Below are 51448 nucleotides of genomic sequence, written 5' to 3'. Positions count from 1 at the left end.
GACCCCACTGCACGTTCCTCTACACGCTGCGCAGCTAGTGTTTTTTATTTTATTTTATTTGCTCTCATGTCTATATCAACGGTAGATTTAGCTGGGATGGCCTTTATAATCAGCCCGCCACTCCCCATCAATCAAAAAGCTGATTGATGCACGGAGACCTATCGCACCCGTCGGTGGCGTGCGTCGCGACGCACGGAACGGTCGCCCGAGGGAGGGGCGACACCCCTACCCCTGTCGCCCGTTTGGTGGGCGACCGGCCCCCTTGCCACCGAGCCCCCGCACTGCACCGTCTAGGGATTTATTTGTAAAAAAAATTACAAAAAAGGCCTGTCGCCCTCTCCATGGGCGACAGGGGCCCATTTTTGCAATTTTCTGAAACGGCTATATATTTTTGAAATTTTGATTTTTTTAAATATAAAAAAGAAAAAGTTCCTAGCGGCTGAACCGCGTGCCTCCGCACGGCCTGGCCCGTTTCTCTCTACCGTGCGGCCCATTTCTCCCACTCTCCTCTTTCTTCTCCCGGCTGAGTGGCGGCCGCCGGCCCTGCGCCTCCTGTGAGCCGCCGCCGTCACGCCATGCCCCGTGGCTAACGAGTCGCAAGCACGGGTCGCAGGCCGCGAGCCGTTCCAGGGTCCGACCGCCGTCGCCGCGCTTAGTCACCGTGTGTTCGATGGCTGGCCTAAGGAAAACCTGTTGCACCGCTTACTCCATAGGAGGGAGCAGAGCATGCACCGCCGCTGAATCGTCTGAAAAAGATGTTCAGAAGACACATCCATCTCCCTGGCCGCAACGCTTGGACGTCGCGGATGCTTCAAGTCGCCCATGGCGTGTCCGGCGAATGATCGGCTGTCCATAACCTCCGCTCGAACGAGAGCCAGAGAAAAAAGGTGTGGCGCGCCCACGTTTTCTAAATTAATCTCGCGCCGCGAAGAGCCGTGCAGCCTCAGAGCACCGCGCCACCGTCCGCCAGGTACGCCAAGCTCGCGGTACGCTGACCGCAGGCGCTGCGCCCTCGTCGTGTGCTGTAGCCCGTAGCTCCGCGCCGCAGAGATCGCCGACGGAGGCGCCGGGCTTCTACGCCAGGGACTGCACGTCGCTGCCCGGCCGTCACTGCCGACGTCATGAGGGGAGTTCTTGAGTGGAGGAGCCACTGCTCCCGCATGGCCGCATGTGCTAGCCGATCTGCTTGCTGAACATTTGCAGTGGCTCGTACAGTCGCACACCCTGGCGAGGTCCAAGGCGTCTAGCTCGCCGCCAGGAAGAACCCATCAAATCTCACATGATTGGGGGTGATCCCATCAGATATAATTGGACAAACAACTCTTGCATCACCCTATGTCCCTATCTAGCATGTGACCAATTTTCAAACCAAACACCAAGTACTTATTTGTTTTAATTTTCCATGAGCATGACACTGGATCTATATATCCACTCCAATGCTGGAAACAAATCAATAGCCTTCTTCTCCCCGAAAGCCACGAGCTGTACTGCAGACTGTGCATAGAGCTTGCTAGCATCGAGCACAGCGAAACAGCCAGAAAAAACACAAGCTATGAAGAAGACGATCGTCCTGTACCCGGGCCTCTTCGTCAGCCACCTCGTCCCCATGATGGAGCTCGCCGACGTCCTGCTGGAGGAGGGCTACGCCGTCACGGCCGCGGTCATCGACCTCACCCTGGACCAAGACGCCGCGCTGGCAGCCGCCGTCGACCGCGTCGCAGCCGCCCGCCCGTCCGTCGCCGTCCGCAGGCTCCCCCGGATCCAGGACCCTCCCGCCGTCGCGGACTACGGGGACGCGTTCCTCTGGTACATCGAGGTCGTCAGGCGCTACAACAAGCGCCTCCGCGAGTTCCTCTGCGCCCTGCCTCCCCGGAGCGTCCACGCCGTGGTCGTCGACGCGCCTTCCGTCGCCGCGCTCGACGTCGCCAGGGAGGTCGGGGTCCCGGCCTACACCTTCTTCGCCTCCAATGCCTCCGCGGTCGCCATGTTCCTCCAGCTTCCCTGGATGCGCGCGGAAGGACAGCCGAGCTTCAAGGAGCTCGGAGACGCCCCTATCGAATTCCACGGCGTCCCTCCCATGCCGGCGTCGCACCTCATGCGCGAGACGCTCCAGGAACCGGAGAGCGAGCTGTACAAGGCGATGATGGACACGATGCGCCGGAACGTGGAGCCCGCCGGCATCCTGGTGAACACGTTCGCGTCGCTGGAGGCTCGGGCGGTGGCAGCTCTCAGGGACCCGCAGGTTCGTCCCGGCGGCGAAGAGCGCAGGACGCCTCCGATCTACTGCGTCGGGCCGCTGGTCGCGGGCGCCGGCGCCGGCGCCGGGACAAAAGAGAAGCACGAGTGCCTCGCGTGGCTCGACACGCAGCCAGAGCGCAGCGTCGTGTTCCTCTGCTTCGGGAGCATCGGCGCGGCCACCCACTCGGAGGAGCAGCTCAGGGAAGTCGCCGTCGGCCTGCAGAAGTCCGGCCACCGCTTCCTGTGGGTGGTGCGAGCCCCTCTGCGCGGCGACACCCAGAGGCTGTTCGATCCCCGCGCGGACGTGGACCTCGACGCCCTGCTGCCGGACGGGTTCCTGGCGAGCACCGAGGGCCGCGGCCTCGTCGTGAAGCACTGGGCGCCGCAGGTGGAGGTGCTCCGCCACAGGGCGACGGGCGCGTTCGTGACGCACTGCGGGTGGAACTCGGCGCTGGAGGGGATCACAGCCGGCGTGCCGATGCTGTGCTGGCCAATGTACGCGGAGCAGAAGATGAACAAGGTGGTCATGGTGGAGGAGGCCGGGGTCGGCGTGGAGATGTGTGGGTGGGAACAGGGGCTGGTCACGGCCGAGGAGGTGGAGGCCAAGGTGAGGTTGGTGATGGAGTCCGAGGAAGGGGAGCGGCTCCGGGCGCGGGTGGTGGCGCACGGGGATGCCGCGGCCGTCGCCAGCAAGGCCGGCGGCTCGTCGCGGGCGGCGTTCGGCCAGTTCTTAGCGGACGCGGCCAGCCTCGGACGAGTGTAGACGAGCTTGACGCATTGCTGGCTCCATCAAATGGAATTGAACTGTTTTTTTGCCTCCGTGCCGCTGTGGTAAGTTGCTTAAGCTCCATCTCCGGCAGCGTCCGCCTTGCGCCGTTGCTGCCATCATCCCGTCCCAGCACTCTCCATTCAGCAGTTCCCCGCCAAGCGACCAGTAGCATCCTCCTCGCTGCCCCAGCTCTTGCCTTCGAGCAGCTCCCAGGCACCTCAAATGTGTTAAACCTGGCGAGTGAAGCGACTCGACATTCAGACATCTGAAATCCAGGAGACGTGGTCGACCATGACACAGCACTTACTTTGACTCGCATGTTCACCAGTTGCAGTGTTAAACTTTATGCATAGAGAATTCAAGTCGCATGGCGGAACAAACATGAACCACCCTCACATGACAAATAGCCAGCAACAGAATATCCCCATAATTAAGGGTGGTACAAACAAACATTCCATCATCTCTCGGCAATGACAAAATGAAGTCATAACCATATGTACAACGATGTTTAACATCATGATTTCCGGATCAAAGATGAACATGAACACAAGAATTAAGAATCCCCATGTCACAGCTAAAATCAAAGGCCTTATAGGCCGATAATCTCGCTAAATCAGGCAACCTACCCTACCAGATTCTGACCATATCATACACCTCTTCAGGCTGTGCTCTAACCTGAAAGATGAATGCATACATGCAACAAGAGCTACATCTTGGGAGATTATGTGGACACTGTTTCCGTCTGGGCAGCAGATAATCTTCCATTACTCTCTGGTACAGGTGAGCTATGAACTGCCTCCTTCACTCCAGAATGATTGCCTGGAGCATCTAGTTCATCTTCTGAACTTAGCTCTTCAGACTGCACAGAAGGGGATGCATATATCAAGTTCAGCGGCGCGTCACCGCAGCCACCAAGCTCAATTGAAGGGCAAGTAATGCTGCCATCCTCATGGACAGACTCTTGTTGAAGCAACCTGTTCTTGAATTTATCTTCAGGGGTGCTTTCCGACATGTTTCCTTCACGTATCTTGTGACAGCAGCTTAGGCACAGCTTAAATGGGCATGCTGGGCAGCATCTCAGGAATTGGCTCACTGATAGCTGACAGTTATTGCTGCTTTCAAAATGAACACTCGATAAGATATCTGGTTAAATTAGAAATTGAAACAGGATGGCAGTTACAATTAACAAATACATGAAAAGGGATTATAACTACAACAAGTTGTATGGTAAACAAATGAGCGTAAATCACATCTAATGTTAGATAACAGGCTAATGTAATAGGGTTCAAAATAACTGAGATCTGGAACAACAATGGTACTAAGCTAGTGCTAACCAATAGCCGTAGACTTAAATTTGCATGACCAAAGAAATATCTAACAGCTCATATATATATATATACAAAGCAAGATTGATTTATGTCATGCTCAAGATATGTATACATAATAAAACTAAGTGAAGGGACAAAACTGATTAGATTGAGAGACATGTTACTAGCTTACATACACAAATACAAACATAAGAGATTAGAGCTTACCAGTATAGTGACTCACTCTGGCCATTTTCAGCAACCTGGACTCGGACATCAGATATTTTTGTCCCTAAATAAGAGTAGACAATTAGGTCACACTAGAACAACAGAAGTCCGGTTTGGGGGGAAAAAGAACATAAACAAACCTTGTACTTTAGCTTCTAATTCCAATTCATCAAGCTGTTCCTGGTCAAGTTTTACAGGTAAGAGCTTGTAAAACTGATGGTTGGAAATTTTTATGCTGAGTATCTTTCCTTCCCCACCCGGTGATTCCTGAAGATCCAAGACACAAACACCAAAAAATAAATATAACAATAAAATGGCATTGTATAATTGCACACAACCTGATGAAATATAAAAGAAAGCTTACCTTACACATAGCACCCTTGGTTTTACCAAGGGCACATTTTTTACAGTTGCAGAGACCACGGCAAACTGGACAGCGGATCTTTATATCCTTCCTGGATATCGCAGAATACCTATAGTGTACAAACAGTTAGCACAAAATTCTACTAGACCTGAATTTACTAGAACCAACCAAATGGGCGTATCAAGGATTTGAGATCTAATTAACCATCACAAACTGAACATCGCCCACTGAAGGAGTAATTTCCACTTTCACAAGTCATCGCAAATCTAAGTTGAGCGATTATTTATCAGCTTGCATTTGTCCATTAAGAATCTTCAGCAATTGAGTAGCTTTAATGAGTGATTAATTCTATATCCTCACTAGATTTATTGTACACTTTGTAACTCCGACACATGCACCACCATTAACTAAGTTATTGCAGATAAGTTATTGTAGGCATTCCAGATAAAAGTACATAAAATGGTTACATTCATGTACAAAGAGTAAAAAAATCAAAGATGATAAATCACTTCACACAAATGTTTACGTATAGAAGATGATGTTGACATTTCAATTATTTGACTAATGTTCTCTACGGAGAGAGAGCAGACTATGATTGTAGTCCATAGGGTTTACTGATTTAGTTTGACTTTGAAACATTCCCTACAAAGTTCCTAGAGCAGTTCTCCCTCCAAACATGTGCTGGGTAGCCACACTACTGGTAAGTCACAATAACAGTCTACAAGCTAATTATTCTGGAGGCAGATGGGATCAAGTACTTTGGATCCAGACTCCAGAGCTTAAGCAATACAAATTTTGTTAAATTAGCGTTAGAAACTAACATGCTAATGATCAAGGAGCCATTTGTAGTCTAAAGAAGACCCAGTAGGTTAGCCCTTTAAGTTATGGATGCACACCACTTGAGGGAAAAATAAGCATAGAAAAATCACATAACCCATAGAAGGTAGGAGTGATAAATTCCTGAATATCCAAATTCAAACAAGCAAGGAAACTGAGTAATATCACAAAAAAGGGTGCTTAGTGGTAAATAAGAGTACAGCACCCATAGCCCACTCTTGTGTTTATGCAGATTAGCAGCCATAAAACAGGGATAAATATGTGGGTCAAAACATTAATATGCAGAAAGACCATACTGCTTTAGTGAGGCATATTTGCCACTTCAGTGCCCTACAGAATTCAAGTACATTTTTTTAGGGAAGTTGAATTGTTGGCACTCATTTAGGATCAAATCGAGTAAATCTAATATTTATATTATCCTACCCTTTTCCTATCTATGATTACCTACCAAACAGCAGTTCTTATATATTATAGAACGGTGAAAGCACCAACAGGACATTATCTATGTTGGCATGGCAACGTATTTGCCCAATTCACTAATAGTACATGCAAATGATTTCACATAAATTTTGAAGGATAAATCTAAGTCAAATCTCCTAGGCAGTATCCGCAAATATGAAATAGAGATACGTAAGCATAAAAAAAACTCCGAAGTAATTGGGGAAAATGAGGCATAGTGAGGGTCCTCACACCTGATACTGATTAGCCAATAAAATTAATCAGCTCCATGCAAACAGTGTTTGAAACAATCTCAGGACAAAATGTAATATGAGTGTTCCCTATCTCAAGCTCAGATCATAATAAGCAAAAGCAAATCCAGAATAAAGAAAAACATCATATACTGCTGGCTATCCAGTCCAATTTATCTTGCCTTCCCAGGTATATGCAAAATAAAGCACGGAATAGCATGAAACCTAGAGATCAACAAGCATAGCTCATAACTAAGCAATCCAATATCCACTTCCTCCTCTTTAATAGTCACTAAAAATATGTACCAGCAAACAGAGATAAAACCGATGATCCACAGATACATATGCAGTTATGCACACAGGAAAATAATTCATGCTGTCAACGAAAGGCATGTCCCTCCTTTAGGTACACCTATTCAACCACCAACAAGCTGAATAGCATGAAATGTAAAACTCAAAGTGCCAATCTCCTAATTATCAAATTGCAACCAACCAAGTTCTCATCACCTGACAGTTGAAACATGGCTATACGTAACTTAATCATAATTATCCTGATGCAGCAATATACAACCAAAGTAAGCATGCAAATAAAGCAGCATCAGACAAATAAAATCTAACCATTTATTAATGCAGCTGTTGCAGAAGTTCTTGTCACAGTTCTTGCAATTGGCAACACGCGCTGACTTCGTCAACCCGCAGCGGTGACATGTTCTCGGTACTGACTTTGTCATACTCATTGTGCGAGGAACAACCTAACACCACACAATCATCAGTAAAAAGCACAGGCACAACATAGAACTAAACAACACATATTAAACCAACAACCGTGAACAATCAAAGATTAGCTCAATGACCTTCACAGGACCAACAGGCAATGGCTCAGCATTCTTGGAACGATAGCACCGCCGAATCGGTGCAGGAATTTCTACACCAACCTTCGTTGTCACAGGCGGCGACAGTGCTGCAGGTCCACTGCTACCTGGAGAGATTGTCATCAGTCCATTGGGGAGATCCCTGGTCTGACGGTCACTTGTAGTTGCCTGAGGGGACGCTGGTGGATTAATGCTCTTCCTACCCTTCCTCTTGTTCTTCTGCCTCTGGAGAGCCACAGCAAGGATCTCCCCATCCGCTGGCAGCTTCTTGCCCTTGTTGGCCTTTGCGTAGTGGTACTCACAGAAGCTGACTGTTGGGAGAGCACGGCCCATGCAGCGCCACTTCTTCCCGTCACTTCGGCGGCACCGGAGGTGGTCTGGCAGTGGCGACGGTGAGACACCACGCTCCCCGGACTTCCGGCGGCGGCGGCGGCGCGAAGGCGCGGGGGTCTCCTCCTCCGCTTCATCATCATCCGGAGCTGGGTCCGGAGTGGCCGCTCGCTTACGGCGGCGACCGCGTGAAGGAGGAGATGCTGGAGGAGGGGACTCCTCCACAGCATCACCTTCGGTGTCGGAGTCGTCCCCGGCGTCTTCATTCTCGCCGCCCGTCTCAGCGGCTTCCTCTCCACTCACTCCGTCGGTCTCGGCGCCTTCCTCTTCATCCGAGCCGTCAGACTCGTCCGCTTTCGCCTTCGGACCAGCACCCTTGGCATCTGCTTCGTGCTCGGAGCCAGTTTCCTCGCCTTCATCATCCGAGGCATCCGAGGCGTCAGCTTTCGCCCCCGTCTCCGCGGCTGGCGCTTCAGCCTTGGCCTCGCCGGCTTTCGCTTCAGGTTCGGCGTCCATCTCCTCCGCTCCGTTCTCCCCGCCTTCCTCCTTAGCCTCCGCATCCATGGACTCGGCGTCGCTCCCAGACTCTTCCTCTTTCGAGTCCTCGCTCTTGGCTGCGGCCCCCTCCTCCTCCATCTTCGCGTCCCCCGCCTCGACCTCGGACTCGACGGCTTCCTCTACGGGCTCGGGCTCGGGCTCCGCGGCTTTCGCCCTCGGCTTGCCCCTCCCCCTCCCCCTCCCCCTCCCCTTCCCCCTACCGCGGCGCGGCGGCATGGCGGCGGCGGCGGCGGCGGCGGGCTAGGGTTCCGGCGAGTCGGCGGGGTCGGGATTGCTAGATCGGAGCGTGGGGGGAAGTGGTGCGCGTGTACTGGCTCGGGGAGGAGGGACAGAGGCGCTGGGTGTGGGTGGGGTTACGAGGGTGTGCGGGGAGGTGGGGCCCTCTCCCTGACAGCGTCAGAGGTATATGGTCGGATGCGAGGGCTTTACCGCTGATTCGAAAGCAGTAGGAAGTTATGGATGGGCTGCGCGGGGTGAGGCTCGGCCGGTGGATTGACCGGCCGCGCCCCTCGTCCGCTCGCCTGCGCCGGCTAACGCTGCAGCCCCCTCGCCCACGCCCTAGCCGCCGCCGTCGCCGCCGTTCGTCCGCACGCCCGCGCATGCCGCTATGCACGGCGGACCTACGGGGTGGTCCTGGTATGTGTCACGGACAAGCCTCCTCATGAGTGGCTGCCAGGTGGGCCAGGCTACAGGAAAGACCCTCGAACAGAACTGCGACGAACTCGTCTTCCTCCTCAGGACTCGATCCTCCTTGTATCTCCTGCTGTTCTTGAACCCTAGCCTCTGATTCTTGCTATTCCCTACCCAATCTCTCCAATTCTTCTCCAGAATTGTACCCAGATTACCCAAGTATTCTTGTTATTGTGATTTGGAAGTCTAGGACCATAACAATTGGTAATCAGAGCCTTGTTCTTCCGAATCCGTGCCCGTGTATTTCTCCCGGTACGATAGATGATGCTACGCACCGGGACAGCAGACAGGCAAGGCGTTGGATTTCTTCCTATGAACAATGTAGAAGCATGGGGCACAGAATCTAGCCGTGAAATCGGACCGCATTCGAAGAGACCGACCCATCGCTGGAAGATCAATGCCGCTCGCACTCAACGGCACCGTCTTTCGCTTCATGGGCATGGCATGGGCATCATGGAACGATTCAGTCACACAGTCGAAGGTTCTCGAGTCAACCGAGCTAGCTGCAACAGCATAAAAGATCACGCAACTCACATTTCGGATAGGAAGCGTAGGATCTATTTGGCAGGGTTTATTTTAGCTTCAGTTTCACCTTTATTAGAGCAATTCTAGTGGAGTGATTAAAACTCATTTTAGTCACCTATTTTTTCAAATTTAGTCATTCAAAATGTAATTTCTACTCCAGCAACACCGATTAAATAGAGAGAGAAAAAGGAAAATGTGAGAGAGAGAAGAGGAAAAAGAAGAGAAAAGGAAAAAAATGATGAGCCCTACTTTTGGTAGCCTAAATAGAGGGTGACCAAATAATTGAGGGGGTGGGAGAGAAAATTTAGTTCTCCTCATTTTAGTTGGGTAGGGGCCTGCTGGAGATGAAAATATAAGCAAAATGACTAAAATATGAATTTAGTCATCTAAATAGAAGTCCTACTGAAATTGCTCTTACACAAATATTATAGCGTGTGGTCATTTTATAATCGTGTGCTAAGATGAATTAGAAGCTAGGAGAAGCTAGGAGAAGCTAGTTTTTTTAGCTTCACCAGCTTTGGCTTCGCTAGTGAAGCTATTTTAGGTAACTGTTCCAAACGGCTCCTTAATTAGCCGGCAGTATGGCATATTCTGTACGTACAGTATACCAACCCTAATCAATGGCAATCTGTTTGCCAACAGGTCAAGCCTTTGTCTACAGGGCTCTCTGCTTGCTTCGCGTGAAAGTCTCTTGTTTCGCTCTGCTCCGTTGGATGGTTCTGGGGCCAAAGCGGAGCGTGGTAGGCTACGCATTTAGTGAGGCTTTGATTGACAGTGCCACCCGGGCCTCGCGCTGCCTGTCCATCTTCTAGATCGGAACATGAGATTAATGTGTACTAGTGCATGACGCGCGCTATCGCGCGCGATCCTGCCAAATTTGTATCAATTTTTTGAAATAAAGGTGTTAGATTGGGTGTATTAATTTATGAACGCGGAAATCGTTTGTTGGTAACATGGTGGATGTATTCGCAAGTGACAGAACATGATTACATTTTGACAGAAAATCGGGCGCGCTCATGCAGGTGATGTTTCATAAAGAGCTTGTATAAGTTCTTTTTTAAAAAAAATACAGTGGAGATGTTGTACGGGTTTAAAATTAAATTATTTTGAAATAATTGGATTGCATAGAAATGCCACTTAAAAATCTTATTAATAAATAAGAAAGTTTCTTTGAACCAAGATTTGAATGACCAACATAACCCTCCAAAAGCAAAATACTCAGATTATATTATAGTGCTGTAACGGGAGATATTGTTGAAATTTAAGTATTCCAATAATCCACACCAAATTATCATTGGAGATGGCAAGGCAATCCAGTGAACCAGCATATTTCCTTGGAGAAGCCATTCCATATTTCCTTGCACATGTTGGACAACCTCACATACAGAGTACATCGCCAGCATCACCGAATTAATGGCGTAGGTGACGGAGTTGCTGACGGGTGCCCTTGCTTCCCATGCCGGCCTTGTAAACGACCGTGTAGCACAAGAGCAAGAGCTCGCCGCGATGGAGAATAGTAGGACAGACAGTCAGCTGCATCTACAAAATTACCTCCTGCACATGGTTGGAGATGCATGAGAAGTGGGGGCCTATTTGCAATTTAATGAATAATGAAGAAGAATTTTGAAATTACACTTAAACTCTACTAATCATTGATTTCACCAGCCAGGTAACATCAGAGCAATTGATTGCTCGTCATCAACAACCCAAGCTGGAGGTTGATAAGACAAGCTTCTCACTGCTTGCGTTGTGATGAGATATATAAGTTAAATTTCCATATCTATGTCAATACATATCAAGTTGGTTATTTCGAAGCCATCATTTGTCCATTGTCCGCCATACTTAGCACCTCGATTATGTAGTGACTATAGATAAAGGGCACAAAACTGAATTTGTGAACAGGGAGCATAGTCTAACTCATAGTTTTGCCACCAGACAACACCATTTCCTCTGGTGAACCAATTTGGAAACCGGAATAAGTTTACATTCCCTAACCATTGATCAAAATTTTTCATAGGTATAGGACTTGTCACTGGGAACTGAAATGACGTCAAGTCATGTAGTTATACGTTCTGAACTCGTAACAGACAATACAATTATTTTATACTGATCAAGCTCGATAAATAATTGAAATTTCATAAATGCAAGCACCTTGGATTGGGAACAACAAAATTTGAGATTCTAGCATTCATGAGGTGTAGCATTTAGCACAACAAAAGACATGGGATACTAAAACCGAAGTTATTATTGATTGAAATTTGTTTCAGTTTCACCTCTCAGGACAAACATGAATGGCTTCTGTTGCACATTGCAAATCAGGGTCAAGGCGGCTCACCATGGCAGGATGAAGTAGTGGTAGTTAAACACAAAACAGAAAGAAGTAGGGCTGAGGTGCAAGAAAAAAGTAAATTTGTCTGGCAGAAACGACTAATACCTCTTCGGACCTCCTGTTCTTAACTCGCTGCAGAGCCACCATGAGCCTGAATGACCATGAGGATGGCTGGGATAGCAAACTCATTATTGCAGGCCGAGGACTGAGGTACAATAGTCATATTTATATCAGTATCGAGTACTTTGATTGCTTATGAAGCATTAAAAAAATCATTATTGCGGGCTACTGGTATGGACTGAAAATTCATGAATATAGGAGCCACTACTGACGAATATAGGATCCACTAAAATAAGTGGCTCGTGGCTCACCTCGACCAACTCCACAATGGTATATGTGATGGATGTTGGCAGGTAATGCTAGGTGCAGTTCCCCTGGGTGACAACCTGCAGAGGAAGGAACTAAAGATGGTATTAAAATTTATCAATAATGGTAATAACCAGATCATTAAGGTGAATTCATTTGTGTGCAATGCCAGATATCTACCAGTCAACCCCGATTTTATCTGCACACTTGGTAAATGACCCTCATGGCACATTCATCATAACATAATAATTTCCTGTGACTCAGAGACTTCTCAAATCATCACTAAGAGAACTCTACATTGGTTCTTCGTGTATGGCCAGAAGAAAAGTGTGACATACTTTCCATGTAATAACCTTTAGAACCCACCTGACTCGATCACAGAATGGCATACCTGCCCAAACAATCGATCTCTACCATTGCCTGACGTTAGAATATAGTATCCAGCACAAAAATTTAGAGTCATACGCGATGGAAAACAACCACCCTGACTATTCAAAAAAAAAACAAGGGAGCATTATATGTTACTTTTGGCAATCTCGAATTCACAACTCTTTGTGTTCTAGTTTCAGTTTTTTTTTATGGAACACAGCTTCAGATAGAAAAGAGGAATATATTCTCATGAGAAAAATTACAAAATAGCAACAATAAAAAAGGAAAGATCTGACTGACCTCTTGTTCCCAAGCAACGTAGACAGTCATGAAAATTTCTTATCCACGATCAAGAAAGATATGGAAACAAGAAAGTCATTTCCAAATGATGTATAAGTGTGATCTGGCCCTGCAAGAGTGTCCTAATCCTTTCAATTGTTTGATTTAGTCAATAAAACCTAAATTTAACAAATCTATTTGTCCATATAGAAATCAAACCAGCATTTCATCACATTGGTATTCAGAATTTAAGATCTGAAGGAGTAAAAGTGGAAGCACTTTTTTCCAAGCAATTTCACTGAATGGAGGCCTAGGAGATGTCTCAGCTGAAGGATAGGGCCGGGATGCAAACTGATGAAGTTTCTGAACGAGGACTGCAAACCTGGCAGCAGACAGATGAAAAACCGTATGAACTGCACACCGGGGACAGGAGAAAAAGATCAGCACCACATCGATCCAACACTGCATACCAAAAGGAGCATCGATAGAAGCCGGATCCAACATAGGGATAAGCTAAACCTGGCTTGAAAAGAGGCGCAGGGGAAGAAGTAAAGTACATTACGCGCGCCTTCGCACGCGCTCATATTTACTTTGTATCAATTTGGTTATTTAGAGTTTTGTAAACTATGAAATTTAGTTAAAAATATTAGTGCTTTGAATGGTAACAAATATTAGTGTTTCGTTGAAAAGTATATCCCTTCTGCGGGGAGTTTTACATGGGTCTGTTAAACCAATTGTCTGAAAGATCTTTCACATATGAATATGTCCACCATGAATGAATTCTTGTAATCATTAACTCTAGATGCAGTTAGTTTTTTTTTGGAACAATGAGGATATAGGAACTCTTAATAATTTAATATGATATAGGAGCTCTCGATGGAGCTCTCAGTAGTATGCAAACATATAGTTATATAAGCTCTCCCTATAAATATTTTATAGATCTAAAGAACACTAAGCCTAGACCATCTTACATTAATATCACAAGCTATGTTGATGTGAATTGATATAAATGAAAACAGCAATGTTTTTTCAAAGGAAAAGGAAATAAGTAGTAGCAGTTAATGGTCCTAGCATAGATCATGCATGGAGTAAGCGAAACTTACCGCGAACTAAAGGTGCTGCAGATATACTCTAGTTAGCATGGTTGAAACAATATAAATGTTGTTTCTGCATATTCGGTAGAAGGCATTAATAATATTTCTTTTGAGTAATCTATGCAAGTCTTGACTATCCGTGTGCATTTAGTTAAGTATATAGACACTCAAGTTTAATACTAATAAGGACCTATGAATGTCAGTGGCTATACTTACATGGCAAATGCATACATTAAATTCAATTCAAAGCATAGAAGTAATTGTAAAAAAAAAATAACCAAGAAAAGATATAGTTCTTAACTATCTCACATCTATAATTTCGTCTACCTTTGCACCACCTCTGTTGTCAGCCTGCTGCCGGTGCCCCGATGCTGGTGAGGTAGGGCCTCACCAGAGCTCTGCATTGGCGTGCTACAACCGAGACAGGATGTGTGCATTTATATCCAAAGAAGGAGCCGAATTGCTTAAAGAAACTTTCAATATGAAGTGTTTCACCTCAGGCCATACATGCCACATTCCACTTATTCTGGAAGAAATCTCTGCCATTTAACCTATAATCGGCAAATGTGATTGTGGCAGCTCAGAATTAGATTTCCGTATATTCATCGGGAAAAATACATGATGTGGTGTGGGAACAAATTAGTCAAAGTTCAAATATAAAAAGGCCACGGGTAAAAAAACTACAGGTATCTCTGACCCATCTGTCAAGCTGGTGGAAGGGTCGTTCATATTAAATTGTGCTTAAATAAGCGGGTCACACTTAAGAGCATCATATGTGAAAGAAGCAATGACAAAAGGTAACAGCAAACATAAGGCATAATTATTTTGTAAATATATTGTTGCACACTTCTTTTTTCTTTTTCGAAAATTTCATTGCACTTGCAACCTATGATGGGCAAGAAAATGATTTAGCACGCAAATGTAGTTTTTCCTTAGTACCTGCTTGGATAAGTGAAGCTGCATTCTCTGAAATTCCTGCATGGTGTAGGAAAATAAAATGAGGCCAAAGATTCAGGCAAATTTATCCACTAAACTAAGAAAGAGACTAAATTTGCCTTTTGAAGTTTGCCTTACCATTTGGATCATATTTTATCTCTAGTTCAAATTTTCTAACCATTTATCCACCTACAACTTTATTCGCCCATTTTAGGTCATGGAGGAGCCAGGTGCTCTCCTCCATCTTTTGTAGCCACTGTGTGTCTTTTTGGACTTCACTTCCAATAATATGTTGCCAAGGTTCAGGAGATCCTATTGCAGCAGTGGAAGTAGCGAGCATGAGTTGCAGGCACATTAAACGAAACATCTAATTGATGAAAAATAAAATGTCTTCCTCCAAAAACCACGTAACAAACACCAAGCAAAGAGAATGCTAGATGCAAATAAGAAACTGGATATGTGCGCAATGCCAATTTTGTAAACATATATTAGGGTGAGGGAATCTGACCTGGTAGAGAAGTAGGCATGCTCTTGATGTGGTTATTAGAGCACAACAGGGAGATCAGACAACCACTATCCTCATGTTGATGTCCCTATTCTCCTCATGAGCATTCTGTCGAACACTTTGCAAGCTGTTTCCATGGTGTATGGCTGTATGCACTTGAATCGTGATGACTGCAGGAGGCACCACAGAACGACACAAATGTAGGATCACGGCAAAGCTAGCCTACCATTCACTACTTAATGTAGGAGGCAGAGGTGAGAGGTATCAAGATGGGCATAAGCAGGGAAGGAGGGAGCTCACCTTGGAATTCCCATGGCCAGGCATTGCTGCGGCTGCCCGCTGCTCCTTCCACGGTCTAGCTCTAGCACAGACCGATGCATGGCCTCATGACCATGGAGCTGCAACTGATCCTTCTCTGGGAGCTTGGGGTTGGGGGAGGGACGGACGGCAGCCGCGGCCGGCCGGCCGGCGAGGCTTGCTGCCCTTGGGAACGCAGGAGCAGAGGGGAGGGAGGTCAAGGAGGGGAGGGGCTGAATGAGGCGCGCCCAGCCGCCTTGCCCTGCTTGGCGTCACAACGTCGGTGGCGTCAGGGACAGCAGCGTCGGCGGCAGGCGGCCGGCGCGACTGCTGTGGGGATACAGGCCGCGAGCCTGGAACGGAGACGACGCGAGCGGTGGCAGGCGGGAGCGCGGAGGTGACGCGAGCCGCGAGCCTCGGACGGAGGCGAGGCTAGGTGACGCCGGCCGGGGAACTGCGGGTTGAGGTGGCGCGATTGGCGTGCGGCGGCTGGCGCAGGCGCGGTGGCGACGCGGGCTGCAAGCCGCCTACGGAGCTCCGGAGCTGCCGCGCGGGGAGCGCCGCTGCGCGCACATGCGGAGCTCCGCTGCCGCCGCATGAGGAGCGCCGCCGACCGTGCACGGCCGTGTGCCTTCGAGGGAGTAGGGGATGCCGGAGGCCGCGCGGTGGAGGCTCCGCCCCGCTGCAGCCGCCGCAGCTGCCCTGCTGCGGGATCTGGCCGGCGAGCTCATGCAGGGTCCCCGACGCGGAGAGGAAGGGAGGGGCGGCAGTGGAGGAGGAGGAGCGGGGGCGGCGGCGGCACGCGGCGAGGAGGAGTGGCGGCGGCGGGCGAGCGGGACTACGAGCGCGCCGGCGAGGCATGCAGCCCGCAGCACCCTGGCATGTCCGCGGCCGCCGCCGCCTCACCCCGCGCATCGCCTGCCGCGACAGGCGTGGCCGCGTGGGGTGGAGATGAAGACGGCTGCATCCGAGGCAGAGACGAGGCTGTCTTCGCGAGGCGAGAAAAAAGCTCCAGAAGTAGAGATATTTACCGCTACAGTTGCATCGCGAGAGGAATGAATACGGGCGCTTGATTTACCATCTGACGGTGAAATTTTTTTTTACCGACGTGGACAGCCTCCCAATGAGCCGTGGGAACCAACTTTCATCTATAGAAATTCGAAAGCAGTAGGAAGTTATGGATGGGCTGCGCGGGGTGAGGCTCGGCCGGTGGATTGAGATCGGGTGGCCGAGATTGTACGATGTGCATTGTTGGGGGATCCTTTTCTTCTCGCGGAACCATTTATGGGGTTTTCTTTTCTTGTTCGAGGAATCATTTATCGGCGATCCAGCGTGATCTGGACCGTGTTAAAGCTGGATCAAACGGTGACGGGAGTAAACGGTTTCCTGATTCGAATCCACTCTGTATGGGCCGTGATTTCGGGGCACCGGGCCATTCTTCTTCTTCGGCCGGATCGGAAAGCTCACTCCATTTCCAAATGGAAAAGCGCCCATTGAATTGGGCTTGCAGAGAAAACCCTGATGTCCAGCCCAAAACCATGCTCGTTCCAACTTTTCCAACCGAACAAGCACTATCGAGTACGGTACGCCTCAGCCACGGCGAGCTTAGCCAAGCTCGCACGGAAGCGTGTGCATGAGATATCCTTCAAATCCATGCGCATCGCCTTGATAGCCACCAATGCTAGTCCCACAAGGTCTATGTAGACTGTAGGACCATCGAATTTACTAGCAGAGCAACCATGGCGGACAGGAATGAGGATTTCAAGGTACCATCAGGCCATGCTCATTTCAGCTCTCGCATATGATACTTTGATTTTTTGCGATAGTGTCTTAGCATATATTTCATTAAGAAAAAAATAATTTACAGATATTTCTTGTTGCAGGCCAAACAGAAGTTGACCTGCTCAAGTACACAAAAGACTAAAAACAGAGAAAAAAATTAAAAATGGCCAGTAAAACAAATGGCCTGCAAACTAGCTAAAACAACAACTACAGAAAGGGGGGAGCAGTCCACTCAACTCGCCAAGCTAAACCAAGCGACAAATAGCATCTGAACCTACACGAAGTGCACCACCACCAAGCCATTGACTGAGACCCTGTAACAACATGACATGAGGGTGGCCAAGCATCCACCAAACAAGCACCACTGATGGCAAAGCATCCGTCGAGGACGACCAACAAGTAGCAACAATGACGGCAAAGCATCTGTCGGAGTAGTAGTAGCAAGGGTGGCAAAGCATCCGCCAAACAAGCGAAGCAGAGGCGACAAAGCATCCACCCGCATAACGACGGCAAAGCATCTGTCGTAGTAGTTGCAGCACCAACGAACATGATGATGATGCGTCGATAGAGCATAGGTAGACGATACAGATGAAGACGATCACCCACGGCAAGCCACAAAGAAATTAGACCAGCGGCAGCAAGAGCATGAAGGTATCCCAAAACGATGCCCTCAAGAGGGATATGATGCACCAGGCGCTATCATCGCCAATCCGAAGTACCGGATATGGTTTTCACCAGGGATCCATCCCCATGCCAAGAGCCACCGAGAGCTGAACATGAAGCACCGCAGTCGTGCCCAGGAACACGCCGAACCTGGAGGAGGGGCCACCGGGCCAGCCGGCGGCGAGGCACGAAGGTGTCCCGTGACGACGCCCCCGGCAGGGACATGACGCACTGGGCGCCATCGTCGCCGGTCCGGAGTACCGGACTTGGTTTTCACCGGAGAGCAACCTCCACGCCCAGGACCACAGAGGCCATGCCAACCCCTCTTGGCGGACGCCACTAGGGGAGGGCGAGCCGCCGCGGCGGCCGGCGCAAAGGCCCTGAGCATCTGCCACAGCAGACGAGGAAAGTGGCCGGTGTGGAGGGCATTGGAGTGCGCCCAACCCTCAGCGTCCACGATCACGTGCGTGAAGCTAGCCATATGTAAGAACACATAGTGCTAACGTAAGTCACAGTTTTCAAAAGAAACAAAACTAAATTTGGCAACCCAACATAAATAAATTTTTGAAGAACGCTTAGTAAAAACATGGCGATCTAAATAAATTTTTATGAAGCGCAACCGTAAGCAACAAAACGATCAACCAACTCGGTTATGCAAGATGCAAGATGCATGCACGTTCTAGCGTTTCTCACCCAAACAAGTACCAAAATATGGTATATGAGGACAATCGGTGGCACAATTACGTACTCTCCCTATATATAGACTAGGCGTTCTTACGATCAAGGATTTCATAACGCGCTTAACGTGGTTAGTTTCCTGCAGAAGAACACAGAGTATATAACCACTTCTGGACCCTTCGTGCCAGCACTCACGAACGGCCCCCATGTGTCCTATGCCACACGGGTAACACATATGAAGTTTCCCACATATTCACACATATATTACCATCCACTATAGAGATGGCACCCAGACGTTCGACGCTGAATGGGCAGCGCTGCATACGTCATAACAACATATTCACTTCTCGTACACTCGTCTTACGGGACATCCAAGGGTAGACGTGTCCCAAGGGTCACGGTCATGGCCAACCGCATGACAGGTTTACATCTCGTAACATTGCCTTACAAGATGACCGTGATTACAATCACACGGTATGAAATCCACACTCCATATCAGGCGGCAGATAGCGACAGGCTCATTTGAATTGAGTCTTATCACCTCCTCGTATGCTCATCATACGGGACCCGCGCACGTATGAAACACATGGGCTATTCTAAAGGACTACCAAGAATGCTTACCTTGCTTACCTTAGCGGAGGTGCGTCGTTACCGAAGTAAGGTTTAACAAAAAGTAAAAGCTGAAAGTGCTGGAATAAAATAGATACTTAGATGACACCTAACTTATAACACATAATTAGGGCATACGAACTATCTATCCTATTCCTTAGCGCATCTAGCGTCAACTTTTCGAAAAACCCGAAATCATTGCAAAGTAAGAGTTACTTAACTTAATTAAGCACGCCAGTAATCACCCTAGTGCAATTTAGAGCTCTGATGCCAGCTGTAGCAGAACCGCCCAAATTAAACCGGCTTAAGTGCGCTAACCATCATCTTGATACTTAATCAAGTTACTGTGCACTTAAAACGGTGTAATCTGACAGGCAGTCGGGTAAATCCCGATGAAACTACTGTACTCCAGAATCACAATTGCACTAGTAGACCCGTACGAAGACGAGCACAGGTGATACCAGCATACATAAATCTTTAAAAACATTTTTACAACACAGGTTTTACATAAAAACTTTAAGTACAAACGACAGAGTTCAAAACACAGCAGAAGTTTAAAACTGAGTTTAAAATACAATACGATAACTACGATGATGTGAGCTCCACATCCTGCCCACCGATGTGATGCCAACCTGCCCGATCTTCACGGGGAAGACGGGGCCCACTCGACGGTCCAACCCGGAGGAAGCGGTTGTCCAATCCAGGACGCACATACCTCCTCGAAGTCAGCGGGGACACAACCTGCTCAGAAGGGTTACAACAACAACCCTGAGTATACTAATACTCAGCAAGGCTTACCCGACTCTAGGTATACTTAGCCTATTATCTAGACATACAAGGCTTTTTGGCTCTAGGGTTCTTTTGCAGAAAAGCTGCTAGAAGTGAATCATTACTTTCAATATTTTAGCTCCATTTAGTACAGCGAGTATTAACTAAATTCGCCTAAACATCTAGAGCACACATGGTGGATCAGATTAAACCTCTATTAAAACCATTCAAACATTTTCAACTCATTCTCATTTCATCCTTTACTACGATGTGACGAAGTGACCAAGGTTCTCTTAACCGAGAGAGACGGCGAATTGATCCGATTTAACCTTGCAAGGTGGACCTAACTCACACGACACGTGAAAACCCCGTCGGGCCACACACGTCAAATGTTCCCATCATCACCCCGACGTCTGAATCACGCTTGCCAAAACCCGGGTGAAGGGTCCCTCACGGCGAACTCCCGGAGAACCCGGAGGCGACATACTATCCAACACCCGCCATCATTCCACTCCAGAGTAGCGGGTCGCGATTCAAAGTATCGTTGCAAATCAGGTAATTAGCTTACCGGTTTCGACTACCTCCTACTTCCGGTATGTGGTTAGTACTGTTCAAACTTGGTCAGTATGGCCAACAACGGTACAGTCCTCAATCGACACAGGCGGAGACTCAACTTTCCTTTATTCCATGGTCATGTCCAACTTTCTCTCCGCCCGGTCTCCATTTCCATTCTCATAGCATTATTTCTCATATAAATGTCTGAGGTGACAACCCTATATCTCGCGGGTGACAGGAAATCACCCGTCTTCTACCGAGTTTACTTAAGCATAGCAGTGCTATCGATAACTGAACTAGTAAAGACACTGGGTATCCAAGATTATGCATCTATGGTTCCAATCAATTCCTTGAACGTAAATGCACAATACTTTAAATATAACATGGAGTAATTAAAAATAAGGTTCATGCTCTGGGGCTTGCCTTGCAGGTCAGCGGGGTTAACGAGGTCTTCTGGATCTGGCTCGGCGGCTGCTTCGGCTTGCGGTTCCCCTGCTTGCGGCTCCGGGATCGGCTCAGCAACTAGCTCGTAGACGGCTTCATTCGCGGCGTCTACACGTATGAAAGAGAATGCCATGCAACAGTGAGGATACAGTGTGATGCATGAGTGCTTATGATGCGATGCATTTCGATACAAAGCAATTGAAAGAACCGACAGAACTGACATGCATCGACTGAGTAGCCACCACAAAGAAAGTAACAATAAAACGATTTAAGTGCTTAGTTGCGGTTCAGAAGTTCAACTCGTTTTAGCTTGAAGTGTTTCTTTCAAAACAACAACTACTAAACTTACTTAGAGCAGCATGCATTAAAACAGAAGCCTGCTTTGCTGAGGTTACACATGCATGAAATAATAATCAAATAACCACAATTATAAAAGAAAAGTGTAGCTAGGAGCAAATTAAAAATAAGGATTTGACTTGCAGATATGATCTAGCAACAAGAATTTATCCAAAATAACAAGATTTTGATAAAGCATGCCACATAAATTTTCCAACATTTATAGACGATCGAAAGTATTTATTTTAACTCTAGAAAAGAAATTAAACAAGAATAGATCCACACACATGCACATAAGTCATGCACCTGAAAATTTTTCAGTGGACTACACATACAAAGAGTAATCTACTGAATAAATTTCATAACTTTTAGAGCAACGGAACAACCGGTATTAATTAAACTAGCTTAAACACAACTCGGAATTTTAGCAGGGGTAAAATTGACATTTCCCATGCACAAGTATTTTTCTTCTAAAGATCTCAATTTTAGAAACCTAAAAAAAATTATTTTGCATTTTTACATTTTTCTATATTTTTCTACAATTTCTTAAATTCTGCAGCCGAAATAAAAAAAAGAAAAACACAAAGAGGGGTGGGCTGACAGCCGGGCCCCACATGTAAGTGGGCGCCGGCCCAGCTCCCAGTCGCCCCCCTCCCCTGCTCTGCCTGCCTGCCTCGGCCGCACACGCCGGCGGCGCCCTGGCGCGCACGCGGCAGCCGTGGGCCGCCCGGCCGGCGGCGCAGCGCGAGCGAACTCGCGCGCAGGCGCCCGCGCACCCGCGGCCCACGCAGGGGTGGCACGAGGCGGCAGCGGCGCAGCAGACCAGAGGCGGCGGCGGCTTGCGGCGGCGGCAGTGGCGGCGCGCGGCGGCAGGGCTGTTGCGGCCGCGGTGGAGTAGGGAGGGCGCAGGGCTGGGCGATGCGGGGCTCAGGGAGGCCAAGAGGCCCTAGGGTGCGCAGCGGTGGCGCGCTGGCCCGCGCAGGGGCGCTCTACGGCGGGCGAGCGGCAGAGGTGGCGCAGCCACGGCGGCACGGCGACGTTCCAGAGGCGGCGGCACCGGAATCGAGCGGGGAAGAGGTTGGGGAGGGAGAGGAGGTCGCGACCGAGCTCACAGTGGGCTCGATTTGGGCGGAGAAGGGCCGGGAGAGGTAGCTTGATGGAGAGGGGCGGAGCTTGGCGGAGCGGCAATGGCGGACGGCGGTCTGCGGCTCGATTTCGGCCGAGGATCGACTTAACCAAGCTCGTGGGGAGGTGGAGGAGGTCCGGGGCTAGGCTAGGGATCTCGGAACGCGAAGGGTTTGGGCGGGGTGGTGAGGAACGGCCGGGAGGGCGGACGGCGGCGAGCTCTGCTCGCTCGAGCTCGTGGAAGGGAAGGTAACGGACGGGACGGGAAGCTTCCAGGGCGTCCGCGAGGATTAGAGCGGCGCGTGGATGACGAGGATCGCCGGCGGTCGCGACGCGTGGCATCGCTCGCTGACGGCCAGACGCCGGCATGGGCGTGCACAGTGGAAACGCTGGAGCTAACAGTGACTCATTTTGACTGATTTTGACCTGTGTTTGACCGGCCAAAACTCAAATTTTGATATAGGAACTTGAAATTTGGCCAAAATAGAAGTTGTAGAGGAAGAGAAGATCTACAACTTTTATTTTGGGCGAAAGTTGATTTGAAGCTTGGATCAAGGAGAAAAACACAGTCGAACACGGCTAAAACGAAAGTTACTATGCGAACTCGATTAGCGCTAATGACGGTGATTAACCTTAATTGGCGATTAAGCACGCTATTAGCGTTAAAATTAACACCGGGGTGTTACACCCCCCAGCAAGGGGAGCGCAGATCCGGGGCTGGGTGGGCGGATCCGGCGAGCAGCGCCCGAAGACCGGCGAACTCCGACGAGCCGACGACCTAGGTTTGGGAGGGAGCGAGTGGCATGGGAGCGAGCAGGAGGGAGAAAGGAGATGAAGAGCGCGACGCTGGGGCTGGCTTCAGCACCGCCGCCGGCCGCCACCGCCAGCCGGCGGCGACGGCAGCCGTCGGAGCTCGGGAGGCGGGGGGCTTGAACTAGCGCAGGGGTGTCGCCCCCGAGTCGCCAGGGAGGGCGACGCGGGGTCCTCTTGATACTTTGATGAACTTGATAAATATTTTCATCGCAGGGTGAGAAAATTGGGCATTACGTTCTCAAGAATAGAAATTGTGCCTTTCAGGTGTAATTTGAAGAGAAAAAACTTTGTTCTCATGATATTGATAATTTATAAGGCTAGTTTGGCAATTCAGTATATGCGGATTTCGGCATTTTTCATGTTACTCCTTGTTACTTCTTATTGTAATAAGTGAAATAGTGAATATTCCGGTGTTTTCTTGGTTGATGATCTGCTGCTTGTCATTGCACTTTTTTTAATTGTTCTTTTCCTAACAAACTCCTCATTAATCTTTCTTGTGCATAAAACTTCTATTCCTTCTTAATTGAGAGGCATAGCTCGTGCCATTTGCTTCAGAAAAAAAACAAACTCTTCATTAACCTTGTGTAAGCAATTTACGTCACTACTCATTTCTGTTTTCTGCCACTTCCTATGTCCTTGTTACCGCCTCCCCATTTTGGCACTCTGATCGAAACTTGTTTTCTTGTTCTATAGGGCCACCAAGGTAAACTAAGCATAAAAAATGGCGAAGAGGATCACCCTATCCCAGTGTCCCGGTAGTTCAGGTTGAGAAGAAAAAAGAGACAGGAATGGAGAGTAGGAGATGTAGGCTCACAGAGGGAGTTTGCTGTTGGTGGTTTCTGATAGGAGAGAGTAGGATGGTTGGTGTTTCGGTCATCATTTGGATTTGCTTCAGTAAAGAAGGACAAAGCGGTGGGCAATAACAAAGCTGATACGGCTGTGCTTGGAAGATACGAAAAGGAATCAAGGAGTGCCAGCGGGAGGAGGAAGACGGCAGGGGTCGAGAAGGTATAATTAAACTATTTGTCATGGCATATGATTTGCCATTTATATGAGAGGATGAATATGAGATGGGTTAATTGCAACCCTTAAATAGTGATTAAAAAATAAATGTCCCGCTCAAGAAAATCTTTTCACATCATCCATCCATGCTGTCGTGCCACATGATTAAAATGGCAAAAGTTAGCACAATCTTCTCTCACCAATAGTAAAATTTATAGGTAACATTTTAAAACTGGAATTTGAATAGATGCATTTAGGAACGATAAACCTTACACAAAATTCTTTAATTTAGATCCCGATTATTAATAAGATCCAACTTTTTACATACACCTCCTCTCTTGGAACGTGATTATTAAACGTAATCCGAATTAGAGGGGTTTATATAAATATGCGATTCAATAATTTTCACAAACACCCCCCTACCACCGGATGGCCGGATGGGCATCTCACTGTCTTCTCCTCCAACGGGGTGCTCCTCCTCTCTGCCCCTTCCCTGTCCCCAGGTCCATCGACCCTCGCGCCGGTCCGCCGGCGCGGCTGACGTCGCAAGGGTGAACCTGGGCCTGGGGGTAGGGTCTCCCCCAGATCCGGGCTTCCTTCCGGGTCTTGTTCCGGCAGAATCTTCTCTCCTTTCCCCTCGCCCTCTGTGAAGTTTTGCCTGATGTCCGGTGCTTGACACTTGACAGTACAAAGTCGATCGACTGTAATTCCAGTTCCAGATTGAGCTTCCGTCGTGCCACGGCTACATATTACTCCAGTTACGGATGCAAATGGAACCTGCTCAGTTGAAATGCAGCACAGCACAACAGAAAGAATGCAGCTGGCACCTCTTCTTGTTGAACAGGCCAGGAATGCTGTTTATGTGCTTCTCGAATTGTAACTTGAAGACCCGACTTATCTGTGCATTCCATGGTTCACGTGTCAGACTGCCAACATTTTTCTTGCCCCTGAAACCTGAAGAATCGCTTTCGTTGAAGAAGCTATGTTTTCTTCCCTGACTCAGCTCATGTGAGTGTGATCCCAGCTTGTGGTGGTAACACGCGAGCCCAAGACAGATATAATATTTCCATTTGCTCTTAGGCGTGTAAACTACAAATTCTTAGATCACCTAATCTTCCACAGCGAGAGTGACATTTGATTCACCTCCTCTCTCTCTCTCTCTCTCTCTCTCTCTCTCTCTCTCTCTCTCTCTCTCTCTCTCTCTCTCTCTCTCTTGTTCTATTGGTGTTTCCTTTTGGCATTTTCGGTAGACTTTTCTTCGCCCTTGTGCTCAATGGATGCCTCTTCGTCTTACAGCCTAATCCCTGTGAGTGCCCTCAGTTTTCCTAAGTAAAGCTTAATATATATATAAATGGTATTCCGTATGTGACTGTATGCTACCAGTTTGACTCTTGCTGCTCTTCCCACTGCTTGTATTATTGATCTCCAGGGTCGGCAGAGTGAATTAGGCATGGAGTATGATGACGGAGACTCCGGAGCTGGTAAAACTCAGGTTTGTGCTAGTTGTTCTTGCTAAAGAGATGTTTTCAGTATTTTTCACATGCCAAATATTTGTGTTTGGATTACTGCAATCCCGGTAACAGGGGAAGTCTTGAGGCATTTTCATCTGTTGGGTTCTTGGAAACGGATGTTTGTTTGGGTTCAACGGGCTGCTTACAATTGAAGATTACTACTCATACATCTTCCCAGTATGAATATCTGCATGCCTGTTACTTCCATCAGTTTTTCCTAGATGTTTTTTTTATAAAAAGAATCTCAAATTTACATGAAATTTTTCTGGTTCATATAAGCAGTTTAACAAATTATGCCTTCTGAATGCAGAAGTACCATCCAACTAGAATTATAACTCTCACCTATCAGCCCTTTGTTCTTGCCACAACCGCCATATTTACGTATCATGAGGCGAAGGTCAACACTAGGTTGCGGAACTTGGCAGGATACATGCTATTCTTCTTGAGTTCATTTGGAGTGATTATTGTAAGTCCTGCTGATTACAGCCTACTGGCACATACATGTTCTGAACTGCAACCCCTTGTTTAGTTCCCTTCAAAATTCCAAAACTTTACAAGATTCCACATCACATTGAATATTTGAACTGTAGGAGAGTAGAATTGATGTAATGGATGGATTGTATTAGCCTGAGCCTTGGGGCTGAATATATAGGGGTACATGAGTTGGAGGACAAGAAGCCTCTCCTACAGATATGGTAGGATACGGATACAATCCTAATCTACATAATATAGAGATATCCCTAATATACTCTAAAATCCCTCCGCAGTCACAGCGGGAGCGTCGCAAACGGTGAGACTGCAGAGAAGTCGGTAAACTGACATCCCCCGCAGTCACAACAGTCAGTGCACCGCAGATGCTGTGGCTGGAGTGGAAAACCATAAGATTGCTCAAGTAGATGATAGCCCTTGGTGACGATGTCGAGGTAGCCGAGCTGAGGACGAGTAGCCATGGTCGATGATGCCGTGCGTAGGGTAGCCGTGGTCGACGTAGCTATGTCGAGGTTGCCGAAGACAAGGTAGCCGCACATGAAGCCGCGGGCGCACGAGGATGCGCCATGGTGATGGCGTAATGGAGAAGACACCGGAGACGAAGATGGCGACGCGTCGACGCAGTCGTAGAGGGAGCGATGCTAAAGTCGATGCAGTCAGGCCATCGGGCGACACATGCCTAAGTTTGCCAGACTCGGGAACGCATCAGGGACGATGGGCACGCACCGGTGTTGCCAATACTGGACGTGCAATGGAGGATGCACAACCAGACGCCATCGCCGAGGGGGACCAGCAGAGAAGGCCTCCATGGCGGTCGCATGCGCAGAAGAAGATGAGGTAGAAGGTGCCAACGCCTGCTGTTGCTGGAGTAGACGAAGTAGTCGGGGATGAGATGGTGATGCTGGCGACGTGGTTGTGCTAGACGAAGCGAGAAAGGGAACCAGATTTTTAGCACAAGGCCGAATGATCCGGATGATGCGGCGGCGGTGCTCGAAAGAGACGGCGAAGAACTCGTACAGCTTGACGAAGACCATGCGCCAGGCGTGTAGTGACAAGTCGACGATGAGGTTGGGGACGTGGTCGGCGGCGGTGAAGAAGCAACGGCGGAGAAGACCACGTGTGGAACCGCTGCTGCTCGAAGAGACGACACAGCGGCAGCCCTCCATGCTCGAGGAAGATGCACGCGTACTGAGAACACCCATCCCAGATCCATGCGTGTATGCTGATCGGCTGATCAGACCAAGGGTGCACACACGAGACGACGGACGACAATGCCACGCAGATCACAAACATGACGGAGAAGTCGGGGACGATCGGCTTGGAGACCGTGTCGCGGAGGGGCCTGGTGGCGCTGTGTGTGGTGCACCGACGCGCACCGCACACCAACCCGGGCGACACGGGTGTTGAAGAAGAACGGCTGATGACGATGTCGAAGAAGAGGCATGCGGTCGACGGGCGGTGGGCGACGCAATCTCGATCAGTGATCGAGTAAAAAATCAGAGAAATTAACCGAAAACAAATTAGCAGCAGCAAATCTTCGCGTAGAGCCTCTGGGTGCGCATCGCACTGGCCTCCTCCCCACTCTTATCCTCTGCCCTGCTCACCATGGTCAACGACGGACCACAACCACGGGGCGAGGGAGAGAAACAGAGGGTGAGAATAGGTGGCCAGGCGATGGCGATGAGGGCAGGTGGCGCGTGTCCTGGCCGGCGACGACAGATCTCCCCGGGATGCGGAGGAAGCTGCCAGGGCAGAGGCGCGACCGGCGGCGGAGGGAGCCCGCGCGAGGTGCGCGGGATAGAGCCGCACGGGGGCTGCGGAGGAGGCCGCCGGGTGGACGGCACAGCCAACGCGGGATCCATAGGGGTCAGAGCGGAGGTGCTGCACGGGATTCGTCGACGACAAGTTGAAGGCGCCACGCGGAACCCCTGCTGCCACCATGGCAGCACAAGGTGGGTGACGGGCGCCGCCGAGAGACCGCGACTGCCACCACGGCAGCGTGGATCGGGTCGTCGGCGGATTCCATGCGGGTGACGAGGTACGCCGATCTGCTACTGCTTGACACACTAAGGGCGGCGGATTAACTCGATCCGCCGCGATGGAGGGCGCTGCCCCCGGCGGAGGTCATGGGCGACCTCCCTGGGGGCGCGCTAGAAGGTCGGCGAGGGGGCGCCCTGGAGGGGCGCCGTGGGAAACAGGGGGTGGCGGCGGCGCGAGAGGAGGGGCGCTGGCGGTGCTAGGGTTAGGGCAGCGGAAGGTTGCCTAGGATCTCAAACCCTAAACTCATGATACCATGTAGGAGAGTAGAATTGGTGTAATGGATGGATTGTATTAGCCTGAGCCTTGGGGCTGAATATATAGGGGTACATGACTTGGAGGGCAAGAAGCCTCTCCTACAGATATGGTAGGATCTCCTACAGATATGGTAGGATATGGATACAATCCTAATCTACCTAATATAGAGATATCCCTAATATACTCTAATATGAACGCATACATGAAGTATTAAATGTAGCGAAACAAAATAACTAATTAATAATTTGTCTATAATTTGTGAGACGAATCTTTTGAGCCTAGTTAAACCATGATCGGACAATAATTACAAATACAAACGAAAGTGCTACAATACTCTACAGCTTTCCTTTTACGCATTTAAACAAGGGCTGCAAATACATTATACCAAACATCATTTGTTCTTTTCTGGGGTAGCTGGATGTCTTATCTTCAGGAGGCGGTGGAATTGTCCCATTCGTTGGTGTATGCATTATTGCCGCTGCTTTTGGCATAGCAGATGGTCATGTGCAAGGTGGGATGACTGGTGATCTGTCTCTAATGTGCCCGGAATTCGTTCAGGTACCATTTTATATAATCAAGGTTACAACAACAATTTTTACTACAATCATTTGGTCAGGATTTGCTTATTATAAACTTACCGTGCAGTCATTCTTTGCTGGAATAGCTGCATCGGGTGCAATAACTGCGGCACTGAGGTTCTTCACAAAGGCGGTTTTTGAGAATTCCAGAGATGGGCTTCGCAAAGGAGCTAGTATGTTTATAACAACTAGAGTTCCAGTTACTGTTTTATGAAAGCCACAGTTATTGATGCATGTATAAACTGCATATTTGATGGCAGTGTTATTCTCCTCAATATCATGCTTCTTTGAGCTGCTATGCGTTCTACTTTATGCTTTTGTATTCCCTAAGTTGCCAATTGTGAAATTCTACCGTTCAAGAGCGGCGTCTGAGGGGTCCCTGACGGTCACTGCTGACCTAGCTGCTGGAGGCATCAAAAGTCACTCAAATCCATTGGTATGAACTTAAGTGACAGAAACCCTTGTTTTAGTTGGAAAAAGAATCTCAAAATACTGAATTTCTGATGGATTGATCAGGCTGAAGAAGCTCATGCTGACACTGAACAATTAAGCAATAAGCAGTTGCTGCACCAGAATATGGACTATGCTCTGGACATCTTCTTGATCTATATCCTGACACTATCGATTTTTCCCGGGTTTTTGGCTGAAGACACTGGGTCACATAGTTTGGGTTCTTGGTATTAACCTACTTCAATTTATTTATTTAGCTGACTATGTTCACCTCTTTGTCATATGATAGTGGTGATTAATCAGTGCTTTCATTCAGGTATGTGCTTGTCTTGATCGCAAGCTTTAATGTGTCCGACCTGATCGGAAGATACCTGCCTCTGATTGAGCAAATCAAGCTGACATCCAGAAAGGGGCTACTACTCGCAGTCATATCAAGGTTCCTGCTCATCCCTGCGTTCTACTTCACTGCGAAGTATGGTGATCAGGGCTGGATGATCATGTTAACATCGTTTCTTGGATTGAGCAATGGACATCTCACTGTCTGCGTCCTCACTGAGGCTCCCAAAGGCTACAAGGTTGGTGTGTGAACAATTTGAGCCACCATGGATGTTTTCAACTGTGTATTGCTGAAAGAATGTACATGCTTGTGTTTTGCAGGGTCCAGAACAAAATGCCTTAGGAAACCTGCTGGTGCTTTTCCTCTTGGCAGGTATATTTGTTGGCGCTGTTTCTGATTGGTTGTGGCTCATAGGCAAAGGATGGTGAAGCCAAACTATTTTTTTTCACGGGTCAACCACGCAAACAAGCAGATCACAACTGATATCTCGTTTTAGTTGTTGACAGAAAAGTGTTTTCTTTTTCCATCGCAAATTAACATGAATGAGCCTATTCACATGGTATGCACTTGTTACAGTACTGAAGTACTAAATGTCTTGCCGACTCGATACTAGTTGAACGGAAATTTGAGTGATGCTGATGCAGTGATGCTTAATGGTACTTATCAGTTGAACGGAAATGAATATTCTTGATCACATCTTGTGCGAGATCTTCTACATGTCTTCCTGAAGATATAGAGGCAATATCTTTAAAGCCCAAGGCCCAGTTAACATATGGTTGGGGGCCTTCGATCGTGCATGCCCAGCGAGCAGCTGCAGGAGCCAGTTATAGATGGCCAAACGGGCCGGCACGGCCCGACCCGACCCTAACCCTATCCGGCACGGCACGAATTAGGCACGACACGACTTAGCACGACTAGTTAGTCGTGTCGTACCGTGCCGGCACTGTGTGCCTCGCCTCAAACCCAGACACGACACTATCGGCAGGCAATCATGCCGGGCCGGCACGATAGGCACGGTCGGCACGGCGTGCTCGTGCACACCGTGCCGACCCGAGCCCACCACAGCCACCGGCTTGGCGGTCTCCGCCCTCCACCGCGCGCTTGCTGCCGTCGGTCGTCGCCCGCCCCGGCCACCGTCCTCCGCAGCGCATCCCGGCTGCCTGCGTCGCCCCACCAGCCGGCTGCCAGAGCCGCCCCACGTGCCAGCCGCCCCCTGGTCGGATGCCAAGCTCCACCCCGACCATCACCGCCGCCACGCGCCCCTGGACAGGCTGGCCTCCGCCGCGCCCTCTGTCGGCTGCTATGCGCGCCCGCCGGATGCTGCTCGCTAGTCGTGGGGGCAAGTGAAGGGTGGGCCGGCGGGGAATAGCAGAGTAGGCGTGACGAGAGGGAGAGAAAGAGAGTGGCCGGTGGCGGCTGGGTGGAGGCGTGGAGCAGAGGGAGTGAGGGAGGGATGGATGGATGGGGATTAGGGATTTAGGGTTTGGGAGGGGGGAGTATGGGCTGCTAATGGGCCAAATTATGCTAGGAACAAAATTAGTCGTGTCTGGTCGGGTCAAGCCCATTAGTCGTGTCGGGTCAGGGTCAACACTATGGGTCGAAGTCCAGACCCAAGCACTATCCTATGCATCGTGTCGGGTCGGCACTGACCCTATTAGTCGTGGGCTGGGTTGGGTTATGATAGGATTTTTTTTCGTGTCGTGCCTAGTACGGCCCATTTGACCCAACTCATTTGGCTATCTATAGAGCGAGGAGGAGCGCTATCAACTCAAGCTCTGGTACTCTGATTTGCTGCCCACCGTCAATGCTGGAAGGCTCCGCTCAACCATTGGCTCATGAGTACGTGCTTTGCTTCTTTCTTGTTTTCTACTAGGTAAAATCTCGTGTGATGCTATAGGCACACAATTTTTGAATAAAATAACAATTTTTTTTTATAAAATATGGTAAGAAGAATAGACACATTGTCTAAAGAGAAAAGTCCGTTTTAACCCTGAATTGGTTTGCAAGTTAAGAAAACAACCTCTTATTTCGAATACAAGGAATATTCCGAATCTCGTCTATTCAAACCGGGCACGAAACTCCTCAAGATCATAATAGAGTAGTTTAGAGTGATTTTTGACCCGATCGCCGTCCGCATCACCGCTACCCCTCCACATCAATCGTCGCCACGTCGCTGCAACGGACGGGGGATGACGCCTGGTCGGCGGCAAACTTGGCGAGAAGGGGCTCTCACGCGACGGGGGGAGGCGGGTGTGGACGCTAAGCGCGAGGAGGAAGAGGAGGTTGAGGGCGGTGAGGAGCGTGCGCCGCGGGCACAGGGAGAAGAAGATGAAGAGGAATGCAAGACGGCCATGGATGGAGGACGCACCATGTGGGCATGGAACATGCTCCTCTGCGGCTCTGCCTCACCTTAGGTGATGGAACAGGCTGGGTAAAGAGAAATTGGAATTGAAAAAAGTAAACACAATGTTGAGGGGAACCCACCATGTGGGGATGGGTTATGCGGGCGGGCGTGTCTGATTAGCCGTGTGTTTCGAAACCACGGCTACGGTTGCCTGTTCGTCCACTTCCGTGTACTACCTGGCCACGAAAATTCGGGGTTTTTTTTTTAACATTGCAACTCATACTTCCGACGTGAGCAGACAACATGTAGTAATTCCTATATCAAGCGTTTGCATTTTTAAAAAGCCACTACATGGTGGCGTGGTGCATGCAGTGCATCTCATGATGCAGCAGGAGCGGGGTCGGCGAGGCGCGCCACCCGACCTAGTACAATTCAGTGATTCAAGAATTTGGGACAGCCAAGACATGTGTGGAACCAAGATCAAATTAGAAGGACAACAAACTAACATATTAGTGACCGATTGAAGTATAAGTATCAGACATTGTACTGGGAGAAACAGAGCAGTAGAGCTAGAGCCTGCAGTACTGTAAGCTTATCTGTCAACACTCAAACCATTGACTATATTACTGTATGTCTACACAACAACACTCTGGAACGCCCGGCGCGCAATAATAATCATAGGCCCTACCGTTGACGTGCCCCTGTGATACACATAACTGCTGGCACTTTTCAGTAGTGCAGCTTGGCATCTTGATGCATTTCACTGTGAAAATGGAGAAAACAATAGTCAAAGTTAAAATCGAGCGCTAATAAGCAAAACTGGTTTGGTATATTAATGATGATATATGTATGACATACATGTACCACTTATTGCGTGGCTTTCTTGCACAACACTACGTGATAGTAGCACCACCATGATGATCGTGATGGCCACCACGAACAGAGCCCTAGCATCCCTGGCGTGGGGAAGCGTCATCGTAGATGTTCCACACAATGCTTGCTTGGCCAAGCTTATATAGAAGTAGATGGCTGAACCAAATATGGCAGATAATAATCACTTCTCAAAAAAATATATTAGATTTGCTCCTCATGAATTGATTAAAATCTTGCTTATCCATTAATCACCAAGATTTATACTAAAAATTGAATAAAGATGAAGGTTTCATGTCAGGGTTGGGGGCTTAGTTTCAGTGCCCCCGTCCTGTCCACAGTGCACACGGCACAGGGACCTGGGCGTGCGCAACACAGATACTCAACTCGAATCGGCAACCATGTCCGGCTCCCGTCCTCTCCTTTTCTGATCGGGACTTCGCTTGTTTCATCAAGCTTGCATCGGAGCGAAGCACAAATCTTCCACGCTCAGCTCCGCTACGCCTACCACCACGAGAATGCACTGTCGCATCGGGCTAGCTGCCCTGTTTTTCAACCAGGACACGGATGGTTCAAGTGGTCGACGACAGAAATCGTGACTTCACTGATCACTACTGGTCCGCAGCGATCTGAAGTCTCGATCCAATCCACGCGAAGTCGCAAGCAAAAAGTAGCAGTTTCGATCGGCTTGCACTGCTGCTTTATTTGCAGCTCATCGCTGGCTCAGGATTCGCGCGCGCGTAGTTACAGTTCCATAGCACCTGAGACGTCATCATCAGACGTGGTGCGTGCAGCGTGCCTACACAAATCTTTTGTTCTCGACTCGACTCGAGTGACCTCTCTGTCCTTAATTTCCATCTTTGATGTTGACTCCTCACGCGGCGACGTACGGCCTGGCGGGAAGAGCCGCCGGCGGCGGCCGGAGCTCGCCGCCGCGGAGGAAGCCGGGGTACCAGCGCGCGGAACGCAGAGGTCGAAGCGCAGCATGTAGGCGAAGAGGAACTCGAACACGTCCAGGAACGACCACACGAAGTACCCCAGCGCGTCCGACCCGTTCCTGCAGCACGGGCAAGGCGGAACGTTGTGGCGAGGGTCGACGGCGGCGAGGCTACGGGTTCAGCTTGGCTCAGCGAGGGTCCAGCGAGGCGCGGCGGGAAAGGGGCCAGGGTGGCGAGTCATTACGGCGAGGCCAAAGCTCTGGCCTTGCGGCCGATTCGGCTCGGTAACGCGCTCACGCGTGGCATCCTGGCAACCCGGGGCCGCAGCGTGGCCGTGCCTGCTGCATCCTGGCAACCCGATTCGGCGGGGCAAGGCTTGTCTTGCACGGTGCGGGGTTGGTGCGCGAGCGAGAGAGAAGAAAGCAGGGGCGGCGGCACGGCAAGGCAAGGCGGAGCCTCTGGTCGAGCAGGTCGCGACGCGGCCGCGGCGCTCACGGTTCTCCATTGGAGCCGGTCCGCGGCGGCGTCGGGCTACGGGGGCGGAATGGAGCGACGGCAAGGTACCTGCACAAACATGGGACGGGGTGTCCTACGGCTGGACTACAGAGGGGTCATCGGCGGCGACGTCGCTCGCACTGGCAGCATGAGGCGGAAGGGCGGCGAGGTTGGTGGCCTACCTAGCGGCTCGAGGACGAAGAGGCGGCGCTGTGACGAGGCGAGGCCGGGAGGATCGGTGCGGTGCTGTGCTGCGCGGCTACGTCGACGGAGGGGGTACGGGCGCAGGCTCGGCGAAGCGGCGTTCTCCCCGACGTGCTCCTCGGCTTTCCTGCCGTCGGCTGCTCCTCCTTGACTTGACGACGACAGTGGTGGCGTCGGGCTTCAGCGGCGGCGCCAGATCCTACTTCCTCCTCTCCTCTGTGCTTCTTCCGCGTCTCCCTCCGTCTTGGTTGCTCCCGGCGGATTGGGAAGGCCCAAGGGAAGGTCTAGGCTTTGGTGCTGACTGCAGCGTGGAGGCTTTATAGGGGAGGCGCTCGGGTTTCGACGCGGGCTGGGGCACAGGGATGGCGGCGATTCTCGACGTCCGTGCCACGGACGCGTGCAGCGCGGCTAGGGTTCCGAGACGTGCATCGGGTGGTCACGGCGCGGGGGTGCGGGACCGGGAGGTTGGCATGGTTTGTCGTGACTCGTGAGGCAGGGGAGGCGCGGCGCAGGGGCGGACATCAGCGCGGCGGCGCCGCGGCGGTGCAGAGGCGAGGCAGGCGTGGGCGTCGTCGAGAGACGAGAGGACGGGGATAAAAGCCTGACGGGGCAGTCCCGCCCACGGTGCCGAGCGGGCGAGTGGAGGCGGCGACGCACTGGTTGGGCTGGCTCGCGCGTGTGCTGGGCCGTTAGCGGGTTAGTGCGAGGCGGTGTGGAGCAGGTCGGGTAGCTGGTCAGCGGGCTGGCGCGAGGAGACAGGCCGGGGCAGGTCTGTGCGCGGGCCGCACGGGGTGGGGCTGACGCGGCCAGCTGGGCTGGTACACGCGTGTTGGGTTAGCGGCTTAGCCCTTAGCGGGATAGGGTTAAGGTTTGTGTGAGGCCCGCGCAGGGTAGCTAGCATTTGAAAATAATTAGAAGAGTCTATTTTAAATTTAATTTCAACACAGTTTCAAGAATCAAAATAATTCTAAATTGAATTCAAATAGATAAATTAAATCCAACTAAATCCAAACAACTCCAAATTTATTCACTCTAATAATAATATCCTTAATTCAATATATAATTTTTAATTACTACAAATTTTAGAAGGGCGGAATTTGCACTTAAGTGCATTTAACTACAACATTAACACAAAAATGTTCAAATTTATCTTTTTCAACTTATTAATATTTCAAAAAAAATTCGAGAAGTTACACATTCTTTGTCGGAATAGATGCATCAGGTACAATAACCGCTGCACTGAGGTTCTTCACAAAGTTGGTTTTTGAGAATTCTAGATATCGTCTTCGCAAAGGAGCTAGTATATGTTTATAACAACTAGAGTTCCGGTTACTATTTTATGGAAGCCACAGTTACTGATGCATTTGTATAAACTGCATATTTGATGGCAGTGTTATTCTCCTCAATATCATGCTTTTTTGAGCTGCTATGCGTTCTACTTTATACTTTCGTATTCCCTAAGTTGCAATTATGAAATTCTACCGTTCAAGTGGCGTCTGAGGTGTGACACCTCAGGTGTCAGTACACTTAAATACAGATCATTGCACCACATTTAAACTTAAAAGAAAAATGTGGGAAATTAATTCAAAGAGGAGAGGTCAAATAAAAGTCAAAGTACATAAGAGAAATTAAAGGAGAAAGAAAAAAGAGTGAAAAGCTACTCAAATTTCAATTCAAAAATGTGCACAAAATTTTAGTTGGCTCATGAGAGGTACTTCAATTGACATGTGCTCAATTGAAGTTCAGCCAAAAACCAATCAAAAACTGAATAAAACCAAAGCCCTTTTGTGCAAGTTTGAAAATTTATAAATAGTTCAAAATGTGAGTTTCAAATAAAAATTTGCATAACACAAAAGTTGTAGATCTTGAAAAGTTATGCAAAATTGGTATTCAACACTTTTTCGTTTGAGCCCTCTAAGAAGGAGATATTTTTAGTTTTCAGAGAGGTCCCTGAACTTTTAGAAATCGCAGAAAGGCCCTCATCTTCATCTCCCCTCTCTGTTTCGCCCGCCGCCCGCCGTACACCGCCGGTGGACCTCGTCCACGGCGCGTCCGCGGCCAAATGGACCCGGGGAACCCCTCCAGCGCCACCTGGCCTGCCCCTTGGCACCTCCCCACGCTAACACGCGTCCCTGGCGCCCTCCCGAGCCGCCACGCCGCCCCGCCATGCGCAGCGCCGCTGCTCGCTCCGCCAGCCCGCCGTCGAGTCGCCCTGGACCAAATCAACCCTCCCCAGACGCTACTCCCCTCGCCCAGTTTCTCTCCGGCCTATAAGTAGCCCCAGAGCCCCGCCGTCGCGCGACTTCCCCTCCTTCTCCCTCCTTCCGCCGTCTGCCATGGCCGGCGAGATCTAGCTCGCACGGACCGGCCACCACAGCCTCGCATTGCTCCATCCAACCACCCCAGCAGCTTCTCCACCCTCCAGTTAAGCTCCACGCGCACGGAATCGAGCCCAGACGCCTTCCCATCGCCGTTCCCCTTCTGCGCCGCCGCCGGCGAGCTCGGGCTCACCGCGGACCGGCCAACCCAGAGGGAGAACGTGCACGAGAGCCACCCCAGGAGCTTCCTCACGCTCTCGCGGTGCTCGTGCGCGCGACGTTCCTCTACCCCGAGCCCTCCTTCGCCTACAACGCCGGCGACCCGAACATCTTCCCCGCCATTAGCGCCGGCGAGCTCGTCTCCGACCATCTTCCACACGAACGGCCACAAGGGTGGGTGCTCCTCGACCTCCTCTCTCTCATGCGCCGCCCCGTTGCTGCCCCGGTAAGCCTTGCCTAGCAGAACACCACCGGTAAGATGCAACGGCGGAGAAGGCCGGCGAAGGACCCAGTTGTAATTTGTTTTTTTCGCTTGAGGGTGTGTTTGCAAGAATTCCAGTGTTTGTCAGTGAACTTCTAAAATGCAGAACAAATCACAGAAAAATCATAAAAATACAAACTCAACTGATCTGGAATCCTTGTAACAAGATATACAAGTTTTGTAACAGTCAAATCTGCAGAAACCCCACCAAATTTAATCTAGGAAAAAGAATAAGAAAATCAACCCATGCATGTTCAGGAAGTTCCACTCAACAAACGACCTTGATTTTTTAATATGTTATCAATGATGGAATATTAAGCTCACAGTAAAAAGATGGCATCCAACCAAAATAGCTATCATGTTGGAACAATCAAGATTCTCTAATCTGTTGTTGACTTTCAGGATTTAATACTAGAAAACATATACCTAAAATTGCTCTAGAATTTCTACTGCATGTATGTGTAACTGAAGCCTTGTTAATCCATAAATATCAGATTTATTAGAGTTCAGTTGCTATATACCATGATTAATGCTTGTTTAATCAACTTAATTCATAATATATAGTTTTTATGCTCAGAAAAATCTATATTTGTTTATGAAGTCTCACTTTAGTTCTGTGATCCTGCCTAAAAATTTTGAGCTACAGTTACTGAGTTTTGCTTTAGATAAAAATCATGCTTATTATCTCGTGGTTAGAATTACCAGTTTTGTTCTGAGTAAACTAGGCCGTATCTGATCATGATTTTTGGACATGTTCTTGGTTAGAATTTATTCTCGCTATAATAAAAAAGTTCACATGCAGTACTGATCAGATGAACTTTGAAAAATTTTATGCTAACTCATGATAAGTTAACTGCATAACTAATTTATCTTGATGATATAAAGCTTGATAATTTTTGTGCAGTATTTTTAGATTATTTCTAGGCTCTTGTAAAAATTTGAGAACCATATCCCTAGTATAACTCTCTGTAGATTTAATCTTAGTTAATGGCTTGCTAATTTTGTTCATTTTGTCACCTCTGCTGTATAAGTGAATAAAATCTGGAAAAATTACAGTACTGATTAGATTCTTTGTAGATGCTCCCGTAAAATTTGCAACACCAGAACCCATGTCAAACGTTCTGTCCAAAAAGGTGAAGCAACTAGAATAATCTACTTACATGAATAGTTATGGTAAATTGCTTTATGATTAGATGCTGAAATTATACCATAGATGCTAGAGTACCTGATCTGTGTTACTTTAATTTTCATCACTAGCTCATGAGTAGATTTGTTGATATGAAATAGTGAAAGCATGCTATGTTTTAATGATAAAAGGAAAACCAAACCCCACACTCATTCATGAAGACACATAGTTGTGTTAACTACTCCATAAATGACTGCCCATGAAATGAAATGTTGAGATCATCATTGAATTAACTTTTGTTGAACTACAACTTTATCGTGAAGGAAAGAAATCGTTATTCATGAATAACTCATAATCTTGCATTGCATATAGAAACGGTTAATCTCGCGGACGGTGACTACGAATTGGTGCCCGCGGACTCCCGTGTTGATCAGGAGGTTAATTTGAACTGTGCTAACTTATCTCAAGGCCTGGGCCAAGCCCCAGAGGTTTTTCTGCCTGACAATGCCCAAGAAGGCAAGCCCCGGTGCATAATGTCATTATTTTCCGAGTTATCATTCATCTATATATTTATAATGTGTTGTAATAATTTTATTTCTGCATTAAGTTTTCTATGGGTTGATCGAAAACCGTAGATGCATGATTCCTAGGTACCTATGTTTGACACCCGGATCTTTTTATCGACTAGTTGCCATGCTAATTAGGTACGGTAGAAGTCGAGGGGTTTCCTGTCTCTCGCGAGCAAATAGGAATTTTACTGACTTTAATTCTTGCTGAAATATAAGGACAACGGGCAGGGTTGTGTAGTTGTGATACCCCGCTGGTGTAGTCAAAAATGGTTAAGGTCGCGGTGTGTGGCTCATTTCGTTAAGCGTTTGAAAGTACTAGCCACATGGCGAGAAATATGGTAATCGGTAAGCTTAAGTACCTGATTGGACCGGCGAGTGGAACGACCATTCACCCTCTTGGTAGAAGTAGGTTTTATTTTTGTCCGGACGTACAGGTGCAGAGTGGTCGGACTCTGTAGTCGGGGAGGGTGACCCGGATCCACAGACTGGAAAGAAAGGGGAAAAGTTGCCTGGGTGAAAGCGACGTCGATCCCCATGCGAGTGTGTTAGGTTCCCCTGGCCAGGTTGAAATTCGATTCAGAATCGTCCGCCTCTCACGGCATGAGATTGCTTAATGTTTTCGGTCACACAGAGTAACAAGTGGAACATGATGATGATAATACTGCTGGTTGATTAAATGGTTGCTCTACCATGTTTGTGTAGAGTTAGATGCAAACTTAGAATGGTTAATCCAACTAGAAGATGGCTAATTAAAATCTAAAAATAAGGATCAACATTTAGTGGCGTTTTTGGCAAAAACAAACCCCACCAACCAACAAGCCTTGCATGTCTAGTTATCGGACTATGGTATATCCGGTGACGGGTCAGTCTTGTTGAGTATTAGTATACTCAGCCTTACTTGTGGCACTGTTTTTCAGGTACTAACTTCGAGGATCTGTTTGCGAGTCTTACTTGGCCGTGTACCTTGCCTCCGGGTTGGTCTGTTGAGTGGGATGGCCCTTCAGCTGGTGCTGACCACCCTCCCACTGAGTGACGCTTTCGTACGGGCTTTATCGATGCGTCACGTTATTTCGCTAGTTATCTTTTAATGCTTCCGCTGAACAATGAGACTTGAATAATTTGTGTAGTTTGGAATTCTGTAGTACTTTGCTACTCTGAACATGGTTTGTAATAAATTTCCTTTCCGCTGCGATCACTCTGAGATGTATGAAATGTTTGTGTTGTAATCTCTGGGCTCACCTTCGTGTGAGTGTTGTCTGCTGATCCTGGAATAGCGTGGCTTTTATCGAGGCTTCACTCAAGGAACTACCGGTGAGTGCCAAATTAGGTCAGAGTTGCTTAGCAACAAAGATCAGTGGACCCAGACCCAGTAGTTTTGGGTGGTTCCGCCACATGAGGGGTCCCTGATGGTCAATGCTGACCTAGCTGCTGGAGGCATCAAAAGTGGCTCAAATCCATTTCTATGCACTTAAGTGACAGAAACCCTTGTTTCAGTTGGAAAAAGAATCTCAAATACTGAATTTCTGATGGATTGATCAAGCTGAAGAAGGCTTCCCGGTCGAGAAAACCCCCTGAGCCCTGGCTACGCCAGCAAAGGGGATTTTTTTAACCCACAGACAGAAATTCATTCCACACGGGGTTCGAACCCCAAACTTGTGGTGTGTCACTGGAGTGCTTCAACCAGCCGGTCTAGCATCCTTTGGCAGATGATGTGTAATCTCTCTCTGATGTGCCTAGAGTTCATCCAGGTACCATTTTCGAAAGAATTTTGTTTCTCGGGAAGATTCAAGAAACACAGTTTGATTCTTGACTTGTAGTGTAGCTTATTGGTTGATTTGTTTTATTATTTTGAGTCCTTTGCTGGACTAACTGTGAAGCGCCCCCTCATAAGAGGTAACTTAAATGTGATACAAATATCAGTCCCAGGAGGCTGATACACATTTATTACATCAGATGGTACTTCACCGTACAAACCTCCGAGGAGGCGGACACTCGATACAAACGATAATAAAAAGTAAAAAGGCTACGGTAATACACCAAAGCACGACCCACATGGGATCCAGCTCGGGCTCAGAGTATCGCGCCAGCGGAAGCATCCTGAACAGGGCCAACATCACATGCAAGGTTGGGGTTCGGACGCAACCTCTACTCGACGTCTTCAACAGCGTAGTCCGGATCTTCTTCTGAAGAAAAACCACAAATATATATCGGGTGAGTACAAAAGTACTCAATAAGTCCAACCCCATCCACGGAGGGGGTAACACAGATATGCGCAGGATAAATCAAGGATAGGGCTAAGGTTTATTTGCGGTAAAACTAGATTTTACACATGCAGGGGTTTAGTTTTGAAAAAGGTTTTCTTAAAGCAGTTTCTCACTTAACCGAATAATGAGTGGGGTTGATCCTACACAAAGGATCCAAGTTTAAATGCTACCGGACTCCCCATCCGCAGTAGCTCACGGCACAACTGCCGGACACCTTCCAAAAACAACTCACGCCATGAAAACATCCCTCTCAAAAGTCTAGTTGTGTGACCAAACCGTAACCCGCTTAATACTGTGAGCACGGCTATTCGAATAGGTTCTACACTCTGCAGCACGATCACCTTAGTGTCAGTGCAGATCCCATCAAAGCCATTACCCACCTTAGCTAGACCTGACTAGCCAACACGGACTCCACCAAGGGGCCATTGACCTAACACCGAGGTTTAACCGGGGCATAAGTCACCACGACCTTATCCCTTCTCCTTGGTCGCCCGTTGCTCTCAGCTCTCCTGATGGCTATCAGACTAACTAGTGGGGTTTATGCTAAGCTATTGCCACATACAACGGTCGAGTGGTTTGCACGATAGTTGAGTCAGGCAAGATGACACATCAACTCGGTCCTTAATTGTGGCAGGATGGCTATCTCTCAACCTCCTTACTCTACCACAATGGTACGAGCCTTAAACGCATGACAATCCACCCAGGGAATGCCATTCATCCATCCCATCTTAACATTTTATTCTTTATAACCCAATTTCCCTTTTCTCAATACTCACGCATTTTCCTTTTTATAAAGCATGTTGCAACCATTTTAGAGTGTAATAAAATGAGTACCGGGTCCTAAGCGGCGCTCTAGCAGCGATAAACATCCAAATAGAATAAATCATATTTAGACATTAATCTAGGTGGTCAAGGAATGATTATAACAAATCAAGGGGTGGCTATCTAACCATGTTTTCAGCAGTAAAAATATATGCAATTTTATAAAACAGGCCAATAGGTTATGTTTATAAAACTGGGTCGAAATATGCAATCAAAGGATGAGATTGAACTTGCCGTCTTCAAAGCCTTCTGGAAAGTCCTGATCGAGGTACTGTCCTTCGAGTTCGGGGTCGCGGTACTGCTCATCGACGGGTTCTCCCTCGTTCGCACCGTGATCTACGGCCCACAAACAAACACACAATAAAGAAAAAGAAATAAGGGTTTTATCGTCGAGCTCGAATCGGAAGAAATTAAGATATGGAGATGGGAGTAATATTTTTGGGTGGTTTTCTAATGGCATGGCCAGAATTATGTTAGAAATGGCGTGGTAAAGTTTCGGGACAAACAGAGGATTTTTGGCGCATGAAATGATGAGTCGAAGTAGTGGTTAGGGGTTTAAACGAGGGTTCAAGGGCTTCTTTGTAATTATTTTTGAGAGTGGAAGGACTTGATTATAATTTCTAAAAATATTTGTGTTGCTCCGGAAAGGGGCAGGGGTCTATTTGAAATTATGTTTATATGGTGGAAGGGCTTATTCATTAAAAGGAATAAGAGAGGGACTTATTGGGAAATACTTTTAGAAGAGGAAAAGACTTAGTTGTAATTTCTAGAAATATTTGGGCTGAACCGGAAAATGCAAGGATCTAGGTGTAATTATATTTGTATAGTGGAGGGGTTTATTTGGAAGAATTAAAGATGGAGGGGGGTTCTTTTGTAAAAGGGACAAAAGAGAGGGAGGGCTCTTAATTAAAAAGGGAAAGGGGAGGGGGTTTTGGGCAAAATGCCCCCTTCATCTTCCTCCTCCCGTTCCCCTTTGACCGAAACAGGGGAGGGGCGTAGGGGCTCACCGGAGGCCCTGGGCGGCGGCACTCCGGGGCACGGCGGCGGCCATGGGGAGGGGGAAAACGGAGAGGGCGGCGAGGGGAGCCCATCCCCGCGCTCACCTCGGGCGGAGCGGCAGTGAGGAGGCGGCGCGACTGTGGCGGGCAGCGGCCGGCTTTGGCGTGCGTGGCGGCGGCGCTGCAGGCTTGGGGAGGGGGCTAGCTATGGTGGGTGAGGTGGTGGAGGTGATGAGATGCGCGAGGAGCCTATTTATAGGGCGGGCAAGGAGGAGGAGAGGGGGCCGCGGCGGTGGCGTCGTACGGCGAGCTCGGCGGAGCTCGTTAATGGCGGTGGGGCCAGCGGTGGTGCTGAGCGACGGGGGCGGTGGCACGTAGCGTGTGAGGCGACGGCAGGAGGACGAGGCCGTGCAGCGAGGACGCGCGAGTGGGGCAGGGGCGGCGCAAGTGGAGCGGCAGCGGCCAACGGCGGGGCGCCGTGTGCGCAGTCGGCTCTGCTTTGCCGGCGAGCGCGGGGAGCGAGGCGGCCAAGGGGGTACGGCGCGCGCAGAGGGCGGGACGGCGAGCAGCGGCTGCAAGTAGGGGAGGCGGCGCCCAGGGAGGGGCTCGGCGCAGGGGGGGAGGCGCGCCGAGCTCTGCTCGTGCAGCGCGTGGGAGGAAAGGAGGAGGTAGAAGGAAGAAAGGGAAGGAGGGAGAAAAAAAAAGGAAAAGGAAAAAGGGAAAAAGGAAAAAAAGAAAATAAAAGGGAGAGAGGGAAAGAGAGAGAGAGAGCTGTCGGCGTGATTCGCGGCAGCAGAGGTCGCGGCGACGACCGCAGGACTGGTCGAGCACGCGCGGCGGTCGGTTGGCTGTCAGCGCGCTGCGTGGCTTTGGCGGGAAGCGACACGCACGCAGAACGAGGAAAGGAAACGAAAGACGGGACGGTAATTGGTACGGGTGTCGGGACGGCGGGTCGTCGGGAAAGATTTTGGGAGATTAGGAACTCGGACGGAAAAAGATTTAGCTCAACGACGAAAATAGTTTTGAAAATTATTTTTAGCGAGGGATTTATTTCGGTAGATTTTCGGAATGTTACAAACTGCATCAGGAGCACCTCTGTGTTGGGGTTGGTAACGAAAGCAGCTTTCGAGAATTCTCGAGATGGACTTCGCAATGGAGCTAGTATGTTAGAGACAACTATGGATAAATATACATTTTCACCTGTCGACCTGTATCTGATATATTTACTTGCTTGAAAATTTATGCATTGCTCTTCTCCTCAATATCATTCTTCTTTGAGCTGCTATGTGTTCTGCTATATGCTTTCATCTTCCCTAAGTTGCCAATTGTGAAGTACTATCTTTCAAAAGCAGCTTCAGAGGGATCTCTGATGGTCACTGCTGATCTTGCTGCTGGTGGAATCCAAAATCGGCCTAATCCAACAGTACTGCATTAATTGTCGACAAGTTTTGTATTTTGATACTAATCTATTGAAACTAAATTTTGTATGAATTTTTCAGTCTGAAGTGGACAAATTGAGCACCAAGCAACTGCTACCGCAAAACAGAGACTATGCATTGGACATGTTCCTGATCTATATGTTGACTTTGTTTATCTTCTCAGGGTTTTTAGTTGCAGATACTGGTTCACACAGGTTGGGCTCTTGGTAGTTTACTATCTGAATTTCTGTAGTTGACTGTCGACTGATAGGACCTCAAAGTTCGTGTTGTTATAAAAGAACAAAAAGGATTCAATCACACTATGTACATCATTATGCAGGTATGCACTTGTCTTGATCACGAGCTATAATGTGTGGGATCTGATAGGAAGATACGTACCACTGATCGAGCAAATCAAGCTGAGGGCTCGAAAAGGGCTTCTAGTTGCTGTCGTTTCACGGTTATTGCTCATCCCTGCATTCTACTACACCGCAAAGCTAAGTATGGCGATCAGGGCTGGATGATCAAGCTAATGTCATTTCTGGGTTTGAGCAACGGATATCTCACCATGTGCGTCATCACTGAGGCATCCTCAATCCATCTTGAACCAAGATGTTAAGTATGTGAACACAACATCTAACGTGTAGATGTTCTCCGTCAAGCATCAGATCATGCTTGCAATCTGCTACAAGCAACTCGCATGCAGAAGTGTTATTGCTAGCGTTGTCTAGTGTCAAGGTAAAGATCTTTTCTCTTATTTCCCAATCAGCAAGACATTTCAACAACTCATCTTCAATTGCATAGCCTAAGTGAGGATACTCTAGTTCTTTGAACATATTTTTTTATTAATCCTGAACTCTGCATCAATGTAGTGAGCAGTCATTGCCATGTATCCCAAGTTCTGTGACGATGTCCAAATATCTGATGTCAAGCAAATATGAGAATCCAAATTCTGGAGTTCAACTTGAAGCTCTCTTTTCATCTCTACATACTTTTTCAAGCAAACATTACGGATTACTTGACGACCCCTAACTTTAAAAGTTGGTTGGAAGGTCTTGATCCATGAATGGACGTAAGGGTCTTCAAACTTTAGAAAAGGAATTTCAGCATGAATGATGTACTTTATCATCTCTCTACGACAAATTTGGGGGTCAAATACAAAAGGTTCTGCTGAGGGTTGCTTACTGAGAGTGGCTTTGAAATTGTCTGATAGGAGTACTAATTGCAGGGCAAGCACTAGCAATGTGACCTCTTAGACTACTAGTTGCAGACTTAGTGTTCAAGTGTATTCCGCAGTACTTGCAAATAGCCTTCATATCACCATCCACATCGACTAAGTTCTGCTCATAGTGTTCCCAAATATTGGACCTTGTACGACGTGGTGTTTGGGATGTGGATAACTCCATAGAATCATGACTTGTTGAACTACCAGAAGCGGTGGATGACATGTTTACCTACTTAATAATAAGATATGATTTGTCACCAAAATGAAAACTGTGCACAAATATATCAAAAGAGTCAATAATAGTAACATTTCTGGAAACATTAATTTTGTCCTATAAGACCTCTATTAACAATTTGCCCATACAATCACCCCTCTTGCTGATTGACATGCCTCCATGTCCAGAAGAATTTTTGGATAAAACGTCATAGAGAATAGTTATGGTTCCCTGTTGGACCATATGGTGTCACTGCAGATCCAACATTTTTGAATCTGGAGTTCTTTAGCCACATGGAAAGGTATACTCAGATAGGATTTGGCTCTAATCTTGCGTAGAGAAACGCCTACCCTACAGATGTTGTTAGGAAAGTGATTGTTAATTTTAACAGTGGAACAGGGTAGGGTTTTCTTTTGGCTTACAGCTGATGTAACAAAGTGTAGATAATCCCTCTGTTTCACTATGTTTTGTCCATGGCACACCATGCGCACCAGTCAGATTAGGAGATATCACACTTGCATTGGGCGTGTTTAGTTTGCGAAAATTTTTGGGTTTGACTAGTGTCCAATCATGGACTAATTAGGCTCAAAAGATTCATCTCATCATTTACAGCTAAACTGTACAATTAGTTATTTTTTTAAATTACATTTATTGCTCCATGTATATGTCCAAAATTTCGATGTGATGGGAAATTTTGAATTTTTTTGGAAACTAAACATGGCCTTAGGCAGCAGGAACATAATAAGGAGGCTCACGTTTGTTAAAGCTGAAGCCTTAAAAATAAACTAAATCTCGGAAGCATCAAGTCAGGAAGTCACAGAGTGAACTCCGCTACTCCATATCTGAAATTCTGTGACCGCTAGCCTACAATAATGATCCCTCTGATTCCAAGAAAAAGTTATAGTGATTGATCATTCATAACACATCTATGCAACAGCAAACGACCTAAAACTGATCGATCTAGATGGGGAAAGGGTGGAGGATCGATCCATGAGAGAAAGGGAGGAGGATCTCCATACCTAGCGGATCTGCCGGCACGCGCGCACCGGCCAGCCGCCGGCAGCGAGCACACGCATCAGCCGCCGGCGTGGACTTCGTCTACGCCACCGCCGTTTCGCGTCCGTCGTGGTGCGTTCAACTGGTGGTGGTGCGGCGCCGCTCTTGCCTCCGCCGCCGAGGGCAACCAGTAGCACACCACGCCGAACTCAACTGACCCATTCTAACCCTAAATCCAAACCGAACCAGCCCAATAGCATTTCAGTCCAGTTACAACCAAACCGTAACAGCTCAAGTGGAGAAACCGAACTGTAGTCTGTAGACACCAGGTTTAACTCAAACCGTTATCAGATTGATATATAAGTGCTCCGAGCTCATCATACGAGAATCACTGTGTATTATAACATCTGACCAAGGTGTCTACATGATGGTGGATGCAGGGACCGGAACAAAACGTTTTGGGCAACTTGCTTGTGCTCTGCCTCTTGGGAGGCATCTTCTGCGGGGCCATCCTCGATTGGATGATGGGTGACCTGATCATGTAGCGTGTGTTCCTCTCGTCGTCTCCCAGTGTGCGGTTGCAATCAAATGCCACGCGGCATCTGGATCAGCTTCCACCGACGATTTCACTTCCTGTCGCACGTCGCGCCACATTTCTCACGAGTTCATATCTGCGCAAAAAAAAAAGGGAAGACTGGAAGAAGCATTGTTCATCTATACGGCCGTTTACACCATTTACAGATGTGTAAATGCTACTCGATAGGTAGCCATGTAGATCGATTAGCAGTGTAAAACTGAATAAAACCGTTTCGACCGTACCAACTTTTTGCTAAAGGATGGATAACCGATCGTTTACCATTTAACATTTAGGCTAACACTAGAAAGAAGTAACAGAAGGATACGATGAAGTGCACAATTTCATGAAATACTGTCAATGTTGGGAAGTGGCATCACTGATGTCCTTGTGTACCAGTTTGTACATTTCTGTCGAGCAAAGGTTTCAGATTTTTTGAAGAAAAGCAAAGAGAGTCTCGCTAAAGAGCGGCTCAGCTAAACTATACTGAAAAAGAAAACAAAACGATTCGTGCAACGCTTGCTGCTCCTGAAGGTATCTGATACAATCATGCAGACGACGGCAGGTTGTCAGCATTGTTGATGGGCAGGCCGGCCTCCAGGATTAGGTGCTGGTGCGTGCAAGATACCAATCCGTTGATATCGACAGGGACCAGATGCCCGGCGCCTTGAAACAATGGTTCTGGACCCCACTCACGCGTAAAGCACACAATTAAGATGCCTTTTAGATTATTATTACTATTATGAACATCACATTCACAGGTTCACAGCGTTTGACTGGCGAAAAGGCATGCAGGAAAAGCTTCGACTTGGAAGCAACGGGTGACATAATAATATATAAACTGAGCAAGATTAGTCCAAAGTGGCCGGCAAGGAAGAGAAAAGGACACTATGTGAACCCAGTCACGCAAGCTAGTACTAGTATCAAGTACTCCAACTGTTGATCTTTTTAGAAAAAAAAAAGAGTAAAATGCACCTGTTCTGTTTAGGTCCATGAACTTCGAAAATGCATTTATAGGTCCACAATCTATTCAAGTGTGTCATCTAGGTCCAATTCAGCCACGCCATACCCTAGAAGCTGATGTGGCCGGTTGACTGTGCGGTGATGTGGATCCTTACATGTGGGGCCCCTATGTCGGCCTCCTCCCTTCTTCTTCCTCCCCCGGCCTGCGCGAGCCCCTGCGCGGCGGCGGGACGGCGGTCATGGCGCGCGGGTGCGCGGCGGGGTGACCACGGCGGCGAGGCGGAGCACCGCGCGCGCGGGCCGGCGCTAGCCCCTGCCCCCGGCGGCGGAGCTCGCGGTGCCCGCTCCTGCCCCCCGGCGGCTTGGCTCCTCGAGCGAGCGGCTTGCGCGGATGGCGTTCGCAGAGGGCGGCGGGGAGGGTGGCGTGGACAGGATCCCGCGGGATCCGGCGCTCCTACCTCCTCGGCGGGGATCCGGTGGCGCCACCTCCCGCCTTGGCCGGCGCCCCTCCTCGCGGCTCGGCGGCCTGCGACGGGCGCGCCCCCTCGCTGCTCTCACGGCGGGCTGGAGCAGAGGGAGGCCCGCCGCCGCCTCCTTGACACCGCCGTCCTCCGCACCTCCTCTGCGCCGCCGGTGCCAGCGCGCGGGCCAGCTCGAGGTGGGGAGGGGCGGCGCGGCTCGCTGCTCTGCGTGAGCAGGGAGGGAGGTCGCCTACCGCGCGTGCCCGGCCCTGCTCGCCACGGAGCAGGGGCCGCGGCGGCGCCCTGCTCTGCCCCCCCGGTGAGCTCGAGCGGGAGGGAGAGGGAAGGAGGAGGGAGGGAGAGGGAGGGAGGGAAAGGGAGAGGGAGGGAGGAGGGGCCGCCGTCGCCATGGCCGCGCCATGACCCGCCATGGACGGCGGCTAGAGAGACGGCCCGGGCTCGGTCCGCGCTGCCGAGGGCGGGGCAACGCCGCGCCGCGCGCGGATCCGGCCGGCGGCGGGGCGCCTCCGCGCCACGGGCCTCCGTGCCGAGGGAGGAGGAGGACCGGGGCGGCGCGGCGAGGGAGGAGGAGGACCGGGGCGGCGCGGTGAGGGAGGAGGGGAGAGGCCGCGACAGCGTGGAGCTGAAGCCGGAGGAGGAAGGGAGGAGGGGCGCGCCCATGGCCGGCGCGGGGAGGGAGCAGGGGCGCCCATGGCCGAGGCGCGCGGGGAGGGAGCCGAGCAGCGGGGCTGCAGCAGCCCGGCGGTGCGGGAGCAAAGGAGATGAAAGGATGGGGGAGGCGGCCCCGTTGGATCGGACGTGGCTGTCCACGTAGGCAGTCAATGGTGGTCAGAGATATTTTGGACCTAGATGACACACTTGAATAGATTGTGGACCTATAAATGCATTTTCGAAGTTCATGGACCTAAACAGAACAGATCAACTAGTTTAAGGACCCCCAGTGCATTTTACTCAAAAAAAACAAGAGTAAAGTGTGTCACCGGTCTCTAAACTTTCTCGATTGTGTCATCCCGGTCTCTAAACTCGTAAATCGATCGTTTAGGTCCTCAAACTTGTTTGATTGTGTCATTCCGGTCCCTAGACTTATAAATCACCTGTTTAGATCCTCAAACTTGTCCAGTTGTATCATCCCAGTCTTTAAATTTGGTTTTGAGTTTCATCTAATTCCAAACCAGACAATCTAAAACCTCTATATCAAAAAATAATTTATAATTTTTTCATATGAACTCGAATGAAGACAAACTGTATATCAAAATTGTATCTCTCGACGCGATCTACAACTTTGCAATTGAAATTTTTTTGAATTAAAATTGTTTCGAGTCCCAAATTTTAATTTTAACTTTAAATTTCAAAACCTATAAACTTACAATAATATTTTGAGACCCTAAACAGTTTTAATTCAAAAATATTTCAACTACAAAATTGTAGATTACGTCGAGGGCTACCATTTTGATATAAAGTTTATCTTCATTCAAGTTCATATGAAAAAATTATGAATTATTTTTTGATATATAGATTTTAGATCGCCTTGTTTGACCCATATGAGACTCAAAATCAAGTTTAGAGACCAAAATGACATGATTGAACAAATTTGAGGACGTAAACATTTGATTTTCTAGTTTAGGGACCGGGATGACACAGTGGAACAAGTTTATGGACCGAGATGACACAGATGAACAAGTTTGAGGACCTGAACAGTCGATTTGTGAGTTTAGAGACCGAGATGACACAGCGACACAAGTTTAGGGATCGGTGATGGACTTTACTAAAAAAAACAATTAGAAAGCTCTCAAGTGTCAAGTTGAGGGGAGTGGAACCCAGTTTTTCCAATGATGAGCGAGGCTTCGTGTGGCTGGGGATGAGGTTAGCGGATTCCGGTCCCACCAGGGCTGGCGTCCCTATCCCAGGGTTTTTTTCCCGACCGGTTAACTCAAACCGCCGGCCACCGGTTCCGGTTTACCGGACCGGTTGGACCGGTAACCGGTGGAAACCGGTTGAATTCAAAAGCTCCCGTGCAACCGGTTCCGACCGGTTTACCGGCCGGTTTGACCGGTTTGAATTCAAATCCAAATTCAAAAGCTCCCGTGCAACCGGTTTACCGGCCGGTTTGACCGGTTTGACTGTTGTGCC

The 51448-nt window shown here is 48.8% G+C and overlaps 3 protein-coding genes and 3 long non-coding RNA genes across 32 annotated transcripts; 2 read left to right on the top strand and 4 right to left on the bottom strand.

Annotated features, from left to right (window-relative positions):
• Nucleotides 1-1296: 1296 nt before the first annotated feature.
• LOC120661661 (UDP-glycosyltransferase 88B1-like) lies at nt 1297-3057 on the top strand. Its single transcript, XM_039940569.1, has one exon. It carries the CDS (start codon nt 1553-1555, stop codon nt 2999-3001), a length of 1449 nt encoding a protein of 482 aa, XP_039796503.1. The 5' UTR covers nt 1297-1552; the 3' UTR covers nt 3002-3057.
• Nucleotides 3058-3411: 354 nt separating this feature from the next.
• Nucleotides 3412-8541, bottom strand: LOC120661659 (lysine-specific demethylase JMJ25-like). Of its 2 annotated transcripts, none has more exons than XM_039940568.1 (6): nt 7368-8541; nt 7051-7184; nt 4907-5015; nt 4683-4809; nt 4543-4606; nt 3412-4119 (listed from the first exon to the last, which is right to left on the bottom strand). In XM_039940568.1, the coding sequence occupies exons 1-6, from the start codon at nt 8406-8408 to the stop codon at nt 3729-3731; spliced, it is 1866 nt and encodes a 621-aa protein (XP_039796502.1). In that variant the 5' UTR covers nt 8409-8541; the 3' UTR covers nt 3412-3728. The 2 variants fall into 2 exon arrangements, with proteins under 2 accessions (XP_039796502.1, XP_039796501.1); XM_039940567.1 differs by having other exon boundaries at nt 7287-8536.
• Nucleotides 8542-10594: 2053 nt separating this feature from the next.
• On the bottom strand, nt 10595-16655 carry LOC120661658. Of its 26 annotated transcripts, none has more exons than XR_005670000.1 (10): nt 15586-16655; nt 15289-15455; nt 14919-15092; nt 14784-14819; nt 14340-14395; nt 12970-14255; nt 12772-12880; nt 12108-12512; nt 11842-11941; nt 10595-10961 (listed from the first exon to the last, which is right to left on the bottom strand). It is a non-coding gene; the product is annotated as an uncharacterized LOC120661658 (long non-coding RNA). The 26 variants fall into 26 exon arrangements; XR_005670014.1 differs by having other exon boundaries at nt 13133-14255; XR_005670008.1 differs by having other exon boundaries at nt 12108-12182; nt 15586-16652.
• Nucleotides 16656-25778: 9123 nt separating this feature from the next.
• LOC120661657 (equilibrative nucleotide transporter 3-like) lies at nt 25779-30595 on the top strand. Its single transcript, XM_039940565.1, has 7 exons — nt 25779-26334; nt 29067-29210; nt 29298-29403; nt 29491-29666; nt 29747-29907; nt 29997-30255; nt 30338-30595. The coding sequence occupies exons 1-7, from the start codon at nt 26173-26175 to the stop codon at nt 30443-30445; spliced, it is 1116 nt and encodes a 371-aa protein (XP_039796499.1). The 5' UTR covers nt 25779-26172; the 3' UTR covers nt 30446-30595.
• A 2235-nt stretch (nt 30596-32830) lies between these two features.
• Nucleotides 32831-35480, bottom strand: LOC120661656. Its single transcript, XR_005669989.1, has 3 exons — nt 34847-35480; nt 33220-33390; nt 32831-33124 (listed from the first exon to the last, which is right to left on the bottom strand). It is a non-coding gene; the product is annotated as an uncharacterized LOC120661656 (long non-coding RNA).
• Nucleotides 35481-45754: 10274 nt separating this feature from the next.
• LOC120661655 lies at nt 45755-47752 on the bottom strand. The gene is made up of 2 exons (XR_005669988.1): nt 47323-47752; nt 45755-46318 (listed from the first exon to the last, which is right to left on the bottom strand). It is a non-coding gene; the product is annotated as an uncharacterized LOC120661655 (long non-coding RNA).
• Nucleotides 47753-51448: the final 3696 nt, after the last annotated feature.

The sequence above is a fragment of the Panicum virgatum genome, chromosome 2N (genome assembly GCF_016808335.1).
Source record: "Panicum virgatum strain AP13 chromosome 2N, P.virgatum_v5, whole genome shotgun sequence".
Taxonomy (NCBI): Eukaryota; Viridiplantae; Streptophyta; class Magnoliopsida; order Poales; family Poaceae; genus Panicum; species Panicum virgatum.
This window is presented reverse-complemented; position numbering and strand designations above follow the sequence as displayed.

Coding starts and splice junctions, on each gene's coding strand:
- LOC120661661 (XM_039940569.1), top strand. CDS start 1,553: ATGAAGAAGACGATCGTCCTGTACCCGGGCCTCTTCGTCAGCCACCTC.
- LOC120661659 (XM_039940567.1), bottom strand. CDS start 8,408: ATGCCGCCGCGCCGCGGTAGGGGGAAGGGGAGGGGGAGGGGGAGGGGG. Junction 7,185..7,286: donor TGCCTGTTGGTCCTGTGAAG/GTCATTGAGCTA, acceptor GTGTGGTGTTAG/GTTGTTCCTCGCACAATGAG. Junction 4,120..4,542: donor CAGAGTGAGTCACTATACTG/GTAAGCTCTAAT, acceptor TTTTGAAAGCAG/CAATAACTGTCAGCTATCAG.
- LOC120661657 (XM_039940565.1), top strand. CDS start 26,173: ATGCAGAAGTACCATCCAACTAGAATTATAACTCTCACCTATCAGCCC. Junction 29,211..29,297: donor TGTGCCCGGAATTCGTTCAG/GTACCATTTTAT, acceptor CTTACCGTGCAG/TCATTCTTTGCTGGAATAGC. Junction 29,667..29,746: donor AAAGTCACTCAAATCCATTG/GTATGAACTTAA, acceptor TGGATTGATCAG/GCTGAAGAAGCTCATGCTGA.